This window comes from Sturnira hondurensis, unplaced genomic scaffold, assembly GCF_014824575.4.
Source record: "Sturnira hondurensis isolate 20B ecotype Veracruz unplaced genomic scaffold, ASM1482457v3 Scaffold0009178, whole genome shotgun sequence".
Classification (NCBI taxonomy): domain Eukaryota; kingdom Metazoa; phylum Chordata; class Mammalia; order Chiroptera; family Phyllostomidae; genus Sturnira; species Sturnira hondurensis.
In genome coordinates, this window is record NW_028081809.1 from 1,593,566 (window position 1) to 1,664,988 (window position 71,423).

Here is a 71,423-nt window from a genome sequence, read left to right on the forward strand (position 1 = left end):
CTCTCCTGCCTTATGCTCCTGTCTCAGGTGCTAGGTGAGAGAGAGTTCTCTGCCTTTAGCCCCTGGTCACTGTGAACGCTCAGGGCCAAGAAGAGGAGGAGCCTCCTGTGCGACGCATGTGGCAGTGGTGCGGTGTAGTCTGACACAATGGGGCCGCCTGCAATTCCTCCAGCATCACTCCTTCCTTCAGCATAACTCAGGGAGGGAGGCACCACAGCGGTCCATTACCAGTGGAGTGAGATAATCCCACTCTGTCGGTGGGTTCTATTCTACACTGGTGGGGTGAAGAGAAAGCACGAGGGGCCAGTAGTGAGATGAGGGGAAGAAGAATGAGTGGAGAGCCCAGTGTGAGAACAGCTCCAAGTGGGGCAAGGGCTACACTTTTGAATAAAGGTGAAGGGCGAGGACACAGAGCTGGTCCTTTATTTACTGGGGCTGGTGTAAGACCACGTCATCCAGTGGAGAGTTAGTCAGGAGTTTGGTTTCACCTCCCCAAGCACTGGCCTCACAGATATTCCCCAAGGTCACCTCCCGACACCCATTCACACTCTTCATTTTACTCCATCCCTCGCCTGTATTCCCCTCCAGCCCAGGTGAAGATTCCAAGAAGGTACTGCCCTCTCCACAGATCAGCTGGCCCAAAGGCTCCTATGCCTTTGGGTCCCACTGCTGTGCCGTGTTTATGAATCCAAAATCCTGGGCTGATGCAGATGTGAACAAGTGTCTTTGTGGTTAGAGGTGATAAGGGAAAGTACATTAGAGATTCTGCAGGGGTCTCCATTCTCCAGGTTTTGGGGGGTGAGAGTGAGCACCCTCGTCTTTTGTACACACACCTCTTCTCACCTACCTTAGCCCTGTGCTTCCTCCTCTGACTTTTCCAGCCCCTCCTCCGTGTCCTCTTTCCCCACACAGTCAGGAAAGGTGGTTTTCCCTCTGAAATAGAGTCAGTGCCAGCCTTAAACAACTGCAAACTCACCAAATTAGCATGGTTCATGTAGCAGATCTGATGAGGCACATCCCGTGCTGGTGACCTCGTGCTCACCTGGCAAGTTCAAAACTTTTTACTCTGGTTAATTACACGACAGTCAGCGAAGATCTTCTCCAGGTTTCCATCAAAGTACCTGCATTATTGAAAAAGAAAGGATGAGAGCCCAGCAATAGCACACTCTTAGAGCTCTCCAAAAATCCAGTTTTCTGGAGGGAAAAGAAATGCACTGGATTACCATAAACCAAGAACAAAAACTTTTTTTGTTCAGAGGAAATGAGTTGTGTGGCTATAAATTGTAGCAAATGGAGGTACTGATATATAAGTATGAAAGTAGGTTGAGTTTTTTGCTATTTTGATATTTTTTACTTTGCTTTTATCCTAGGAAGTTAAGCTATTAGTATTTTAACAGTACTGCAACTAAAAGTTAAGGATGAAAGTTGTACTATCTTGAGTGGTATCTTATGAGGAATAATGCTACTTTAAAAGGCTAGGCTATATTTTTTTACCAAAAAAATTTATTTTATTAATGATTTTAGTTATACCAGTTTAAACATATTAGCAACTAAACCACCAAGCACACCTTTCTCCACAAATCATTTAAAAAATGAAATTATCACATGACTCATTTTATAAAATAGATTTTCTTTCTAAATATTTGAAAAAAATTGTAAAGAATTTATTATTTTAGAGAGAGTGGAAGGGAGGGAGAAAGAGAGGGAGGGAAACATCAGTGTGAGAAAGAAACACTGATGGGTCTCCTTTCACAGGCTACAGACTGGGGACCAGCCCCAGGACCCTGCGTGTGCCCTGTCGGAGTGGGGGTAGGGTGGGTCAAACTGGTGACCTTTGGCTTTGTGGGATGATGACAGCCAACTGAGCAACACCAGTCAGTTTGAAATAATTTTGAATTTAGTAGGAAAGGGGAAGAAAGAAAAAATTAGAAGTATGTCTTAAATTGTTTCTATATCACATAGTCTCATGTTAGCTTTTCATAGAACTCGCGTCTACATACAAGAAGCAGCTCACTGTCTAAGTTACTGAGAAGCATGCTATGCCAAGTACTGACCCACAGTTTCCACTACACTGTAAATGGCTTGACGGAAGGTCCTGGTGAACACTTGGCACAGTATTTCCTGTTAGTCCAGCTGTTCTCATGAAATGTCTTACTATGCTACAGGCAAAGCAACAGGTGAAAAAGCAAAAACAAAAAGCCTTTCAATCTGTGAATCCATATAACCAACAAAAATATTAATGCAAAATCTGGGCGTTCACTTTTTATCTTGTAGAGACAAGGCTTCGATGACTGTAATGTTCTTTACAAACAGAACTTCGTGAGTCAAGCTCTTGTTCAGGCTTCACGTCAAAGCACTTACTGAGTCTCCGGAAAAATCATTCAAATAAGAACCAACTATCCTAAGACTAATAAATATCTTTTTATAAATATGCACTTTGACTACAGTGTTTCAATGAAATGATCAAGTTGTCAATCAGGCTATCAACGCATTATAAAAAGAAAACTCATATAAAGTTAAAGTTGTCCCTGATGAGTCAGCTAATCAAAATATATAGAGCAGAACATCAAATGATTTTCTACAAACTTTATTTCTGAAAAAGCCTCAGATGCTACGTGTTATCTAAATAGGAAGCAGATGACACTAACACTATAAATAGGTAAACCTCAATTGTTAATTAAGCCTTTTTAAAAAAATTTATGCTCATAAGACAAGATAAACTAATCCAAAACTTGACTCTACAAAATTATGACTCCTAATACTTTGGTGAATGTTCTGGACAGCACTGTATGCATACATAGCAAAATGGACAAGTGCCTGTAATTTCATAAAAATAATATTGTATTCCAGATTAACTGCTTTCTTCACTAAACAACATTAACAGGCATCCATGTCAATGAACCTAGGTCTACATTGTTTTCCCATTGTTGCATAATATTCTATAGTAGCTATGTACTACACTTTACTTTTTTTTGATTATGGCATTACAATTGTCCAATTTCCCCCCCTTCATTCCCCTTCACTCTGCACACCCCTCCCCCACATTCCCCCCCTTAGTTTATGACCACGCGTCTCAAGTTCTTTAGATTCTATATTTCCCCCACTATTCTTGCCCTCCCCCCTATATATTTTCTACCTACTGTCTATGCTATTTTCTGTACCTTCTCCTCCCACTCTCCTGTTGCTAACCCTCCATGTGATCTCCATTTCTATGGTTCTGCTCCTGATCTAGCTGTCCTCTTGGTTTGCTTTTGTTTTAGGTGTAGCTGTTAATAACTGTGAGTTTGCTCTCCTTGCACTGTTCATATTTTTTATCTTTTTCTTAGATAAGTCTCTTTAATATTTCATATAATAAGGGCTTGGTGATGATGAACTCTTTGAATTTGATCTTATCTGAGAAGCACTTTATCTGCCCTTCCATTCTAAATGAAAGCTTTGCTGGATAGAGCAATCTTGGATGTAGGTCTTTGGATTTCATGAGTTGGAATATTTCTTTCCAGCCCCTTCTTGCCTGTAAGGTTTCTTTTGAGAAATCAGCTGATAGGTACTCCTTTGTAGGTGACTGTCCTCTTATCTCTTGCTGCTTCTAGGATTCTCTCCTTCATTTTAATCTTGGCTAATGTAATGATGATGTGCCTTACTGTGTTCCTTCTTGGGTCCAACTTCTTTGGGACTCTCTCAGTTTCCTGGATTTCCTGGAAGTCTATTTCCTTTGCCAGATTGGGGAAGTTCTCCTTTATTATTTGGGTTTCTACTTGTTGCTCTTCCTCTTCCCTTTCTGATATCCCTATAATTCGGATGTTGGAGTGTTTAAAGATGTCCTGGAGGTTCCTAAGCCTCTCCTCATTTTTTTGAATTCTTGTTTCTTCATTCTTTTCTGTTTGGTCATTTTTTTCTTCCTTCTGGTCCACTCCCTTGATTTGAGTCCCTGTTTCCTTTCCATCACTATTGGTGTCCTGTGTATTGCACTTTAGCTAAACAACCTTATATCGAGGGACATTCAGCTGTTCCACACACAAACGATCCTAGATCAAAATCTTGGCTCAGTGTGGTGCATCACCACTATGTGTTGGCTGGTCCAAGGAGGCCTTCAACTGCTTGGTAATGACCGACCTGCTAACTGTGGAGTGCACAGTGGGAAGGTCCAGCCCAAACAAGTCAGACAGTGTCTCTGCACTGATGGAGTCACAGACCCTGCTGTGGGTGAGGAGGTAGGTCTACAGTGACTCGTTCTGTATCTTCCCAGCCGGCATGGTTTACACTCTGTCCACCTCAGGGAAAAGGTCTCACACTTTGCGATTAATCTTCCCATTGATGATAAAACTGTGATTGGAAGACCCCATAGGTCTTCCTGTCGCCATCTTCAAGGCCTCAAAGGAAGTGACCACATGTTCCTTCCTTGATTCAGGGGAACTCAGCAAGGTCCGTCACTCGCCCACCTGCAGCTGGTGATGGAATCGCTTGTTAATCGTGCTTCAGCAGGCATCTGTCTCAGGGGCAGCTATGTAGGGGTCTCCGGGAGCATGGCAGGCACCAGATAAACACTCCGGCAGCTCCAGGTTGATAGGCAGGTGGAAGGGCACCTGCTGGCACTGCTCCACTTTCTCCTGCTTCTGGCTGCGCTCCTGCAGGCTACACAGCAGCAGCCCTAGCCCAGAAGCTTCTTAGCCTGGCCACTTGACCGGATGACCAGCAGGGTGTCGTGAGCATCCTTGGCCAGGCCTGGGCAGAAGGCACACACATCCAGCAGCACCATGGTGCAGTTGTCCAGGAACTGTAATGGACGGTCTGCATGCTGCCCATTGTCCAGCAGGTGGCTCATAAGCCCAAAATCACAGGCCTGGTATGAGTGGGAATGCAGGGCATGATGATAGGCATGGCATAAGATGGTGCAAGTGCAGATATAGGGTCTTGTGTCCTTAGCATAGAGATACTTGCAAAGTACCTCCATTGGCACAGCTGAGACTTCGACCTCATTTTCCACCTGATCTCAGGGAGAGCTTGAGGAGGCCTCAGGGAGTGCAAGCTACCGCCAGTGGGCCTTGTAATTATGTGCATCAACAGATCTCCCCTGTGGACCCTTCTCTTCCAGGCAGCACTGCCCGTGGTCAGCGCTGGTGCACACCTGTGCCTCATCCTTCAGGTGCTCCCTGAAGGATGTACTCTTCAGAGTGAGGATCCAGCATTTCCAGCATCAGAGTCAGGCCCAGGTCAGTGGAGGAAGGGGAGCACCTGGGATGTATGGAGGCGCCGTGAGAAGGCAGTCTGGGGCAGCCTGAGCTGTGCTGCCAGGCAGGAGGCCCTTAAGTTACATGAGTGGTGGACAGACACGGGCGTCTGTTACAGGAGTGTGAAGGGGAGTCGCCCTTTACCTCCTCCTTCAACCCAATCCCTGACCCTTCAGTCTGTGTTCTTCTGAAACTCTCCATGTGTTCACATGTCTGATATCAGTGTGTGTGTGTTTGACCCTTGAAGAATATGCGGGTTAGAGGCATAGACACTACACAGTCAAAAATCTGAGTGTGACTTTGGGCTCTGCAAAATGCAGTAATAGCCTGCTGTTGACAAGAAGCCGTACCAATAACATAACCAGTTAACATCTCTTTTGTATGGCATTTGTGTTACTCACTGTATTCTTACAATAAACTTAGCTACAGAAAAGAAAATGTTATTAAGGAAATCATAAGATAAAATGCATTTACAGCACTGTATGTACTTTTTGAAAAAAAAAATCCACGTGTAAATGTGCCGTACAGTTCACACCCGCATTGTTCAAAGGTCACCTGTAGGTGGCCTTATGTGAATGGGGTTGGCAGCTGTTGTCAGAGGTGATGGCTCCCTCCCTCTGCAGCCCTTTCTGCCCGTGGCTTCCGGGGGCGCGACCTCTTCAGGCTGTCCTACACCCCGCCTGGTCCTTCTCCAGCTCCCGTGCTGGGTCCTTCTCATGCAAGTGACCTCCAGATGAGGGAGGGTCCCCGGCTCAGTCTGGGACTGCATTCCTTCTCTCTGGGCACCTCCCAACACCAGGTCTACATGGTGTTTAGAAGATGTTGGCTCTCAGATACGTGCCTCCAGCCTGAAGCCAGACCACCACCTGCCCACAGAACACCTCCGCCTGGACCTCTGAGAGGCTTGCGAAGGGACCAAAGCACGACTCCTGACATGATCCCTCCCGAGCCTGCTCCTTTCCCCGTCTGCCCACTGTTTACTGGGAACCCTCCTGCATTATTCTCTTTTCCTTCCACAGTGCCCACCACCCACACATCCCAGGGCCTGTAAGCACCCGGGTCTGCCCGCTCCCCTCTTCACCCGTGCAGTCCGGCCTCATCGACACCTCACCTGCCCAGCTGCCCAGGCGGCCTACGCTGCTCCCCAGCCTCAGACCCCCCAGAGCAGCGCTTTTCACAGTAGATTTTTTAGATTTTTCACTAAGATTTTAAAAAGCGAAAGTGATCACGTCTGCCCACAACCCTCGCTGCCGTCCCGGAACAAACCCAACAGCCTGTGCGGCCTGCCCCTCACGTCTCTCGGGCCTTTTCCCCACCACGGCCCGGGCAGCGCGGATTCCCAGAGAGACCTTTCTATTTTGCTCATTGCTACAGCTCCAACACAGTTTCAACATGTGTATTTTAATTAAATAAACTAATTCTTATTTCACTTTTCAAACTTGACTGTCTTGGAGATTTTTCCATATTATCGTGTATAATAGCTATCTCTTCCTTTGGAATTGTTGCATAGTGTCCCATTACGTGGATTTGCCCTGGTACCTTTAGTTTTCTCTGGCAAAAAACTGAGCTGCTCCATTTCCACAGGTGTGATTAACAAATAAATTAAGTGGGGGGATTTAGGAGGGGAGTTCTTGTCCTCATGCAGGGAACTGTTCCTAGAGCCTAACTGTTCTCCCTTCCCTGTAAGCAGAGCTGGGGCCTGGCAGGTGCTGGTGGCTATTTCGCAATCCCAGCCTCCCTTGCAGCGTGGTCATGTGATCTCATCCCCTCCCGTGGAAGGAGTGGAAACGACCCCTGCTATTTCCAGGTTGGGTCGTGGAACAGCAGGTGTCTATCTCCACACTCCTGTTCTCTGCCTCCGATGGCTGGAGCAGCAGTGACCGAACGACTTTGGGAGGCAGACAGTGGCAGACGGGCCGTCAGCCTGACCTTGTGGCCTCACCAGTTTGGAACTCAGACTGTCACGTGAGGGAGAAGTAATCTTCGGTCTGGTTAGAGCTGCTGTGTTTTTGCATCTCTTCTCTCAAAGCAGCTGTTGTTATCCTCACTAAAACTCTACTTCATGGGGTGGTGGGACTATTCGGTATGTTAATAAATACAAAGGAATGAGGATGGTGCTGGCCCGGAGCCCGCGGCGCACGCGCGTTGGCTAACAGCACCGGTGATGAAGACGAGAGAACAACCCAGACCACCAGGAAGGAGGAGCACGTGTAAAGGGCCTGTAGTACACTCCAGCGCCATGCACCGGTGAGGGTGCACCGTGTGGGGTTGCCACCGTGCAGCCCGTAGCTCAGCGCTGTGGCCCAGACAATCCGAAGTTGATTGGGAGTAAAAAAATGGAAAGCAGTGTCTCGTTGGATTGTGTCTTTGGTCACAAGAGCTCTTTATGGTGACTAAAATAGTGTGGCCTACTCTAAAAGTTCCTAAGAAGCATGATTAGAAACTTGTGCCAGGGGGACAGGGACAGACTGATGATTACCACACAGATGACTTTCAATTACCTAGAAATAAAATGTGAAGAAAATGTATGCACCACCTGTTTTCTAAAATTGATCGTGGTATTTCCTTGTGTCTTCTTCCCTGACTTCCCACTCTTATATTTACACATCGGGTACCTGCATTTCCAGAAAATCCTGGGGGTTCCTGACCACCGTGGAGTGCACGGCCCTACAGCCATCACCCCAGGAGGCGTGCTCCCCTGGCTGCCTGGTTACTGGAGGAGACAAGGAGAGCTGCAAATCTACGGGAGCTGGGAGCAGGCTGCGGGGAGAACCAGCAGGAGGACTACAGAACGATGGAGTTGCCGGGAGCCTTTCGTTCCAATAAGTGCACAGAGTTGCTGCTGCTTTGCTGCACGGCAGCCCCTGAGGAGATTCTGTCCCTGCTGTCAGTCAACGTTGTAAACTACGGTGGAGCATTGATATAACAGGCAGGAAGGAGGTTGGGTCGCTGGCTTTGGCCTTGGAACATAGAGAGGAAATGTGAGAATAAAGGTGGGAGGTTGAGGAAACTTGATTTCTGGCTGATCCTGTGTTGCCTTGAGCAGGTCCCCACCTCTTGAGTCTGTGTCCTCAGTTGCTAGAGGGAAGATTACTCTCCCAGTGTCCTCAGGGCCTGCAGTGTCGAGGAACTCATGAAAAACTCCAGAAGCCTGGGCCATGGATGCTCAATGGCCTTCACATCTATGTCTGCGTCCTTTCACACAGGGCTCCCCAGTATGGTGTGACCAGAGCTTCCTGGTTGTGGGGAGAAAGTCTCCTCCCCTCACCCACCTCACACTTTTCCTAACCAGTTGGCCCAACGGACAAAGCAGCCTCAACTGGTCTTGGCTTCAGCCAGACCCCACTCCACCCCCCTTTGCCTGGTGGGGCAGCCCTGACTCCCACACCCAGCCGCCTTTCTCTGAGGAGCCTCTGCAGGCCCAGAAGGCACATGGTCCCTTTGGTCAGGGCCTCCCAGATACCAGGAGAGTGGGCAGAACCTTCCCTTCTGCCCCCTTTCCTAGCCCATCAAGCATTTCTCTCTTCCAGGAGCCTCTTTGGAGCTCAGGTGAGCACCCCCCAGGCCCTTTGACCAGAAGTCATGGTTCTGCATTACCGTCTAAGCCTTGTGCACCTGAGCCTGGGTCCTCCTCCTTGCGGGGTTGGGATGGGGGAGCAGGTGGCACAAACAGGTGGGCCTCCACCTCCCTCTACATGCTGAGGTAGCACGGCTCAGAGATTGTCCTGGCAGTCAGGAGACAGAGTCCTCCTGTGCCAGCCATGGCACCAAGGTGTTGCCTTGGTAAAGGGGGGTCGGCAGAGCAGCTGGTGCTGGAAAAACCATCAACATTTGGACAGAAGTGGCACTGATGCTGGTGAGTGCACCACACACACCCAGCTGTGTTCTGCCCCAATGGCACAAGGGAGGAAGGGCCTGTGACTCCTGGAAGGGTTTTATTGTCACCCCTGCTCCAAGTTCAGCCCTCAGGACTCTGAGGGTTGCTGCTCATTTGTGAACTTAGGAGACAGGATGAGACATAAAATCCAGTGCTTGACAGCTGCCATCTAATGTATGAGACCATGTCACCAAGCTCCAGGGCAGCAGAGAGGGGAAAGGTGGAGCATTCCCATCCCTGCTTTTATGATCTGGTTGGGGAGATGACGGTAAAGAGACTAATGCTGAGCGTGCACGGATGAAGACTGAGTCACTCAGGGAGGAGTGAGTCAGGGTGCCTGCTGTTTGCACTGGCCGTTCAGTTCTCTCAATCTCAATTGAGAATTCAGAATTCTCAATCTCTCTGAAATTCAGTTCCCTCTCCTGCAGAATGGGGTAACTTACAGGAGGGGTGTGGCGTTAAATGTAGCATCAGCCTTGAAGGTGCTGTCAAGTGTGTAAGGCACTGCGAGTGCAGGACAGCGTTGTTAAATGGTTCGTGTTTCTGGGGGACTGACGAGTCACAAGCAGTCGTGTGAAAAANTTCTAAGCCTTGTGCACCTGAGCCTGGGTCCTCCTCCTTGCGGGGTTGGGATGGGGGAGCAGGTGGCACAAACAGGTGGGCCTCCACCTCCCTCTACATGCTGAGGTAGCACGGCTCAGAGATTGTCCTGGCAGTCAGGAGACAGAGTCCTCCCGTGCCAGCCATGGCACCAAGGTGTTGCCTTGGTAAAGGGGGGTTGGCAGAGCAGCGGGTGCTGGAAAAACCATCAACATTTGGACAGAAGTGGCACTGATGCTGGTGAGTGCACCACACACACCCAGCTGCGTTCTGCCCCAATGGCACAAGGGAGGAAGGGCCTGTGACTCCTGGAAGGGTTTTATTGTCACCCCTGCTCCAAGTTCAGCCCTCAGGACTCTGAGGGTTGCTACTCATTTGTGAACTTAGGAGACAGGATGAGACATAAAATCCAGTGCTTGACAGCTGCCATCTAATGTATGAGACCATGTCACCAAGCTTCAGGGCAGCAGAGAGGGGAAAGGTGGAGCATTCCCATCCCTGCATTTATGATCTGGTTGGGGAGATGAGGGTAAAGAGACTAATGCTGAGCGCGCACGGATGAAGACTGAGTCACTCAGGGAGGAGTGAGTCAGGGCGCCTGCTGTTTGCACTGGCCGTTCAGTTCTCTCACCTGCTCAGAGCAGGGCTGGGGCTGAGTTCATGCTGCTACCCCAAGCTTCCCAGGGGGTCCTGATCGGTGCTGCCTGCTGGTACCTCTCAGTGTACCAGCTGGCACCACCTGAGTGCCGCACTCCCAGGTGGGCTCATCAGCCCCACTTTCCACCAGGGGAGAAGGAAGTTCTGAAAAGTTAAGGGGAAGAAAGCAAACTGGTTTGTCAGATTTCTAAACCAGGGGAGGATGGGAGGCAAGAGACCGGCATAAAAGAGATGAGCTTTGAACAGGCAGGATTTAGGGGACCAGTGTGAAAGGAATATTGCAAGCAAAGGGAACAGAACAAGAAAAGTTTTAAAGAATGGAATGCAACACGAGACACATTTTGCCATTTATTTGTCAATTCAGGTAACCTGTGCTATTCAGGTAACCTGTGCTGTACATTTGCTTCTGCTAAAACTCCACGGAATTCTCAGTCTCTCTGACATTCAGTTCCCTCTCCTGCAGAATGGGGTAACTTACAGGAGGGGTGTGGCATTAAATGTAGCATCAGCCTTGAAGGTGCTGTCAAGTGTGTAAGGCACTGCGAGTGCAGGACAGCGTTGTTAAATGGTTCGTGTTTCTGGGGGACTGACGAGTCACAAGCAGTCGTGTGAAAAACACCCAGTGTATCAAGAACTGCCAAGAAAGAACGGGTGAAAAACCTCCCAGGCTCCAACCCAGTGGCAGCCTTGGAACCTGCTCACAGAGGTGGTAGGAGAGACTGCCGCAGGTGAATGGCGCCCTTGCGCGGTCACTTTCCTGAACGACAGCTCCGCCCGCGGGTTAGTGCCGGGAGGCGCTACTGCGCTGGTCCAGAGGAAGGACGGTGAGTGATCCCCGCTCTGAAAGGCAGTGTCCCCCCTCCCTGCGCCGCCCGCGCGGCTTTGTTCCTCTTGCACCCGCCCTGAGGCTCCCAGTCCCCCTTCCTTCCACTGATCTGGACGCCTCCCCACCCCAAACTCTGCTGCGCCAGCTCACTTGGCCTCCACCAGAAAGGCTTTTTCTTTCCATTTATCTCTGTATTTACTAAATTTAACTTTATATCTGGAAAACTATTCAAAAAGGGGGAAAACTCAAAATAGAAAATTAAAATTACTCCAAAGCCCACCACTTAGAAATACCTTAAAATGTTTTGTGTGTGAATGTTATTTCAGAGGCTCCCAAACCTGTGTGCCGAAGAACCGATTTCTGGAAATAATGATATAAAACGGATTTTAGCACACAGCATTTCAAAATGTTTCCTTGGTGCCGGACTCTGGGCACAGTGCTGTCAAAGCACCAGGCTCCCCAGCACTTCCTGTCCACTGCCTGGTGGGCGCAGTTATCTAGAATGTCCGAAGGCCCCTTGTCCCGCTGTGGGAAGCGGGCTGAGAGTGCAGCTCTTGGCTGGGACCGCGGTGGAAGAGGAGGTGGGGTGCAGATTCAGGTCTGCCCCATGGCGTCGGGGCCTGGGCACTGGAGAGCCTTTCTGAAAGCCAATGAGCTGCACGTGAGATGTCCAGGTGCTTACATTGACAAGGAACAAAAACTCTGGGTGAAAGGTTTCAAGAGCAGCTGGGGACCTCTGCCCTCCATTAGCCCAAGCAACGCGAGAGGGCATTTCCCTCCCTGGCTTTCCTAGAGGAGTTTGTTTGGGATCCTCTCCTCCTCTCCCACCATGGCAGGATCCAGTGGACAACATTCAGAAGGTGCGGGCACCTGAGCAGGCCTGGGCTTCCAGAACTGATGCTCTCATGTGAATCACTGTTACCAAGTGATCAAAATCCAGGGAGCTGTGGGTCTCAGATGTTCCTACAATGAGGGCGTCTTTTAAAAATGGGCACTCAAAAGTGATTGCAGGAATAATTTAGTTTTTGCAGTTACAACTGAGGTCAAAAGGGAACAGTAAGTACACACGTTTTGAGAGCTCTGAGCTGAAAGCCAGCCTGCAAGTGCCAGCGGCCAGCCCCCGTGACACAGAGGCAGAGAGACGAGCCAGTCTGTCTGACACCATGTCCCCCAGGACCCTGCATCTGCCACAGCCGGCTGCAGCCCACCTCTGTCGGCCCTGCATGATCGACAGAGCTGCACACAAGTCCCACCAGTTGGGGGTGCAGACAGGAGACAGAAATCACACCAACGATTTGAGCAGGGAAAATGTAGCATAAAGGTGTGCGAACTAGTAACAAGAATTCACTGCTGAGGAGGGATAAACAAGCTCTGAGGGACACCACAGGTCTAAGGGGTGGTTTCGAGGAAGGAGCAAGCTTGGCTGGGATTCAGGCCTCAGGGAGGGGGCAGAACTGGTTTTCTGTGCCACCTCTGCTCCACAGCCTGGGCTGCGGCTGGTGAGCAGGAAGCCCCCCAGGGTCTCAGCAAAGCTTGTTGGAAGGAGAAAGCCCTGGGTGTCCCACACACCACTAGCAGCTGTAGACCCAGAGTGGAGAAACACTCGGAACCAGGCGGAGAAGACTTCCTTCTACACTGGGGTCCCTCCCAGACCCTCCTAGTGACAAATCTAACAAAAGAAAAATGTGCATAGGGTCCAGCTCCAGTATCACAAAGGAGGACAGAGAAACATGGATTTGGAGTCGAGAAGCAATCAATGAACACCTGTCCACAGCAGTGTGGGCGACAGCCCCAAACTGGAAGTGACCCAGGTGCTCGCCTACTAAAAAGGATAAATTAACAAAATGTGAGAGACACGCAAAGGAATGTGCACTGCAGTAAAAAACGAGGGACATGAGCCACACGCAACCAAAGATGTGTGGGGAAAACTGCAAAAGAGAAGATATTTATGCAGCTTAACAAGTAAAATGACATGCTATATGATTTAGTTGTACATACATCTATGGTGAAGCTATTTTTATATGAGCGAAGTAGTGAGTAAAACAATATGCAGGAGAGTGGTTGGCTCTGGAGGGGCAGGAGGGGAAGATGGGAAAGGGACTGGGGAGGCACACAAGGTAGCTCCAGACCTATCGGTAATGGACTAGTTCTTGTAATGTTCTAGTTCTTGTATGGATGGCAAGTTCATGAGCACTCATCTGATTACCATGCCTCATAGCTTACATGAATGTAACATCTGTTACATATGTACCTCTGTATGTGTCAGATATTACTTAAGGAAGTAAAAGGAATCAAATCGTAGAAGGTGGTTTGGGAAGTTGCCTGGTCTCATGGGGCTCCTGTCTAAAAGGATGGGTGTCTTAACTGATACAACTCCTTACGAGCCAGCATGTTCCAAGTTGCTGGCAAAACACATACAATTCTTTAGAAAACACAGGTGAAGTGTCCAGGACGATGGAAGCTGTGGTTCTCCATCAATCTCCAGGGATGAGATAATGTCGGGCAACCTTCCTTGGGGTTCTGGGGAGGAGCTGCCTCAGGAAGCTGGGGTCCCGCATTGGTACAGGCCCCCAGGAGTGAGTTTGTCTGCTTTGGGGCCCTCAGCGTCGCCATTTGTTTCATCTCTCATAGTGCCCATCTGTGGCGGGACCAGCCCTCAGGGTCAGTTCTACCAGAGGGTGTCTGGTCTTGGCCCCAGGCCCGGTGCTGACCTCCAGTCTCCAGCCTGAGCCGGCTGACGACAGGACTTCCTCCAACCCCGTCCTCTCCCACTGCTTCCTCAGAGCAGTCAGAGACCGACAAGGTGAACTTCAACGTAGTCTTAGTGATAGTGTGGGAACTTAGGAATCCAAACTGCACGAGCCGCCACAGATACCCAGATGGGAAGAAGAAAAACTAGAAGCAAACCCTGCCCAAGCTTCCTGACAAGTTTGAAAGCTCAGTCTGCAACAAGAACAAAACCTGGACCTGCTTTCTGCCTTCCCTCTGGCCTGAATTACCTACAAGAAATGTGTTTTTACAAATAGTAAATTGACCTCCTTACCTGTTCTTATTCTTCAAGACTCGTTTTTGAAGCTACGTCTCAGAAGTTGCTCCTGACTCCTCAGGCGTGATCGGGGGTCCGTCCTGTGTGTCTTCAAGGGCTTCCACCCCATCTTACTCCCACTGTGGTTTCTTCCCTGCCGGTTCCTGGGACCCAGCCCAGGGCCCAGGATGCTGCAGACCCAGCCCGTTCCTGCTGAGAAGTGAAGGCACGCGTGAAAATGAATCCAGTACAAGCGTCATTTTTAGCTGTGGGCCCACATTTTGCTTGACTCATCATGACCCCTGGTGGTGACCAATTTCCATTGTGGACCCAACAAAATCAGCATCACTCCACAGGGCACTTTCTTTTGTTCAAGGAAAGACCTGAGTGCCAGCTGTGAGCCAGGAGCCACCTGGCGCAGGGGTGGAAGCTGCAAACCAGCACTGTCGGCGTTGGCGTTAACACCACAACCTTGATGCGAGGGACACGTGGACTCGGACGGCCACAGAACCAGCATGGAGAAGGACGGCCCCTGAGGGAAGTGGAAACTCTGTCACATGAGCTCCCTCAACACCATTCTGTTTACCATTCCCTTGAAGGAAACTTGGGTTCCCGTTTTATTTTTGACTTCAACCAACATTCCCGTAAAGTCAGCACCTACTGCGGCTCCGGCTGCCCCACTCCTCCCCTTCTGTGCAGAGCGGGTGCCGGGGAGGCAGGTTCGGGGAGAGGACCCAGCGCTGCCTGTGGCCTCGGTGGCCTCCAGTCCCTCCTTCCGCTGCCTCCCCACCCAAGGCCTTCAGAAATGAGCCCTAATGGATAACCAACCACTTTGGAAGCAAAAAGAGAGTTGGGCCTCTTATAGTGAAATTATAATAGAATACAACAAAATGAAAATACTGAAACCCTAGGAAAAAAGCATAAGTGGCTTTAAATATATATACACATATACACACACATATATGTATACATACACACACCTAGGCCCCAATATGTATATATCTGGGCCTAAGTAAGTTTTATGTACAATCAGAAGTTATAAAGGAAAACTGAAACATTGAACATTGTAATGCTTCTACATGGCAAAAATGAAATAAAATTGAACATAAATAAGCAACTTCAAAACAACGATAAGCTGAGAAAAAATACAAGAAAACACATGACAAAATGCTGGTACACTTCATATGCAAAGAACAATATCAAAATTTAAAAGAATACCTGGAGCCCTGGCCAGTGGGACCCAGCTGGTCAGAGTGTCGTCCCATCATCAAGGGGTCGAGGAGTCCCCCGTCTGGCTGCTACAGTCCTCGGTCGGGGCAAGTGCAGCGGGCAACCAATCGCAACCGGTCGATGCTTCTCTCTTCCGTGTTTCTCTCTCTCCCTTCTTCTCTCTCTGAAAAACATTGGAAAAAATCTCCTCTGACTGCAGGGGGAGGGAATACCTCAGTACAAATGGATAAAGAGCTGGTAAGTTTCAATGTCATACAAGTGACCAGTTACATGAAAATAAACAACGCCATTTGCCTGGTTGACATAGTTCATGACTCGTATGCTGACAAAGGCATGTGGGGGGTGCAGGGGGATGTCTGTGGGATGCGGGGGACACTTCCAGGGCAGACATGTAGTCATCAGACCCTCCAAACAGCGGACGCACACATCTCTCATGCGGCAGCACCACTTCTAGGAGGACACATGCATCACTGGTCGCCCCCGTGAGGGCGAATGCACAGCATGTCCAGTAAAGCATGGTGTGTGTGCGTGTGTGCACGCACACACACTTAAACTCGGAATCACTTGTCTCCCCATACTGTGAAAAAATGATTTGTAGCTGTGGGTTGAGTTTTCCTCCGCTCACTGTGACACCCTGTGTCATTGTTAAGCGAAGGACGGTGGGCTTGTCCTGAGGGGCCGGTTATCACTGCTCAGGATGATGAGATTGTGTGTTATTATAAGCCCAGAACACACTTAACAACAGCAAGAAAACAGTTAGAACTATCTCTAAATCCATGAAAAGATTGTGACTCAAAAATATATTCATCAAAATGTTAGTAGTGTTTTACCTCTGTGTGACTGGAGTTAGGGTAGTTTACTTTCTTTGTTATTTTTTAAAAATTTTATAAGGGAATAAAGTATTGTTTTAAAATCAGAAAAACCCAGGCTATTTTCTTTCTCTCTCTCACACACACACGCACACACACAATTAAACCCTGCCTTTCAAATATGCCCGATCCAGCTACCACGCTTGACTGCTGAGGCAGCAGATGTAAAGACATATAGAAACAGACAGGCAGACTGGTTAATCGATGCATAGATAGATAGGAGCGTTGCCTTGTGAGAACAATGGGAAAGCCACATTCTGAGATTCAAGGTGAACTGTATGATTCTTGCTTTCCTTTGGAGGGACACGGTCCTTTCAAATAGCCCTGTTAAGAAGGACACTAAGTACAATTCCTAAGTACATACACCATAAAAATTAAAAGGTAAAAGCAGCCATCAGCTGAAGCTTTGGGTTTTCTGGGTCATAGGCTCCAGTAGAGCTTCCCTGCCTGGAACAGACTCTTCCCAAAGCTCGCCTTTATAGTGAATGTAATTACACTTCAACGACACTTACCTATTTCAGACAATTCCCCAAAACTTCTGTTCTTTACCAGCCTGATGGGAACATTTGTCCTCTGATTCACTGATGAGTATTCAGACGAGGAGCGGGCTTTTAAAACCACAGTTGCCTTAGTCCTATCGCTGACTCTTAAAGTGAAATAACAGCCTGTGGTTAAAACCGTGGAGCACTAGCAACCCCAGTGGTGTTCTTAACCAGCCCTCAGCACCTCGGTAACAGGAGACCTCGGCCCTGGTGCTGGAAGGCAGAACGTGGAGAACAAGTCTCTGACCTTGGCTTTGTGGCCTTGCAGGGCACTTCAGAGTCCTGCACCTCAGTCCCTGTGGAAAGTTGCACCGATTCTTAGATTCCTTTCTGACCCTCCCAGTGGGGGTGATCAAAGTCACCCGGGCTGGGCTACTCTGGACGTGTCCTGGTGTGGCAGCTCTGCCCATCCAAGCAGTGCGCAGGGGACTCCCAAGGCGGAGGGGGCTATTAAGGGTCTCCTATCTCATCACATACCATGGAGAGGTGAAGTCCATGTCACCTCTCCGTGAATCTCAGGCTGCTGGTGACAGCTTCAAACAGTACAGAGTAGTGTGAGTAACTCCCTGTGGTGTCCGGGACTTGGTCCCAAAACACCACACAGCTTCCTTCTGGCTGTCTACATGTGCTCCTGAAACATTCTTTGAACCCAGCTACCCAAGTGTGCAGAGCTGGGGCCGTGAGCAAGGCGTGAACAGGTGCTCTGGCCTGTGGCCCAGCTGAGCCTGGCCTTTGAGCCACTGTTGCCTGGCCCCAGGCAGGTGAGTGGAGGACCCCCAACCACCTCCATCCCTCCCAGCATTTTGAGTCTTCCTCACAGAGGCCCCCAACATTGCAGAGCCAAGACAAGCCATGCCCACTGGGTCTTGATGCACAAAATGTGTGAGCACAATAAAAGGCTGGTTGTTTATGCCCCTTGGTTTGTGATGGGTTATTGGGCAGTAATAGCACCTGGAACTCCAGGTCTGGTCTATGAGTTCACCTAATAAACACTTACCTAGTGCTTACCATGTGTGAGGCCCTGTTCTAAGTAAGATGCAAATATTAATGTGTACTATAATTATAATACAAACCTTTATAACATCCCTGCGAGGTCCATGCTAATACCGTCTGTAGTTTACAGTCCTGGGAACCGAAGCTCAAAAAGTCAGGCAGCTTGTCTGAGGTCACATAGACGCGAAGTAGCAGCAAAGGCAGCGTTCTGATGGGGAGCTGTAGCCCTGGAACGCACACTAACCACAGGGCAGGTACTTTGTTTCTGCCCCAGATTTGTAGCCAAAGCTCTCTGCATCAACTCCACCTATGGGCCCTAGCCTCCACGCAGCATCCTTTGTTCCTCTCTGCCTGTTGCTAAGATGCGACCAGGGGATCCAGGGAAACACACTTATTTTGCACACCTGGAGAAAAGTCTCATAAGAAAACCCATTCTGCCTAAGGAAGGGCAAGTACATTGCGTGCCTTTCAGACCAGGTCGTGAGGACCCTAGTCCTGCGCTGGTTTCCGCAGGCCCCAGGCAGGGGTGGACTGACATCAGGGAGACGCTCGCGCAGCCAGAAACTGCTGCGGGAGCTGCAAGCCCCAGCTTAGCAGTCGTTTCGTGTGGGTCCCTGCCAAGTGTCCTGAGTCCTTGTGCGCTTGCTCAGCGGGCCGCCATCTCTGAAAGAGGAGGGTGGGGACGGAGGCCGCCAAAGATACTGGGTTTCTTTGCTTTGGTAACTGTTTATATGCACCAGGTAGCAAATCCTTATTTTAAAGATAATAATACTTCGTGGTCTTTTAGCAGAAACTCTTTTTCATACTTCTTCCATTTTAAAGTTTTTTTTAGAGCCATGTGCTCCAACACTGATTGTGGTGCCATTAGGTCATGCAAAAGTCCTGTGCTGAAGTGTCCTCTACTTTAGCAATCAATTGAAAACCAACAACACTGTTTAGGTTGATTCTTCCCAAACAAATAAAATCCCTGAGTAAAAATGGTTTAGCTTCTTACCCACCTACCATTCTATCTACAGAAGAGAAGGAACTAACTCATTAACGTAGAAATAATTGCCAATGCAGGGCCTCCAAACATCCGTGATTCTTCCCTCTCTCTCCTTCCATCCCTCCTCCTCTCCATCTTTCTTTCCCAGCCTCCCTCACTTCCTTTCTTCTTTCCTGGGAGGGTGTGCTTTTGGGGTTTAGTGTGAGAACCGTGGCAGGCACAAGCCAAGTGCAGCCTGGGGGAGTGCTGGCAGGACGGCGTCTGTTTGACGTAAGTCCTAGCACGTTAGAGACCCGGAGAGGCAGATCATACATGACTCAGAATTCATTGAAGGGAACACCCCATCCATTGTTTACCAATAAACGTATCTGCTAACACTGAGAGTTCAGTCTCCCAGGACCTCTCCTGCCAAGAACACGTCAGGCAGAATAAAGCAGCAGGACCTGTGGAGGCAAGTTAGGAGAGATGGAACAAGACACCGGGGAGGGAGGACTCAGGGTCAGAGAACTTTCATTCTGCTCCATGTCCTGGCCCTGTCTGGGCCTATTTTCCTCTCCTACATTCATTCAACACAATGAAGAATGGAAAATGTGCCTCGAACCCAGTAACCTCCATCTTTCCCTCTGAAAGTGGTTCCAGGCCCCTGTGAGCTGAGCATTATTCTAAAAGAATTCACAGCTTAGACAGCTAGGAGAGAACAGGAAGGGCCCAGGCGTGAAGCAGCCCAGCACATGGCCCTGCGTTGCTCAGGGGGCCTGTCCCTTTCCACGTTGATGACATTCCTGTAATTTAGAGGGTATGTCTGTTAAGAGGGCTGATGAACACTCTGTGGTAAACCCATTCACCTGTTATGCAGGAGACTGTAGACAGAAAAGAATCAATGCAGAAAAACAGCGCTTAGCCCACGTGGAGAGGATTGGTAGTCCCGGGGAGTTCCATGTGTCCCACCGAGACCACGTAAAGCCTCGTGAGCTTCCTCCTGGGACTCTTACTCCCCAGGACACCAAGAAAGTGAGGGATAACTTCCAAAGAGAAAGACGTGTTTCTTAACGTCCTAAGAAAAATATAAAAGAACAGAAAATAAAATAGATTGCGCAATGAGGATTATGTAATGGTGGAAATACAAAGGAAAAGAAGGGTATATGAACTTCTCTAAATAAGAATGCTAAATGATGTGATTTAATATTTTTTAACTTATGTAACCTTATTAGCCAATGTCACCCCAATAATTTAGTTTTAAACATTAAAAAAACTAAAAGATTTTTCCAGAGTTGTACTGAGACACTTACCTTAAGAGTTCGTGGGTTATGTGAGGCCTGGTTCAAAATTACAAGTGTTAGGACTTAGCAACTAATCTCAGATGAACAAATCCAGCGTGATGCCAACGCTTCAATGCCCTCAAAAAATAGGAAGCTGCTGATGATAATGATGGTGATATTGATGACAATTACAATAAAACATGAGAACTTTTCTAAGTACCTTACAAATCTTAGCTCAGTTCATCCTCACATTAACCCCCTGAGTTGGACCCTTGCAGTTGGGAAAAACACGGCACGGGGAGGTTGAAGACACTTGAATGGCACTGCAAGAAGCCACCAGCTCTGCGCAGGTGACCATAAAGAGGGAGCTGCTTGTTTATGAAGGTTGGTTCTTGGGGGGATTTTGGAGTCACCTCGGATTTCAGGGTATAGTACTTGGCCTGACATTGTCAAGAATATCACTTGTTGAGTTAACCCAGAGGTAATCAAGTCCCAGGGATTTGTACCAACCAAAATGATTTCAGATCTAATTGTAAATGAGAATACCAATTTATAAATTTAGAGGTTCCCACACTTCCATCGGCTAATAGCTTAGAAGTTTTCTCACTGTTGTCCCTACGCCAAAAGAAATATCCAACAGTCTCTTTTATTAAGTAGTTAGGGCTAAACAACTTAATAAGCACATATGTCCCCAAACCTTCTAGCCATTTAAAAAAAATATGTATGAAAGTGAAAGAAAAATACGATGCTTACTTTGTTACTTATTGATGCAATTTGAGTGCCTGTTGGGTTCTGAACACTTTAGCCCTGAAGCCTGATGGGATCCTGCCTCTCCCTCTCACTTCCTGCTCCATGTCGGCTTTTGAGCTGTACATGCTTTCACCACAGCAACTGCTAAACCCAGCTCTGGACCGACGCGACATCATCAAAAGGAATATGATGAAGCTAATGCTGCCAGTAGGCCCTGTGGTGTTCTGTCAGTGTGCCACGTGGCTGTGTTTCCCTTGAGACCTTAGAATATTCTCCTCCGGTAAACTTCGGCAGGGAACTGGGGCACCTCAGCACACCGTTTGGGAAGTGCATTAACTTACACTAAGAAATAAACTACCGAGTGTCCTGGACTTGTCACTTTTCCTCCCCATGTCACACTGGGAAAGCAAAGCAGAATCAGAAACCAACAGATATCCCCTGGCCCCCTTTGGGAACCGACAGATGTACCCCGACTTGGACTTAGCTACTCAGTGACAGTCCAGCCCAGTGCAGTGTGGCTCGCTTGTGTGTGTGTGTGTCTGTGTGTGTGTTACTCTGTCATTTGGGTCTCTCAGATCCCAAATGCCAGGACAGAACAAAAAGTTGCAAGCTTTTAATTGTTTTGTATAATACTTGCTTAGGCAAAGGGTTTATTTAACTTTTTACAAACTATAACTTTTTGTGAAATATATATGTATTTTGAAATGTTTCTTTAAATTCTTTAATCACTATCTCAGAACAAGTTACTCAAAACAGAGAAGTATTGGGTCTCAATTATAAAAAACTTGTATTTGCTTTATGCAGTGCAGAAGCCCCAAACTGGGGAGCTGCTAAAACGTTCACAATATTCCTTTAAAAACGACTTGGTGGACCAGCTGATGTGGACGCGCGGTTTATTTCTCACATTACAGGGGAGCACCCCCCACCCCGCCCCCGCCCCTGCCCCGTGGGTGGTTGGTGTGAGAGGCCACACCTCCTTCAATCTGAGGTTTGCTGTAAGGGCTCTCAGACCAAAGAGGCGCGTGTCCCGTGTGTGACTGTAAACTACGTCACCTCAGTGTGTACATGCAGCAAGACACAGTCACAGGACAAGACGCTGCTCCCCAAAGGAGGTAAGGAGGGAGTTCCCATCCATTCCCAAAACAACGCGCATTCCTTCTGGCCAGTGGCCATCCCGTCAGTTTGCGGTCATGGAAGCGAGAAGGTGTTTAACAAGTTGGTATTTTCAACATTTTAAATGCGGATAAGCAGATTCAGAGTTAATGATCTACTTTCAAGGCTAAGAGCTAGAATGTTCAGGTTAAAATAACTAATGCACTTTCGTCCCCTGAGGGATGTAAGGACCACGTTTCATCAATTCCAAGCACATTCCCTCTCCTTCCCAACATCTCCGAGGGCAGGTAGCCTCTCAGTCCCTGTTAGCCAGGCAGCAATGGTGATCAGGTTGTCATTGCCTGCCACCTTCTGGCTGGATCTAGGAATTGCAGCATCAAATTTAGCAGAACATGGTGTCAGAGCTGACCTCTTCGTGGAAGGACATTTTAGGAATACCTCGATCAATTTATTTTGCTTCTATTTTTATTTTTTGTATGCACAAGAGAGATATATGACAAAAAAACCTATGTTTCAATGTGTCAAAGCAAGCTCTTCCAAATGTATAAACAGAATTAACTTGCACCCCCAGCACCGCACCTAAAAGGTATGTACGCCAAGTCTGTCGTGTCGGTTCAGACTCTCCTCCCACACACAGACAGTTGCTCAGTCTTTGGGTGAGCACCGCCAAGAAGTTCAGGGGCGTGCACCCCTGGGGCAACCTTCAAGCAGTGGGGGTCAGAACTGGGAGATAAATAACTCAGCTCCATCTGTAGGTGGACAACTGTGCTTCTTAGAGGTCTCAGAGGGACTAAGTCCCATCTCCTACAGTGCCGACCTCAGATTCTCACCCTTGTATTGGCCTTTCCCCTTCCCTGTGCCCCTCACTCAGCTCCTCATGCTGGCACCTGGGCTCGCCTCTCGAACTCTGCACTCGAGACCTTGGCTCTGGCTGGGCAGTGGGGCAGACCCAAACTATAGACACCTTTCTCACATTAGTCACGATTTCCTTTCCGATGTGACTCATGAATGCTGGTCTTTGCTCCAGGGACGTCATTGTTTTTAGGCCCCCTAGGCTGACAGAGCAACAAAAATAGATGTGCTTACTAACCTGTGTGTACACACCACCTAAATACATGATCATCTGTGTCAATATTAAGCCTAACATGCATGTGTTACGGTGCCTCTGACTCTACTCCACCACCACACAGGTCCTTCTAACCTCCTCAGGGTGCTGTCTCACACTCTAACAGTGGGACGCATGGCTCCCACCATTTCCTACCCACTCACTTAAGTCGTTCACTTCTAGTACATATGCATCATTGCAGTATGAGAATTGTTAACCCACACTGTTGTGAGAAATAACTTTGCCAACCAGAGGACAATGCTTATGCAGCTTCTTTTGCTGTTCAAAAAGAAGGCTCCACTTATTTCCACAGTTACTTAGGTCGGAACCTTTCCTTCAATCCTTTCCCTTCAGTTGTTTCATACATTTATAATATAGTTAGGTTGTTTGCGCACATCCTGAATTCCATCCAGGGATGACCGGACTCCCTAAATGAAATTTTCAATTTGCATACATTTGGATTCCTCTGTGCTGCAAAAGTCTATGGGTTTGACAAGTGCATCTGATCGTATCTCCACCATTATTGTACCATTCACAACAGTTCCACTGCCCCCAAATCCCACGTGCTTTACCTGTTCAACCCTCCCCCGCTCCAACCCGCTGGCCACCACAGACCTTTGCAACAGCTCCAGGGTTCGCCTTCTCCAGCGCAGCGAGTCACTACACCGACACAGCACACAGCCTCTTCAGACTGGCTTGCTCACGTAGCATCCACTCTCGTGCGTGTGTCTTGATAGCTTTTTAAAAAATTGCTGAGTAACATTCCATTGTTTCAAAGTACCACAATTCACTTAATGATTCATCTGTTGATATTTGGTTGTTTTGGTTTTGGTTATTATGAATGAAGCTCCTATAAGCATTTGTGTGCAGGTTTTCATATGGACGTTTCAAATGACTTTGTTAATTAGCTAGGCGCATGACTTCTGGGTTATATGGCAAGACTATTAAAACTATTATATGTTTATATATTTACCATGATTACCATTTCAGATTATTTCTGATATTGTATTTTAGATTTTCTATGGTTCTGCCTTTCGTTTCTTTTTATTATTCCTTCTAGTCTTCTTTTGAATTAATTGAGGTCCCCCCACCCATGCTCCCACTACTTAAAAAGTTATACACCAGTTGTTGTTTTTTTACTGTTACCTTGAAGAAAATATTTTTAATGCATATCTTTGCAAACCACCTGAGTACTTTTTAAGGGTCTAACATTTGAACTCCAATTAAACCCACTTTGAACTCCAATTAAAACTCAATTTTTACACTTTTGTTCTTTTATTTTTTTTAGTTCTATGTTGTTCTTAATGTTACAAATAAGACATTATTTGTATTGTTTTGTTAAGTAAATGTTCATGCAGATTTACCCATATTTTTTGGTCACCCCACTTTCTTGAACCTCAGACCTTCATCAGATCATTGTCCTTCTGCACACAGTTAATCTTCTAAATTTCCTTCATTTAGAGTCTATTGGTAACAAACTTACTCATTCCATGTCTAAAATGTCTGTTGCACCCTCATACCTAAAATACAGCTTCACTGGGTACTAACATTTCCTGAGTAATATCTATTGTTTTTCTTAGTCTACTGTGATATAGTTGCAGTCTTTCTGGCTCTTGCCGCTGCTGCTCAGAAGCCAGTGAGTCTTACTCTAACTGTGTCGTAGGCAATCTGACTTTTCTCACCAACTGCTTCTCCTAATTTCTCTGGTGTTCTGGGGAGTAGAAAGCTAGAATGACCGGCTTTCTTCGGGGATAGGCAGGTGGCTTCATCAGGAAATGTGTCAGCTACTACTAAGACAGACCGGGATGGCCGTCACTTCTTCCCCAGTAGCAGAAGTCCAGAGAGGGCCGTGAGAGCTGGGGAATAGTGGCCCCACAAAGTCACCAGGAGTGTCATCCTCATTGCTTTGCCAAGTAGGCTGCAAACCCACGTACACTTCAGGCAGAAAAAAAGAAGGGGATTAAGCCCAAAGGGGCACACACCAGTTGTTTCTCTTAAGAAAGCTTGTCTGGAGCTCCTGGCCCACTCTGTCCACCTCCCTCTGACAATCCTCAGCTCCAAGGGAGGCCAGGAGTTTGATCTTTTTCCTGGTCCTATTGCTGCTTGAGTGGAACTGGAGAGTTCCAGATACTTGGTCGGCAAGCAGCAGTCTCTGCCACAGGACCCGACGCTTTTACTGCCTGAGGCTAGGCATCCAGGGAGAGACTGAAATCAGGATGATGATTTACTGGAACCAATCGTAAATATGGAAGAGAAAAGGGTCAAAAGCACCAAGGGAGGGTTTGGACTTTGAGAGTAGGCACATCTTCACTTGAGACTAATGCAACAGAAAACACAGCTACCACATCGGTGTGGGTGGTGAGACAGAGCGCTGAGGGAAGTCCTCAGGGCACCCAGGCGACGAGGCGCCCCGTGGAACTGCTGAGTGGAGGGCAGCCTCGGAGGGCAGAGAGCCGGGCCCATCTGCTGTGTGAATGTCAACACCATCAGGGACGCCTGTTGAAAGCCACTTGTCAGAGGCTGCATTTCTGAGTAACAACCGGTCTCCATGAGCAGAAGAAACCGCTTTCACCAAAACACGTTTCTAAGTAGGACACACTCGGGGTTTAGCCTGTCACACCGAGAAAGCACTTGGTCCAAATTCGGGCTCATTATATAAGAGAACTGAATTGAAAGCTGAAGGTCATCAATGATCCCCCCACAAAAAAGTTTATACATTGGCGACAGGGCACACCCTTCTCAGCAGCCCTTTCACGTCTGTCATCAAGTGCCTTTCCCCCCCAGTCCGACCTTCCTGTTGTACTCCCAGCCCCACAGAGGCTCTGCATGAGGGGGTTTCCTGTCTGAACAACAGTCCGCATCCTTGGCGAGTGAGCTTGTAAACACGTTTGTGATGGAGTAAGTGCACTCGATCTATCAACATCCCTTTCTCCTCTACAAATAAGGAAAATAATGAAGAATCTGTTGTATTTGGTTACAGCCTTAGTCATTTCACCCCTCGAAGAAGAGAGGTGCTAGGTACCGTTCTTGCCTGCTTTCCCTGGTCACTATGTTTTTCACGTGTGGAATTAGATGAACTCAATGCGTAAGTGCTAGACTGTATCACCTCTGCGGCATCACAAATGCTCCAGACGAAACAGGAAGAATTAACGGTGAATATTGTGGGAAAGTCTCCCAGAACTATCAACCTATGGAAATCTGCAGGTCAGGTTCTAAATCACGATACTAATTTTAGGATAGGGATGCTTCTCTCCTTTTACATGAGATCAGGTGCGTTCAGGGTATATGGCTGAAGACAGCCCCTCTCTTTTAAATCAAGTTCAGTCAGCATGACTAAATAGCAGCTGGGGTCCCAGGTCCCCTGGCCACACAGGGCTCGGGAGCCAAGTCCATGGGCACCTGAGCTTTCGTTGAGCTCAAACTTAGTGCCTCAGTCAGGCCTGGTGGCAAGATCTGAGGAAGTTCACACACTTACATAGCTCAAAGCGGCACAGCAAATACTGGGAATTACATCCAGTATGGGCTCCATTACTGTGGACACTGTTCACCCTGACTACAATGTCCAGGCCTGTCTTTTCCTGTTTTCCCAGCGGCTGCGCAAACCACAGTTCTTGGGCAGCTGCAATCAGTGCTCCAGCTTCTCACCTCCATCCCTCCTCCCCCGAGTTCTCTGAGTCAACGTCCACTGACAAGAAAACCTGTGAGAGCAGCTCTCCCACAAAAACCCACGGAACCAGCATTCAAGCGACAGAACTGACCAAGCTGTACAGACCCTGCAATTAAAAGTTCACAGAAAGTCCTTATAGCTAAACTGCTACACGGAGCAGCTTTTCTGTCAGCAGTACTGGCTCTTCTGTGTGTAGAACAAATATTCACTAACAGACGTTCCTGACAGACTGACTGGGTCACAGCTGCTTGTTGTTCTTTGAATTACAGCAAAGATTAATTTTATAGTATAATCTGAAGTAACTCTACACCTTCTCTGATTCATGTTTTTAAGATTCAATCCAGCATTAAATACTACATTACCCAACACACATATTAAGGAATGATATTTCTCCTAATTATTTTGTTAATGTTGATTTGATAAGAAGTGAGAAATGCTAGGAAAAATCTCTTGATGTGTTTTTTATTAATTGACTGAGATTGTTCATCTATGTGCACGTGTATATGTTTATATCTAAAACAAGATAGCTTTTTTCACTAATTGAGATTAGCTGACATCTCAACAGTTTGAGAAAAAAATTATTTTAACTAGGGAAAAATATTTAATATAAATGGCAGTAGATTGAGATCCTTCGGTTATTGCTGTAAGCAGACAGTCTTTGTTTTTTGTTTTTCTTTTTCTTTTTCAATGTATGGTTGCCTTTTGTGCATCCCCTGCTGGGAGTTGGCCTGCAGGGAACTGGCCTGCAACCCAGGCATGTGCCCTGACTGGGAATTGAACCGTGATCCTCTGGCTCGCAGGCCTGTGCTCAATCCAGACAGTCTTTGTTTTTATAAAAATTATCACCTATTTCTTCTAAATAGGATGAATACGAAGACTTTTTCCTATAAATCGTTCATTTTGAGTAATTAATTCCATTGCTACCTTTATAAAAGAATAAACAATATTGTAACTGCAGAGTTTGCGATTTTTTTCCACTGTATAAATTACTCACATTTTTTTAAAAAAACCTCCATATTCTTTTTTATGTAGCTGTATGTGAATAGTGAATAGTTATATAAGTGAGGAAAACAGAGACATTTGCAATACCAACAGTTACTTTTTATTTTAAGAAAATATTAATTTAAAAAGAGTTCTAAGAAATTCAGTAAGATTCCCAGAAATGATATTTCTGAGATCTATGAGATTTGAAACATAATTATAAAAGGCTAAAAACCATAGGATTCATTCCTACTTTTCCTTTTTAAAAGGATCCAGACGCTTTGTGACAGGGGGAAGCTCAACCCGCTGGCTGGGTAGCTCGGCCTCAGTCTTCCTCCTCCGAGTCGCTGCCCCTGCTCCTGGGGGCGGAGCACCGCACCGAGGACAGCAGGGCGTCTTCGATGGGTTTCTTAGGGTTTTCCTCCAGGTCCGTCTTGATTGCTCCAGACTCAGACAGTTTCCACTCCAAGTCTAGGCAATAAAGTAAAACCAAATCACCTAAGGCAGTCCAAACTGGGCCCTCATCCTCAAGTCTATCAGATGGGTTTTTGCCACACAGAAACTACAATCATCAACATTTGATGACAATTTAATTTTAGTACCAGAATTATAAGGTATCCAGAAGAAAGGAAAAAAAACCAGACCTTGAAGCAGGGAAACAAAGTACTTTGAAACACACCCACACGATGAGATCAAACGAGACATGCCACACAGTGGGGCCTATGTAGGGACTGACAGCCTCAAGCCGTCTGCTCATGACTGCAGCTTCTGAGGCTGCACAATTTCCCGGGAATGACATCAGCATGAAACACCCAAAGGGAATACTTCTCACAGTCCTGCTGACGATCTTATCATCAAATCTAATTTTAACAAAAGGAAATTCTGAAACCTCATGTCAAGTATCTCCATCTATTAGGGTCAAAGGATAAATGACATCCTCGAACTGACACATTGGTTCCAACTAATAATTTTTTAAAGTACCAGAAAATGAAGAATCAGTGACTAATGGCTCAATTCCTATATTTCACTCTCTTATTATAATCAGTGGGACTGCACACGGTGTGAGACCTTGTGAAGCAGAATCAAGTGATGCATTTTCCCACGGCAGAGGGAGCTGATGTAGAACCAGGGAGCTGGATGGAAGACCCCACAACACAGTCTGGGTTAAAGGGATGCTCTGTTCATCAGGCACATCCACTAAAACCTGACAACCAAACTGACTGAAGTCACACTAACTTAAAGTGCTCACGAAGATGAAGAACACTAGTATTTTCAGCTCTAGGTGCCTCACTTACATGTTACAAAAACTCAACCAAGTTCTTAAAAAAAAAACCACCCCAAACTGAAGATTTGAATCTTGACTCAAGAATACATTTCAATGTACACATACATTCATACCTGTAAGTGTATGTATTTAATATTACTGTTCACTCATGTAGTAATCATTGTTTTAGGAAGTTCATTAATCCTCAAGTAAGACTTGTTCTGGAAATAAAGACTATAACTACTATTGTTCATCTACCTTTCTCCCCTCATGGCACAGTCAAAAGACTAAATATGATGCAAATATATATTTAGTTTAAAATGCTGTAAGCCTCTGAACACTGGAATAGTGAATAACTAATGTAACATATGTGTGTGTGTAAGTATCTATGTTTATACTTTTCCCAGTTGAATATCTTATACAGAGTTATATACAGTAGTATATAATCATATTTTAACATGTTTTTAAAACCACTAAAGCAGAGTTAGACATTATCTCAATAAAGAGATAAAGAATCTGACTTCTCAGGAAGCCCTCAGACCTCAGTCCCTCTCACATTACGTGTGTATATGTATTTCTGACACCTCTGTGTATAACGGGTAAAAAGGAATAAAAAGACATCCGCCAGGAGTTAAGAGGCAGAATTAAATAACATTGTAATTTAATTTAAAAGCTACTAAGACATCAACTCAGAAAACCTTTCTATAGAGATTATTTACATATATCTATATCGATATCTATATATATCTGTCCTTATATGTTCATGTGAATTAAACAAAAATGATGAGATCTTGACCTACGACCTAAAACATTCAAATACAGGGATGAAGAAACATATTAGACATTAACATTAAATCCATATATTGTAAAGTCCACTGCGGCCTCTTTTCACTGAGAATGATTAGAGCCCAGTTGAATCTGTCCCCTTTGGTCTCAGATGAGAGATTAAATGTGCTTCTTCCCGTCTCTACCATGCACTGGACACGTCTCACGTGCCCTGGACCATCTCAAAGAGGCCCTTACCATCTCTCGTCAGGTTCATGCCACCAAACACTAGGGGTCCAATAAACTGAGCCTTGATATCACCTTCAAGGTAAACAAATATCGTGGGCAGATTCCTATCAGGGTAGTTGGGTATGCAGGTTGTTGAAATGGCTTTGATAAACTTGACGTCAGGAAACTTCCTGGCCAGTCCACTCAAATGCTGATTTATCAGGGCACAGAGGGGAATCCTACAAAATGGAAACAGGAAACAGTGGTGAGCGGGAAAATCCTATAAAGCAGAAATAGAAGCAATTATGATTCTGCATTTATTCAAAACAAAGCTCAGCTATCCTTCTACCCTAAGTAAAACCTCACAAGTGGTTCTGTTACTTCAGCCAAAAAGAATTAACATTTTTAAAGAATCTTCTAATATGTTTAGGGAAAATGAAGAACTAAAAATCCAAAATTCAATTTAATCTGACCCTAGAGTAAAGTCAGAAAAACAGCTTCAGTGTAAAAGATAATTGTTATGCTTGTCTCACGACAGACATTTAACCTTTAGAACGTGTGAAACAGGCCAGAGAGCATTTCCTGCTCTAAAGAGCCCCACACGGCCGTGCCCTCTGCGGCCGAGGACGAGGCTGCAGGTGAGAAGCGCTGGGGGTCCCTGCGCCACCTGCCGTGGACAGTTATTGCAAAGGTCGCCTCTGCCCCCTGCGAGAATGATGAGTGCATGGAATTTTAAAAAGCAAGAGTTTCTCTAGAGGGATAATAACTCAGGGATTTATTAGCAATAAAAGCCAAGTCTTCATTGCTACACCGTATCAAAGGCATTTGTGTTAGACTTACAAACACTAATTTGAAAGTCTAAGGACAAAAATTAGGCATTTAGAATTTGGGCAAATCAGCAACAAAAACACATATAACACCCTCCGATGTGAATTAAACCCAGGATGTTCAAGATATATATTCAAATGAGCACTTCAAAACAGAGCACAACATCACTCACCCTTGTTTGTAAAGGTGCAGGATCACCCACAAGCCCTCTCCAGCTTTGGTCACTTCCTGAACATAATCCTTTCCTGAGATCTCCAAAACTTCTCCAAATTTACTCTTCAGTTTAGTTGCTCTCCACTCAGCCAGTCTCTGCTGCCTGCACAACAGGAGGAGCGAGTTATCTCTCTCTGTCTATCACACACACACACACACACACACACACACACACACACACACACACACCCCTATTCAGACAGCAACCTTCATAAAGGTCCAGGTTTGCTTACTTGCTGCATGGCAAAAGTCTACGATCACTTCTCTGGAACCTGAAATATTATTCTTTAATTACAGTCCTTTCCAAATGCTATCTCAGTGAAAAAGTTCATTTACTAAAGGACACACATTTTAGTGCCACAAAAAAAACAAACGGGCCCTCTGGGTGGCACTAACCTGTACATTTCAATAGCTCGTTCATCTTCCTCATTAAATTCATCTTCATTATCCTCCAATTCTTCCAAAGTCATATCTTCATAAGTTTTCACTGAATGTAGTTAGCAAAAATCAAAAAATTCCAAAGATGAACAAACATGCATTTTTTTCTTTCAATTTTCTCATAAAGATGTGCATGCAACACCGAAGACTCCCAGAGCACCAAAACCAGAATGCAAAGTATTTAAGGTGCTATGCTAGTACAAAGAAGTTGAGGGTGTTAAAAGATGGGACTAGTGTGTTGACATCTGCAGGTTCGACTCTCTTGCCTACACACCACAGAGAAGACATGGATGAGAAGTTTCCCAAGTTGATAAAACAACACTGTGCTTGCCCGAATTCACCTGGTCTGATCGTCAGGCCCACACACACACATATGCATTGGGCATGCGCATCGCAGTTCTCCCCACCCAGGAGGTGAGAGGACACCAGTGGGTGTCCTCCCACAGCAAGCACAAGAACCTGCCATAACATTTGCATTTTGCTTCTATTGACATAAACATGCTTTTAAAAAAAGATTTTATTTATCCATTTTTAGAGGGGAAGGGAGGGAGAAAGAGAGAGAGAGAAACAATAATTGTGGCTTCCTCTCCTGCATCCCCCACTGGGGACCTGGCCCGCAACCCAGGCACGTGCCCTGACTGGGAACCAAACCAGTGACCCCTTGCTTCGCAGGCCAGCACTCAATCCACTGAGACACACCAGCCAGGGCTATTGCCATAAACAGTCTTGCTTCTGGCCACCAAACCAGGCTTTGGTCCCTGCATCCATCCCAGCACTACAAAGAACTGCTCTAACAACCTCAACAATGACCCTCATTTCTTGACAGATGAACAGCCTGTGATCCAACCCCACACCACCTCCTCTGTGAAAGACTGCCCTCTTCTGCCCCCACCTGTGGCATTGCCCTCCTTTGGACCCTCTGCTGGTTTGGCTCCTTTCCTTCTTTATCTATACCCACTCCCTTCGTGATTGCACCTCATGGCTTTAAATACTGCCAATATGATGACAATTCCCAATTTATGCCTCCAGCCCACATTCTCTGATTTAAAGAGAAACATACCCAATGGCCCACTTACCACCTCTATTTGTCTAATAAAAATCTCAAAGTTACTATGTCCCAAACGGACTTCCTGATCTCACCTCAAACCTGCTCTCTCTAAATCCTCATCCCTCTTGGGGTAACCCCATCCTTCCAGTGGCTCAAGCCCAAAACCTTGTAGTCATCCTAGACTTATTTCTCTCACACTCCTCAAAGGATCGATCCGTCAGCAAATCCTGTTGGCCCTACCTTCAAAAAATGTCCAGATCTGATCACTTCTCACCATTTCCACCGGCACCACCACTCTGGTCCAGGACAACGGTACCTCTTGCCTACATTAGTGCAGTAGTTTCCAAGCTAGTCTCCCTATTTCCTGCCTTGCCCTGCACTGCCCATGCTCAGGAAGGCAGCAACAGGATGGTGCTGTCAACATGGAGGACACATGTCACTCTTCTGTTCAAACTCCAATGACTTCCAACTCATTACATAAAATCAAGGTCCTTATCAGAAGTTGCAAGGCCCTAAATGCTCTGACCCCTAGTTACCTCTCTGAACATACTACTCCCCTCTCCCAACCATACCAGCCTCCTTACAGATTTTCCAACATGCTTTTCACTTGCTAAAGTAGCTGAGTTCACTTTCCTCAGATCTACCCACCCGTCTTCCTAGTGAGATCCTCCGGAATGCTATCTAGAATTGTACTCCTGCAATCCTTTCAAGGCCCTTTCCCTGCCTTATTTTCCTATACTTCACCTGTGTGTCATTTATTGTCTGTCTCTCATGACAATGTGAGTTCCACCAGGGTGGGATTTTGGTCTGGCCTGTGTGCGGCTACAGCCCCACTGCCTACAACACCACCTGGCACACAGTGATCATTCAATAAACACTCACTAGGTAAGTGCTTTGTAAAAAGTCCTTCTGTAAATTAGTTCTAATATGTAAACAGAGGACAAAAATACTGGCGCTGTGATCAGCAGTTCTCAAACTCTGGTGTGTATCAGAAATCCTTTGAGGCACTCGTTTAAAATGCAGATTCTTGGGCCTCACCCCCCAGAGATTGATTCAGTAGGAACTGGGTTTTTACAAACACCCTAGGGATTCCAGTTCAGGTGGTACAGCTACCTTTGAGAAAATGCTTTTCTCAGACTCTGTATGAAGCTTCCCCAAATTAAGCTATTTAAATATATTTAATAAAAGCACAAAAAGAATATAGTATAGGCTCAGGAGAAAGCTCAATCAGAGCACCGTCCCTGGTCAGGGTACATATGCAAATCAACCAGTGAGTGAAAAAATGAGTGGAATAACAAATCAATGTTTCTCTCTCCTTCACTCCCTGTCTCCCCCTTCCCCTCTCTCTCTAAATTCAATGGCTAGAAATTTTAAAGAAAAAAAAGAGAATACAAACACTATATACTTTGAGCAAATTTCCATGCCATTATCCAAAGTGAATAGCAGACCAGAAAGTCAAGTCTTCAGGATATCATGTGCTTATCTGACACAAACAAGAAACTGTGGAAACGAAGGGGGCCTCTTAAGTCCCCTAATTCTACAGCCCAGCAAGTTGAAGGCAGAGACATGCCGTGACTTGGTTTGGTCCCAATGCTCATTACAGAGCTTCAATCCCTGGCTCCCTGGCTCTTGCTCAGAGGATCATTCCACCAAAGCAGTTTAGAGGCTCAGAAAGTTGTTTCCTATCCAGAAAGACACAGAACAGAAAAGAGTAAAAGCAAGCTAACCAACTGACTGCTGAAGGACTCGCTGTTCTTCCTCTTCCGCCTCCTTTTCCAGTTCACTCAAACTTTTCTTCGAGGGCAAGATGCCCTTTTTGCGTAAGATGTCATTCCACTCAGTGTCTGCGTTGGGGTCCTAAAGCAGGGACCAAGGATACAGACCATGAGTCCACTATGGAAAGTGCTGTGTTAGGCAAAGGGTCAAACAGGAAAGGCGGTGGGAAGAAATATTCAAATTATTCTGTGATCTGTTTCTGAGAAAGTGTCAAAAGACCATAGCCCCTGTGCCATTCTTCCCATCTTCCCCTCCGCTCCCCCACCCCCCACCACTGAGTAGCTAGTCTTGGAATAAAAAATCAAAATTTGATGTGCAGATAGGCTTCAACGCTGGAACCAAGGCTTTTGTCCAATGCTCAACAGATATTTATTAACTATACTATATGTCAATTATTGCAGTAGTAGGGAAGAGTGGTGGATGCTGGAGCCATCTATTCTACAGTCAAGAGGAAGAGTCAGGCATTAAACAACCACACACATATTACAAACTATGGCAAGTGCAATGGCCAACAGGCTGCTGACCTATAGAGTCACAGCGGGGCTGAATTCCATAGAATAGGTGGGGATGTTCCCCCAGAAGAGGTGACATTTAATCTCTGGAGGGTGAGAAGAAATCAGACACGAGGAGTGAGAACCTAGGAAATTACTTTCCAAGCAGAGAGACAAGAATGTTCAAAGGGCCCAAGAGCAGCAATACTGAGTATCTCAAAGTCTTGTGGCTGCAGTAGAGTCACATCAGGAGGAGGAGAGCCTGATTCTAGGCTGACAAATTCTCTAATGGCCAAACCTGAGAGAGAGCTGAGGCCCCATGGAATAGTCCACAATGGCTAACAGTTAATGAATTCTAGGTGCAGGATACATTTCTAAGCCCTTTACCTGTATCTACTTAGTTAACCCTAGGAACCCTGGGACAGACACGACATTTAGGAAGCCATGGCCATGATGCAACAAGTCAAATTTACCAGGAGCAAATGTCAGAAGGATAAATGGCAAAGTAGGTTCTTAGCTCCAGAACCCTGCTGTGCAAACACTGGTTCTGCTTAGCTTGGCAGGAACCACCGCTGATCGACCTGGTGTGAAATTTGTAATCAAGGAGTGCTATGGAAAGCGGCGCTGGAGCTTCCTCATCACCATTTAAGAGGGTCTGGTTTGTGGCAGACACACTGTATTTGCAGAGGTTCATCCTCTTCAGCCCCAAGCCAACCCACACTAACTCCATTTCCCACTAAGCCCGCAATCAGAATTCCCGACCACAGAGAATTCTGGAAGGCGGCAGCAGCAGACCTTTGGAAGACGGTTCTTGGCAACTTAGTTGTTGCATGTTTTTGTTTATAAAAGCACCCATTTCCATCGTGTCTTCATTCATTTTATTTCACTCTTCTTTGGGTTTTGGTCAAATTCCCAAGACAATAAAAGGACAATGCTAGAGAATCTTGTTTTAAGGCAGAAAGTAACTGAACATAGGAGACCCCCGTGCTGAGCTCTGGAAGCCAGGAGAGCCCGCTTAAACCGGAGCACCAATGTTAGGGGTAAGAGTGTAATTAACCCCTCCCCCAGCTCTAAGTGAAGTCAGGAACAGGGGTTCCACTACTGTGTTAAGTTATGGGACCCTCCATTTCTCCAAACCTCAGCTTCCCGGTCCATGCACAGAGTCCGTAAACACATCTGCTCATGTGCTCACTAAGAGAGTTAATAAGTAAGAGGTAACTCTGTCGGGTGGAATAAGATCTCAAGGAGAGGTAGCTACAAACGACGGACATTTGGGGTTGGGTGGGATACACCGAGGTGGAGACTCCCAGACGGTAGGACCACGCCCGCTCTCCCGCACTGCGCCGGGCCTCAACTAGCAAGCTCTCCTTGGTGCCTGGGGCTCTTGGCACTTCCCGCTGGGCCTGACGGGACGGCCCACCGTCTGTGTGGACCCGGCGAGGCAAACGAGCAACCGCAGCCTACAAGCCCTGCGCCCCCCAGCTTACTACTCACCTGCATCTTGTCTCAATTGCCCAAGCCAGGCGTGTCAAAGCGCCTGGGCCCCTCTGTTCTCTTCTGCGCAAGCGCGCAGCGGCTGTACGGCTTCTCCCAGCCCAGGTTTCGCCCCGCCCTCCAGAAGTGCGCTGGGCGGAGCTAAGGAGCCAGCGAGGCCTCTGCGTCTGCGCGCGCTCTTCAGGAAACCGGCGCAACTGTGAGCGAAGGCAAACCGACGCTTACGAGCTGTCAGAGCCGCAAGTTACTGGGCGCTACCTTATTAGGGCTGGTCTTGGGCCTTAGAGTAGTAGGCTGGGTGGAGGAGGCACCAGTATCTATCCAACTCTAGACCTAATTGTACGAAAGAGGCCTAGGCTCAAGAAGTTAGAAATGTTTCAGTGTTGCAGTGTTACAATTAAAAATGATACAGGGTCCCCTGGAGTTAACACTGTCATTTCAGCGTCGGATAAGGCAATTCATTTATTAAGACATATTTGTCGAGGCCTGCTTTTTACCAGGCTCTGTTTAGTCTCTGCAAATATAGCAGTGATCACAGCAGACAAAAGCACACACACAAACAAACAAAAACAGGAAAGCGAAAGTCATTTCCCCTGCTCAAGCCTCAGGCAATCCATGTATGCAAAAGTCCTTAGCCCTATATGGGCACACAGGAGGCATCGAGTAAAAATCTACAGAGTCTAAATTATAAAATGAAGGACGTAGGTGCCAGGCTTCTGCCTGCGCAGCCCTACAAATCTGAGTTAAATCGATATCCCTCCTTGGACACCTGGGCTGGTGGTGCCTGCCGTTCTTTGAGATTTTTCTCTGTGCTCCTCCCCCTGGCTGGGACCTAACGCTGAAGCTGGAACCTTCATGGCTTAAAGAGGAACTCACTCTTGACTGACTACGCCACCTGCATCCTCCTTATAGACCAGGGGCTGTGTGTGTGTTGGTGCTGAGGCAAGGCAGGGGTGGGTGGGAGTGGTGCCGGAAACTGGTCCCACGCCAGGCTGCAGCTACTCCCAAGTAAGTCCGCACTATGGATCTTCTGGGGCACAGATCCAAAGAGCATGAGATCTGAAATTCACTGGTTGCCAAACCTACCCATCTTTAGTTCTAGAAAGCTAGGCAAGATGGGAACTGTTATTCATCTGTTCAGCCCATGAAAGCATCTCTTCTGTGACACAGAGCTGTGGTCGAAATGGAGATTCTACTCTTCATGGACACTGTGAACAGTTTCTTGATTGCTGAGCTCACTGAAACAGCTGTTCAATGAGGCAGAGCTGTGGGGACACAGATGCAGCCCCCAGCTTCAATACCATGGATTTTCACTATTCCAACTAAGTTTCCATAAATTTCGTTGATGTTTCACAACCTATTTTAAACCTTTTGGTCGATCTCTAAAGATTTTGAATGGTTGTCTTTATTAATCTTTACCAGCTTAATGGGTGTTTCTCTTGGATAATAGTTTCCCTGAACACCTCATGTTACCATTTCTGAGGTCGTACCTGGTGTAATTTGTTACACGGCAACAACTACTATAATAGCCAAGCAAGGAGACTAGAACTTAAATTAAGACAAGCAGCCATTTACAGGCAGAGCTGGGAAGGTATTTCGACCAGGAGGAGCAGAAAGTGCAAAAGTATGGAAGGTAGAAGCTCTGAGGAAGAGCTGACTCAGAGAAGTGGCTCTCAAAACGTGGTCCTTGCGTCAGCACCATCAGCATCACCTGGGAACTTGCTGGCAATGTCAATCTGGGGTGCCACTTCAGACCTACTGAATCACAGTCCCTCGGGTTGGAGTACTGCAACTGGGTTTCAGCAAGCCCTGCAGGCGTTTCTGAAGTACATTAGAGTCTGAGCACCACTGGAATGAGTTGTTTGTCATCAGCTATCATAGCTGGGTCTTAATGTGTCCAGACTCTCAATGTTTTTATTTTTTAAGAACTGAGAGAAAAGGAGTGACTAAGTACTTCCTCTCAGTGATGTATCGGGGCTTTAACGGGGAAAAGATTCCCCAGTAGCAATCGCATGCAGGTGGTTGTGCCACAGCAAGCAGGTGCTCACGCTACTTTTGCCGAGAATAAGTCACTTCCGATTTTAGTCTAAATTTTACTTGGCTCCAGCAGTTTTAATGAACCACTGTACAGTTGTCCTGAACATGCTACCTTAGGCTTTGCAGGGTTTTGCTCCTGTGTGTGGTTGATGGTTATAGCTGTGAAGGGAAATGTGGACATTTATTTGGCTTTAGTGTGATTCAGAAGAGAATGATTTGGTGAGATCCAGTTAACTGAAAGAAGTAGAACTTGTCTGGGACTGGGAGAGTGAAAATAAGCCCTGCTGCTAACCAGTCTGGGAGGACAGGTTCGGATAAAGCCAAATGCACAATTCACAGCGAACAATCTTTCTCCCAGGGCCAGGCTGCAGTGAAATGCCATGACAACACCCACTTTGGACGACCACTGCTTTCTTACCAATGATGCCCCTGGACCTGTCTTACTGCACCCATATTTTGCTAGGGATTCCCAAATGCTGGGCCATCCTTGCTCTTGATGGTACTTAACCTCTAGTTGGTTCCCACTTCTCATAATTCTGCCTCGGCAACCGCAACCAGTACAGCACCGATCCCCACTTCCTTTGGGCCTTCCTCGGGTCCTTCAGCCCTAGACTTGACCTTACAAATCTCCGCTCTTACTGAGAAGCACTTCACAGCTCCTCTGGAGTACATCCTTCAGGGCATCAGGTGGATAAATCTGATTTTTAAAAAGATTTTATTTATTTATCTTCAAAGGGGAAGGGAAGGAGAGAGGGAGAGAAATATCAATGTATGGTTGCCTCCTCATGCATTCCCTGCTGGGAACTGGCCTGCAACCCAGGCATGTGCCCTGACTGGGAATCGAACTGCGATCCTTTGGTTCGCAGGCTCGCACTCAATCCACTGAGCTACACCAGCCAGGGTGGATAAATCTGATGTTGTTGGACTACAGGCTTGTCCATGGTAGTCTTTGTCTGATTAAGCTTTAATAGAAAGAAACTGTCCCTTGCCCTGCATTTGTTTGTTTGTTGATATTTGTCTTGATTACCAATTTTTGATCCCAAGTCACAGAAAGGAACCCAGAGGCCTGGCCACCATGAGATTGTCAATAATTACTTCTCATCACATTTCAAATCAATCCCTTTATCTCTGCCTTTCTATAATCATTAGATATTTTCTTGCAGAAGACCCACACAGAGACTTAACATTAACAATCATGAATCAAGTGTAGCATCCTTTCATTTAATAGAATTACAGTCTCTGAAGTTATTAATAATACCAGCATCCTCTAGCTAAGGAACTTGAACTGATAATTACGGCAAACAAGAGATAGAAGTGTGACTTGATTGATGCAGTCTCTCTGAATTATTAAGCTATTATATTACTTCAGTACCTTGAATGTGGTCTAAGCACTTACCTTTTACATCTTCCCTTACTTATCCATTCCCTCAAACACTTTTTGAGAGCCTTACTCTAAGCCACACACTGTCCTGGGTCTTAGAACTTAAAATGACTTAGACAAGTCCCCTGCAAAAAGCTTGCAGGGAGATTGGGGAGAGAATCAGTAGGCAGCCAGAGTGAAGAGATGAAAAGCCCTGCTAATGAGAAGGTCAAGAACTCCAAGCCCAGTATGTCAGACAAATGTCCACAGCAGCTTTAACCCCAACCTGGATGACACAGGACATGAGGTGGAGAGGAGGACCATGAACAAATTACCAGATCCCTCAAGAGAAGAGGCAGTGCAGCCAGGATGTCTGTAGATGACAGCACTGAGGAAAGGTAGGATGACTCAGCCAGAAGAAACAAGCCACTAAGAAGCTTGGAGGCTTAGAGGAGGATAAAGGACCATTGGCCTGGAATACTTAAGGCGGTGTGGGGGATCCTCGAGGTGCCCTGGGATACCTGGTGTGCTGGACACTGAGCAGCCTCTCCCAGACCACCCTCTTCCCAGGAAGTCCTCAGGAAAGAGAAAGGAAGTGGAGGTACTGCATTTAGGGAAGAGACTGTGCATAAACAGGGTTATGTTTTTTTTTAAAGATTTGTTTTTAGAGAGGGAAAGGGAGAGAGAAAGAGAGGGAGAAAAACATTAATGTGTGGCTGCCCCTAGCATGCCCCCTACTGGGATGGAAGCCTGGCCCACAACCCAGACATGTGCCCTGAATGGGAATCAAACTGGGGACCTTTTGGTTCACAGGCTGGCACTCAATCCACTGAGCCACACCAGCCAGGGCTAAACAGGGGTTTTTATCTAGGCCCAAAGGTCCAGCAAAAGGAAGAGGAAGAGGTGGCACTGGAGAAGAGGGAGGCAATTGGAGAATATCTAGGAGGAAAAGATTCCAGGGAAGTATGTGCTTGTGTCTTCTTCAGTGGAGGTGGTAGCAGCTGGTAGTGTGTGTGGTGACTGTGTATGTGGGGAGTGAACAGGTCCATGGCTTGGGCTGGGTTGTCAGTCTGAGCAGCTAGCAGCAGTGATTGGCCTGGGTGGGGTGCTCAACGCCTGGGTCAATAAGGTGCCTGGGTCAAGTTCTGAGGTCGATGTAGGCAGACGCCAAAGGGAGAGGGCTCTGAACCTCTAGAATATTCTGGCTGCTCTGGGAGGCATTGGATTTCAACCCGTTCATCAGCATTGTCACAAGCCATTCTTCTATTGAGTACCTACTATATGTCGAGCGTGTCTAAGAACTGAACGTATAGCACTGACCTAGATAGTTGAGGTCAATGCCCTCCTGCCCTCAGGATATTTTAATATCTGGAAGAGAAGACAGACATTAAATCAGGAATTCCAAGAGTAATAAGTGGTCCAAGGGGAAAGCCCAGGTTATCAGAGTCGAATGTCAAGGGAGATTTTCCTTGTGTGGGTCGACAGAGTCCCTGCGGAGAATCCCTTCCCTCAGCCCAATTAGAGAACTGTGGCCCCACAGGGCGCTCCCCACACCCACACCACAGGGGAAGAGGGTGGGACAGCCCATTCCTCAACAAGTCACTCGATCACCCCGGACCCAGGAGAATTTCAAAGCAGTTCTTTGCTTCAGATTCCAGTCATGCCTTCTCATCCGTTTAGAGAATATTCACAGGAATGTGCAGGGATAGGGTCTCTACCATTTCACTCTCTTCTCTCAACCAGTATCTCTTCAACAGACATGGCCTTCACTCAGTGTCACAGGACAGCTCCACATGCCTAACCCTTTTTGCAGTCCCTGAGCCACAAGCCTCTCCCCCCTAGACCCTCTCCTTCCTCTTTGTGGTGATTTGGCCCAGAGAACCCCACCTCTTCTCCTGGACCACCAGGGTCAGTAGACAGCCATTAAGCTCATCAATTTCCACTCGGCTGAAGTGGGAAAGAGGGCTGGTTGGATGCTGCAGGCGGAGCTCGGCTTTTGCACTATCGACGCCCTGTACCCACTAGCATATCACAGCATTAGTACTTGGCTGAAAGAATCCCTTCCCCTTCCTCAACGTTGAGTTCTGTGTTAGGCACTCGGTTGCCCACGAAGAACTCCTCTCCTCTTCTTCTAAATCTAAGGCAGTAGGGCTGTAGTGGGGCAGCGCTACCCAGGTACGAACTCCACCTCCTGGGTGTGGTCCTGTTTCTGATTTCTGCCCAAGGGAGGGGAGTGCTATTTGCCATTTCCAGGCCCAGGACTTAAAATATTGTGCTGGAGCACAGACTGCTGGCAACCCAGCTTCGATGATGCAGGGTATAGTGAGGCAATGTTTCTCAGGGTCCTGTCCTCCTGAACAGCTCAGAGGATAGAAGTGCTCTACTAATCTGGGTCACACACATTGGGACTCTGAGTAATACAAGTCCCATTACCAAAATGTCTCTGTTTTCTAGCTGAGCGGGAAGGGATCCGATAAAAAGGGAAATTTTACAATGCTGCCCATTGCTTAAGTGCCATTCAAGCATAAAATGACTCTCCAGTGGCTTTCCTTCCCACAAATGCTCCTCACTCTTCCTTACCCCCTCGAGGTCATGTGGAGTTTTCCCCAGGGATGGTGACAAACCGGAGCTCTTCCCTCGGCCACCTCTTCTTTCCCGTCGGCAGCCACGTGGCCTACCACCCAGCTGCGCAGTGCCCCAGCCGCCGTGCAGTGAGTACCCCTCCTCCCAGTTATCTGCTTACCACAGCAATTCCATACATTCCATTCCACCAAGGTCTGGGAGGCTGAATGTGAAATAAAATAAGTCCTACTGCCTTTTCCTTCAGGGTTTCTATTGATTGTGACAATTTCTTGAGGCAAATTGACGATTTAATATTAAGCTGAAGTACCAGGAGTAAGCAAAGAGATCAGAGAATTGAGCAAAAATTGAAATTGTCCAGAGTGGAATTTTTCCAGCTCTCTGAAGGGGTTTGTTTGGTCCAGGCATATCCGTTCTTTCAAGTACTCAGGGATACACAAGATAAACACACTCAGAAAGACTAAGAAAACCAGAGTGTCTAAACATGGTGAATTGGAAAAGAACCCGGAGCCCCCAGCAGAGGAGGAACAGGGTCTCTGCTTAACTCCCCCTAGTTCATCCAGTGCCTCCTCAGCCCCAAATCAGGCACTGCCCTGCACTACTCGGTGGTGGTGAACTATTGCTTCCCTCTGTTTTTGCACTAGGTACATCATCTCTACCTAACAAGTCAGGGCTGGGGTGGCCAAGCTTGGAGCTTTGCAACTTCATGTACAGCTCAACCATGTGCCCTCCTCCCATTCCACTGCCGCCCCAGCCAAAGGCTGACCGTCCCTGGGAGACTGCCTGTGCTGGTGAAGAGCCGCAGAGGCTGGGGTCAGTTGCACCCAGATCTGAATTGTGACTGACATTTAGTGAAAGACCTTGGGGTAGTATTGAATTTCTTTGAGTGTCAGTTTTCTTATGCCCTAGACATAATAGTTTTACTACAATAGAGACTGACCAGCCACTCACCAAATCAGCCTTCCCCTCCTCCAGGCCACACAGCTAGGTCCCTGTTCCAGCCTCCTTTCCGGTCAGACACAGTCACAGGGCTGCGCTCCACTGGAAAGAATGGCCTGGCCCACAAAATCCTCCCTCCTGTCCGCATCTGACCTTCCCCCATACACTCCAAGTCTAAAGGGGGCTTGGAGGCCTGGCAGCCCATCCTGGGCAGAGCCTACATGAAGGAAGGAACTTTGATTCTGAACTGAACAAGTGGGAACACTTGCAGTGGACTCTGAGAGCCGAAGTAAGGTTCTACTGTGCTGAATGGAAGCCAGAATGATTTTGCTCTCATGAAATGAGCAAAATGTGGCTTTTAGGAGCCCCTGCAGTGGGTAACAAAGACGATGGCTGCAGTGGTGCCAACACCCCCTAAAGCAACCTAGAGGCCCCTCCCAGGCTCCCTGCAGGAGTGGCTTTGAGACTCATACCCGCTCCCTGGTGACAGCCAAAAGCCCTTCGGGTTCTGCCTCCTCATTTTGTGCCTTTCTTGGGATCCATGTCTTCTAAGTCACCTGTGCACTGCCAGACAGCATAATTCGCAGGCCCGAAGTGCAGACCACATGTGCGGTTTTGGGCTGGGGCCACAGGAGGACTGGGGACTGTGGGATCACCTTCATCTCCAGCAACGTGACACCTTCTGACCACAACATAGTCAACCTGCTCACCAGCTGTAGTATCTTCCTGGCCGTTCTCTATCCAGAATGTGGTACAGCTTCCTGCACTTCGAGTTCAGAGACCCCCTCATCGCTGCAACGGTGTCACGTGACTCCTGAGTCTCAGAACTGCTGAGGTCACTATTCATCCCTTTCACAGTGCATCCAGTCACTCCATCCTGTTTATTGGTGGCCAAAGAATTGGGCTAGACACAGACATGATTCACTCTAGCAAACAAAGCAGAGAACACAAGCGACAAAGACACCCCAGACTGTACCCCCAGTCAGCCCGGACTGGCTGTGCAGATTTGACCTTTGTCAATCTACCTGAGGGAGCTGTAGCTCTCGGATCCCAACACATCACTGATGGGGCCCAGTCCCAATCACAGCCTCTGTCCCCAAGACCTCAGCACAATACCTCTCTTGCAAAGCAGGCAGGCACGTGATGAGTGTTTAATGATGACTTCACAAACCCTCTGACATTGCTGTCACCCAGTTCCACCACTCTGGTCCTGTGAACCCTCAGCCCCCAACCCTAACATTTGCCATGTCCTCCTGGGCCAGACAGGAAAGCCTACAGGAGCCCAAGCAGGTGCTGAATGAATGAATGCACAGGAGAGACAGAGGTTCACAGAGACAGGCTCAGCAGGCTGACTGAGCCCAGTGTGGCGGCCAGAGCCACGGGATGGAAACTGGGGGCCGCCCTCACCCAGCCCCCAATGGGTGGGATGGGTGGGTGGTAGAAAGGGAGAGATGGAGCTGCCCTCAATATCACTTTAAATTCAGGGCTTTTGCCCTGGCTGGTGTAGCTCAGTGGATTGAGCATGGGCCTGCGAACCAGAGTATCTCGGTTCAATTCCCAGTCAGGGCACATGCTTGGGTTGCAGGCCAGTTCCCAGCGGGGGAAACACGAGAGGCAACCATACATTGATATTTCTCTCCCTCTCTCCTTCCCTTCCCCTCTAAGGATAAATAAATAAAATCTTTAAATAAATAAATAAATAAATAAATTCAGGGCTTTCAATTTAAGGAAAAAAAGAAATGTGGCTTCTACACTAGTCATAGAACTTAGGGCTTTTGTAGTGGTATTAATCACCTCCATGAATACAAACACCATAAAAATGAAGTTCCATTTACATAAGCATTCACGCTTACCTAGCATAGTAGTGTAACCTTTAGACATTTGTCAGGCATGTTTTGTTTTGTTTGTGGTTTTTAGGAGTTTACAATGTATATTTTTAACTGGGTCACCAAATTAAATTTGAATAATCTAAACATAACCTCTGAAGCTTAAATTACATTTTGAGAGCTTCTACATCAATACCATTTGTAAAAAGGTTATGAAGCTTTCAGTCAGTTAAACTTTTGAGATATATGTGATGAAGAATGAGAGTAAAACATGCCTCAGTTCCTATGAAAATAAATGTACTCAATTAACAGAATTACTTTAATTAAACCAGCATCGCAGGTTAGTTTATAAGGCTATTAGTAAAATTTCAAGCAGAGGTTAAAGTAACACTAAAACTTAATTCCAGACTAGCTGTCATTGCATATCTGATATCAGTCAACCATTTAAATTAATCTATAAAATGAACCTTCCAACCTTATAACAACTTTTCCTTGAAAGACTACTGTCCAGTCTTTATATAGGTTGAGGTCAGGGTTAACATTATTTTGATAAAACAAGGCCTCTATGTAGGAATGGGAGAATAAGAAGGCATAACACACCATTCATCTTTTTTAAAAATATTTTATTTATCTTTAGAGGGGAAAGGAAGGAGAGAAGGAGAGAAATATCAATGTATGGTTGCCTCTCGTGAGTCCCCTGTGAGGAACTGGCCTGCAACCCAGGCATGTGCCCTGACTGGGAATTGAACCGCGATCGTGTGGTTCGCAGGCCCGCACTCAGTCCACTGAGCTACACCAGCCAGGGCACCATTCATCTTATCAGAGTTATAAGTGGTTGTTTGACAGAAGTATTGTTTCTTTATAGGTACTTACCAAAATATGATAGCATGCACTTTAATCCTCTGAAGTGAAACCATATGAAAGCAACATAATCTCCCATCTCAGGTTCATGGTTGCTTCCTACTGATTGTAACACTGGCATGTGTTACAATTTTGTTTTCCATAAGCTTTTTTTCTTAGTCATTATGATAGTACATAATTTTCTATGTCTGCTCTATCCTTGAGATTGTATTTTTTGATAAATGGAGAAAATCTAAATAAAAAAGTATTACCAATCTATGGGTGCCTAAGTAAGAAATAACGAGGCAAAGGGGAATGGTGGAGCGTTCACAGAAGGGCACCACATTTCTTTATACTTGGAAAAGTATCTGGGCTGGGTCTTAAGTGTTCAAAAAATTAGTTTTCCTATAAGTATTTCATTGCTGAATAGTATAAAGTATTACTGTTTCAAGGCCCAGCTGAATAAATATCTGTAGGGCTATACACAATTCAGTAAAGCTTTTAAACAAATAAGATGTATTTCTATCTATTCATCACGGCTCTTTTGGGGATAAAAAGGGTTAGAAAAATGTTTGTTTTACTATTGTATTAGGCAAATACACTTCCTATTTACAAGTAAAGTAGTTATCAATTACTTAAATGATACAATAAAACATGTATCCAGAAAGTTTATTAATATTTTCACTTCATTTTGAAAGAACATTCTATTGGCTAAGCTACCAAGATTCTGAGATTTAGCTGTTGTGGGAGCTAACATTGCTTTAATACACTGCTTTACAGAATAGCGAAGATGAGCAAAAGCACCCACTCCCACCTCAGTGCTTAAAAAGACTGTTCCATGCAGTTCAGGTTCATCGCACAGATCATTAGTGATACATAAGTGTCAACGTAAGCGAGTGCTCACTACACCTCCACACTAAGCCCACACATGGACCCCCTCTTCAGTCATCAGAAACACTATGTGAGGGCACTGTTATTACCAATCCCACTTCACTGCGGAGGGGCCTGAGGCACAGGGTTGGGTGTGACCAGCCCAAGGTCCCCCCTACAAACTAGAGGAGTCGGGGCTCGAAGGCAGCCCATCTGTCCCGAGCTTGCGCACTAAGTTCTCAGTAAGAACAGGATAGTTGTGTCATGCTAAAACAATATCCCAAAAAGGTACTTTTAAAATACACATATCCCGTAAAAATATACTGATCCCTCCCTCAAGACTTTGCAATAAGCAATAAAAATGTGTCGATGCTACTTTATTCTTTATCCAACTGAGTATTTGAATATTTTAGTGAATATAGAACAATAAAATTATCTTTAAATATTGTTCACAGAAAGAAACTTGACATTTGTTCAACACAATTACTGGATTGCCTCATCTGATCCAGCTTCTCTTTGTCACCAAACTCTGAAAAAGAAAACATGCGGCTCAGATGAACTCATTCTCAGAATCGAGATGAGGCCCAAGGGCATGTTATTGTATAACATGTTACAATTTTTCCTCAATTTGACATGTCCTGAGTGCCCATGGTTGGTACTTACAAGATTTGTTTTTGCTGTATCTAATTAGACCATTAGGCCCGTGTTAACGCCGTGGCCTTAGGGAATACCTTCCCCTTTCCATCTGGGTGGTTCTCTTTCCCGGCATCTGGACAGCTTTCTCAGGAACTTTAGCCTGCGGGAGTCCTGACCACTGCCAGAAGGTGAGGGTCAGGCCCTGGGAGGGAGGCTGCAATGCCTTTGTAGGACAGTGGCCTCAGGTCCCTGGGACCACATCATTGTCAAAGACAGAGGAGGCCCAGAGCTGGCCTTGTACGGGGGTGTCTGCTTACACAGGCCCAAAGGAATCTCCCCAGACTGAAACTCAGGTCTCAGAATGTCACTGAATGGAGAGTCTGGCTATACTCTGGAATGTGCCCCCTATAGGGAGCTACCCCTCCACTCCACACCCAGGCATCCCAGGATAGTTTTTCCTCATTAGAAGGGCCAGGTGAGAAGTCACAGAGAATCAGTTGGGCCAAATGGAGATTTCAGCCCCTCACAGCTACTGCTGGAGACAACTGACTTGCAAAGAGCCAGTGTGAAGTGCAGGCTGTGGTGTTTGTCCAGGTCAGGCTGGGAGGAGGCTCAGTGGGGCTGACGGCAGGAAAGTCAGTGGGGCAGAAGGTCCTCAAGGGTTCTGCATGGATCCCCTTTCTTTGAACTGTTGCCCCTCAGGCTGCCTCTCATTCCACCCCAGTCAGGCTCATAACATTTGCTTGGAGGAAAAAAGCTTCAATGAGCTGACCTTGGACTATTCTATTGGGTGTTATCTTCAGTGTTTCTCCCATTCCTTGGCTGAAAAAAAAAAAAAGAAGCAACTTACAGATGCTGAAACAAAACTGCCTAGAATGTGTTTCTTGATTTCAGGTCCTTTCTCCACGGGCCCTACTGCCTTGCTCTCCTAACCAAGATGATAACGGCCTCCTCGGGGCTCACTGGGTGAGCCTTAGCCTCGTCCTAGTCTGTCGGTCCTGTACAGCAGAGCTCCAGGACCTGTGCTGCTCAGACCCTGTCCCCACTCCTCCACTCCACCCCTTAGCCCCTGTGTATGTCGCAGGACAGTCCTCAAACTATTCATCACAGGACCTCTCACCCTAAAGGTATCGTGGAGACTGTTTCATAAAGTACTTTCCAGAGAACAACTATTAATAGGTCAGGTCAATTAAGAAGGTGTATATGAGTGGTATGAGGTGGTGGGAAGAATTTCCATGGACAAAAAAGTTTGGGAAACAGCATAGAATTAAGTTAAACAGGTTGTTTTCTGCCAGACACACTGGTGTGTGTTGTAAACCGTCAAGAACGTTGGGTGCAGGGTTTTCCAATCTATTTGATCTTTGCATAGCAGTTCTTAGCACCAATGGCCCACAGAATGCATTTTGAGGGGCACAAGTCTGGTAGATCTGCACATTTTTCTGATGCAAACACTGAGTATCTAGGGGGTAAAGCATAGCTAGTGATTGATGGGTCAAAAACTAAAAGATAACTCTCTGACTCTATGACCTTTGCAAGAGACTCCAAGTCCCCTGGGGAGGAGGAGAGGATGGTGCCTAGATTCCTCTTGCCAGTGTATTTTGGAGCCAGGTATCCAGACCTTCATGTTCAACAACAGACTCAGATTTCGGTTGCCCCTCATGTCCGTCCATCACCAGAACTCCCACTCCCCACTCCAGAGCCCTGGTGCTCTCAGCCTGTGTCCTCACCTCACAGATGAGCCCTTTCCTTTACAAGCATTGACTTTATAGGAGGAAACGTTGAGAATCGCCCCCTAAGTAAAGGGTGAGAGAGTGTCCACAGTTGTTCACCAGTTCACTTTGGGGCCCTGGCTGTGCTCATTTGGCAGGAGCTCCAGGAGCTCCCAGGAGCTCCTGGGGCGGCAGGAGGTAATCGGGGTTAAAAACAGGGAAAAGGAAACATGTTATACCCTGAAAAGAAAAAATGGCCGTCCCCAGGTAGCAGCGTGATCCTGCAACATAAAAACACAAACCATTATGCAACTGTGTTGTGCCCAAGGTCTCTCAAAGATGTCTGTGGCAGAGCTTTTCAAAGCGTGGTCCCCAGCCCAAAGCATCAACACCACGAACTTGTTAGAAATGCATATTCCCAGGCCCCTACTGACTCTCCCCATTTTAACAAGGTCCCTAGGTATTTATGATGCATGGTCAACCTGGAGAAGCATTGGTACATGGGGTCTGTGCCATTTGCAGTCCTCCCCAATTGGTACAACCAGGAGCAGACGGCCCCAGGTGACTCCTCTACAAGACTGGAGGTAAAATACTCACAGCCAGAGGATTGTCCCATGATTCCTTTTGGCTGCAGATCAAGCCTAGAGACTTCCAAAATTAAAATGCTTATCCTCAAAGAAGATTTTCAGGGGCATATTGTGAGAGCAGTTCTTCCCAGAAGTGGTGTAAAGAGGCTGCAAGGTGGCCCCTCCCCAAGCACTTCATGTCCTCTCACAGATCTTTCATGGGGGAGTGTGATCTCCACTGGGCTTACGTACCTTCTTGGTAAAGTCAGGTGCTGCAGCTCCCAAGCCCTGTGAGGGAAAGACACAGGTTAATTGAACGGGAACCACAGCCCTGAGGCTTGCTGTGTTCTGCTGCGATCCTGCACCTCCCGGCTTCCACTCTAAGACAGCCAGAAGTTGGGTGCAAAAAACAGTTCATGGGAACAGCTGTGTAGCCAATTTCAACTTCCTGTTTGGGAAAGCAAGCATGTTTTCTTGACTGAGTTACCATTTATGTCCAGGACAATGTCACGTTTGTTTGCTCTTCCCAACAGCCTCAACTCGAAATTACACCCTGGTTTAGGCCCATGTTCAAAATAAGACATTTCAGCTTCTTCCGCTTGTGTTTGCGTATGAATCTGGCATAACGATGGAGACAGACCTAACTTGGAAAGCTGCGGTCAGTAGCAGATCAGATCAAGCCCCACGAGCTTGGGGTGACCAACGTATTTCTCAGGAACTGAGTGGTTTCCTCGGAGTCTTGGGGTTTACAGAGCTGGAACCAGAAAAGTCCTGGGCATTCTGGGATGAGCTGAGCACCCTACTTGGGTGCACAGTATTCAAAAGAAGTTTTCTTTTTTTCCCTTACAACAAAACCTTGATTAAGATTTTGAGGTTCAGCTATTACTAAAACTGGCAATTTCTCAACTTAAACTTTTTTTTTCTTAGAAAAACAAAGCTCTGAGGTCTGGAAAAAAGAGCAAGTGGGGCAATGGGAAGCAGAGGCTATCAGCACAGCAAATGTTCAAGTCAAGAGGAAGAGGAATGAGCAGGGAAAACGAGAAGACAACAGAAAATGTGGGTGGGGAGCTGAGAAAAGGAGAGGGCGGACCCATGCGGGGCCAGTGGAAGGCCTGCAGTGGAGGACACCAGGCCAGAGGGGTAGGTTAAGTAACGTGGGCAAGGTCAAAGGCCCAGAGCTCCCTCCCAGGTGGAGTTTCCAAGAGAGAATGTGAGTTCCAAGACTACACACGCATTTACCCCGGTTAAATGTACTTTTACTGGCATAAAAATATGGCAGAAGAAAAAAGCTCATACGTGCTGTAGAAATCTTTCCATCCTTCCAGTGGTGAGTTTGGCGGCCAGACGCATTAAAGGGTGCACGGGAGGGAACTGCAAGAGAGGGATGCTGTGAGGGTCAGAGGCAGCTGGCAGCCGTAGCCCAGGGTTATGCGCACCCTTTCCACTCATGCTATTACAAATGGGTTTAATTTTCAGAGTAAAATCATTTCTGTGCCTAAGCTTGAAATTTTATGTTTTCAATAAAAAAATCGCCTGCCTTGATAGCAGGTTTCAATTCCAACACATCACTTAAAAATATCCCCTTAGGTTCAATCAGACTTTTATCTGCATCGACCCAAAGTTTTCTGTGCTTCTGGTCTGCAGTGAATCATCCTGAAGAAGCATCTCCACTTAGATGCTTTCTGGCTCCCCAGGTGTGCTCTCCTAAGGGAAGAAGTGGGAGGGCAGCACCCCTAACCCTCGCTACCAGATGCATTGTTTTCCTGGACGTCTTGCCTGTGACTGCCTGCTCGCACTCAGACATGCACCTGTGTCTTATCTGGTCTTTACGAGTCCTCCATGAGTCTGGCTCAGGGTGCAAGTTAATTTGTGTCACAGACTAGGTTTATCTTTCCCCTTCCACTGTCCTTCCTTTGTAGCGCCCACCTATGCACTACTGATGAATCTTTGCCTTTTAGGGTAAAAACAAAAAATACTTAGTTGGGTATTTGTTTTGTAAGGGTCTTATTGAAGATTTGGAAAGCCTTGATTATACAAATAAGTGACTTTCTAATGGTGAAATTGCAGTTGCTGTGACAGGGCACCTTTAATTTTATTCTATGCTCTTCCTGATAATTCTCAAATCCCTGTAGAAAGTCACTTACACGACCTATACCAGAGGGTAACTCAAGTTTATACTAAGAAAGTTAGAGGGGATGCTTGTTATTGGAACAGAACACACACACCGTAATGGTTATGGATCAGTATTGGGGGATGGTTGCTTTGCACTTCACAAAACACTTTTCAAATTTTTAAAAACAGAGGGTAATACGGAACAATATAAATAGAGCTCCATGTTTGCTCTTCTTTGTATCTCTGTTTAAGTGCATAATAAAACGTTATTTCTTACTTATTTTTCCTTTTCTATAATTTATTCTCTACCTTTTTCTGTCAGCCTCCTCCCACCTCCACTCCAGAAAGGGAGACGCATCATCCCTACAGCCCTGGGGAAAGGCACCTAGGAAGCTGCAGAGAAAGTGTCGAAGGCCCCCTGCTTTTCTGCGGATCTGCACTCACCAATTACAGAGGGATAAAAGGCATCCAGAGGAGAGGGACTTTTACAGAAAGATGATTACGGTACAACACTGACCCCAGTTTTAACTGCGTGTGTTGGCTCCTGAGTTCTGGAGTAGTGGAATAAAAACTGAATAAGAAAAACACCATTTTAGTACTAGGTGTCATTTGCTATAAAGTGGAAGTTGCATGCCCTTGCTACTGGGTGGGGCAGTACTCACCCTTTTGTATATGCCTTGATTATCCTGGAAAGAGAATTGTGAGGGGAATTACATGAAACTTTATTGTGTCAAGTAACTGATAGAATTTTCAGTATAAGTTACACCATACGCTCATATAGGATTTACCTTAATATTATGAAATAGATTGCCAAGCTAAAAAGAAATGCATCACACAAACTTAATAAGACTAAATCAAGTTGATGCAGGATCTTATGAGAACAAAGTTTCCAGCAACACACTATTATTTTAAAACTTAATCTCATTTTACCCTTTCAAGCCTTAGAGGAAAACATACTCTATGATGTATAGAAGTGATATCCTAATCTAATCCCAAGTAACTGTCTGAATAAGATCTGGAATAAAATAACGATTGCAATTTTTAATTTGCTGCTGGGTATGCCCTAGAATTCAGCTTTTTTGATGGTGCTTTCAACTGACCAAACTTTTTTTTCCTAAAAGCTTTCAAGATGAATCTTCACTGTCCCTGCAGAAAGCACGGTTTTTCGTGTCTCAGTCCTTGTGAGAGCACCACCTTGCCCTCGTTTGCATGGATGACAGCCTGGGAAAGCCTGTCTAGGCAGCATGTTCTACTCAAGGATGCTGTGAAGAGGGGACCTCACCAAACAACAGGGAGATTCCATGGCTGTATTTTATTGAACTGCTAGAGATGATTACTGTGAATGCTGTTTTAAATATGTTGATCTAGCTATTGATCATTCGTGTCTCATTTATATTTAAGCATCATTAAATCAGCCCCAACTCCAATTAAGATAGAAATGAGAGTTTTTGATAATACTTCCCGTGAATATGATTATATCTTCCTGTAAAGTTTGTGGCAAGATTCTGCAGCAGCTCCGTCTGTCTCTCTCTCTGTTTTGTACATTCAGGCACACCTATGCATATGGGCACAGACATGCTACAGGGGGTGGGCAAAAGTAGCCTTATGGTTGTTCGGATGGAAAATAATACAGGGATTAGTAAGGATACAGGAATAACTCTGTGTTTCACATACAACTGTAAACCTGTTTTTGCCCAGCCTGTGTAATTATCCGACATCACTGAATAGCAGAGGTTCTGTGGAGGTTCACTCTATTTCTTTATAATTATCACTTCTAAAATTTAGTATCTTTACAGCTTTTGGTCTTTTTGTCAGCACCTGTTTGCTCTGTGTGTATGTTCTGAAAATTTACTGTACAAACAATTGTGTGTTTTTTTTGTACCATGGTTTTCAATTTTATACCATTACCTTTTAGACCAAAAAAAAAAGAAAGGAATATAAAGGTGTTTTTTCAGTTGCTAAACACCACTCTCAACATTTTATATGCACCTTCCTTGCTTTGATCTTTTCTTTCTACAAAAAATATTTTTAAATGTACACTTTATCTTGTTTATTTATTTCCCTAACTAGAACATGAGTCCCGTAAGAACAGGCACTTTTGTCTGTTTTGATCACCACTGTATACCCCCAGCACCTGGCAAATGGCATGCTTTCAATAAATATCTTTTTTGAATGGATGAATAGTAGGGCTGTGTTTACAAGAATCTGTCTCCCCTTTTCCCGTATAAAATTCTTCTGATTTCATGTAGTGACCAGAAACACAAAACACAAAGATTTCTCAGTTTGCAGACCATAATACTTTCCTAGTGGCCTTGTAATAAGAATTCCCTGGAGACACAGACCTGGACTCTTCTAGAGACCAGAACCCGAAGTGGACATATAGCCCAGGTAAATCACTCAGACGTTGGGTTGTAGAGGAAACCAAAGCCCCAGGAGAAGTGACACAACAAATGTTACACTTCAAGGCAGAAGAGCCACAATCTCTCTGTTAATAGCTTTAAAATATTGGTAGTTTTAGTCATTAAGCGATGCCTTGCTCTTTTGCAATTGGAAGCAATGGACAAGATCAGCTATGGGAAAATGGAGAAGAGGGAAGGAAATTCATCCCAAGTGGGTCCTTGCACTTGGGGAGCCACACACCCAATTCAATACTGAGGGCAGCAGATGTGATAGCCACACTCCCACTTCCTCTGCTTATGCGTGGGACCCACACAGCTTTCACGTGAGGGATGAGGAAGCCCCTTCGGTGTGAAAGGCAGTTGCAAGGAGATGGAGAACTTTGAGTTCTCAGCCTGAATTCCTGCTCCGGGTACCAAGGTTGAAAAGATCAGTTTTAAAGTTGAGAGATGACAATTGTCTTCAAACATACACATAACAGTAAACTGAAAATAAGGATAAATGGGCATGATACATTTATGAAGTTTAAGAGAAAAAGTGATGTCTGAATCTTGAAGAATGGAAGTTAGTTGCATCAAGAAACAATAACATCTAGCACTTAAGTGCTGTCACTTCGATCTTGCAGACACCATTGAAAATACTTCACAAATATTAAAACAGTTTAGCTTCAGCCTCATGATGACTATTATTTCCATATTATAGGTGGCAAAGCTGAGACACAGAGTGATTAAGAAACCTGTGGAGGTTTAGCTGATGTGGGTTTTAAAGCCAGGTACTTTGGCTGTAGAGTCTTGGCTGCTAACCACAGCTGGCAAAGGAAGCAAAGGCATGTTTTGGCTAAGCGTGAGATTGTGGAAAGATACAAGGGCCCGGTGCATGTGGAGAATAGTAAGAACTTCATTGTGGCTGGAGCACAGTATACTGTGCGTCAAGGAGGTGAAGGAGGAAGAGGAGATGCAGTTCAAGATGAAAACATATCATCTATGCCTAGAATCATGGAGTCTACCCTGGTGTCACCCTCTCTTACTTTGTTTTTTTAAGATTTTATGTATTTACCTTTAGGCAGAGGGGAAGGGAGGGAGAAAGAGAGGAAGAGACACATTAATGTGTGGTTGCCTCTTGAGTGCCCGCTACTGGGGACCTGACCTGTAACTCAGACATGTGCCCTGACTGGGAATGGAACCAGTGACCCTTTGGTTCACAGGCCGGCACTCAATCCACTGAGCCACACCAGCCAGGGCCCTCTCTTACTCTAGAGTGAATCAACATTTACTTTATATCCACTGAAATATTTCTGCCGTGGCTACTGTAGTTACTATTAGGTCCTTTACATAAAATCTATTGTTTTGCAGAACTGCCAAATCATAATACATCAATTTGAAATGTGTGTTAGGCTATATCATAATTTAGTCAATTCATGTAATTAGATATGTATATGTGATTATGATCATTGTAAGAATACAGATGAACTACTAATATCTTACAGTAATTAATATTTAAGAAATTCACTTATTTCCTAAAGCTATATTCTTACACAAACACACACACAATTTCTTCTGTAGTTAGCAAGATAGTGTCCTTAATACTGATACCAATTGTGATATACATGTGTACTGCTATAACTAAAAGAATTATCATATGTATATTAGGTTTTTTTTACCTTAGGTTGCCTAGAAAGAGCTGCCCAATATGCCAGTTGCTAAAATAAATGAGGAAAATGAATTAAAGGTAAGTATAAATTCCTTAGTCAACAGCATTCTATCACAACACATATAATTCTAAATTTGTCCCATTTATGAACCTTGTATTATCTTCTCACACAGTAACAATGAGTTTCAACCCAACTGTCAGGATACCGTTAATGAGACCATGAAAACAACAATGGCAAGTCCTGCTGCTGCCAAGAATCTGCTCTTAAAATAGTTTTAAGTGAACATTATCCACACGGTATTTTCAAGGCCAAGACTAACTAAAACCCTCACATTACTGAACATCAGTGTACCTCCAGCTGCACAATATCCAGGCCATCTGGAGAATCATCTAAAGGTGGAGGATATCCTATTGTGAGAAATCATAAAAATATCAATTAGGAGAAAAGAGGTCATAGTATTAAGTGTTAAATATTTACCATGGAAAACATATAGACATTCTAGAAATACAATGTTGCTAAAAAGGGTTAACGAAGAAAACAGACTGTACCTACCACCAGCAAATCTGAGATTTGTGCCAAAATTAATTTAAAGTAGTATTTTAAAAAATTTATTGGGAGTTAACAGTACAAGAGTTAGCAAGTCAGGAAAAGAGGGCAAAAATTCCCAGGTAACAATCTAATCTGTATTTTGATGGAATTTATGAGGATGGAATATCAGGAAATGGTGTCAACAAGTATGTGCATCAGAGTCACTCTTGGGACATTTAGGAAATGTGGACGCCTGTCTCTCTGCTTCACCAGATTCTCTGGGGGGAGGGGTGTGGGAGGCCACCACCGGCATGCAGATGGACTCTGTGTGGGTCAACTGTTATCTGACCCAAATGAAGTCTTCATCCCATGTGCTTTGATACAACTCTTGGAGGAACAGCTAATACTGCAATTGAAAGAACCAACTAAGTAGATCAAAACTAAGCAGACGAAATTAAATGTGATAAATGTAAAACCCTGAATTGAGATTTTTTTAATGTGAAAAAGAAAATATCTGGCTCAAGGGTAGTATATTGTTTTTTAAAATCTTAATTGATATTTTGTTCCCTGAGATCTCTCTATGAGCTAAGAAAAAGCTAAAAACTAAGGCAATCTTGTGCTATATTCAAGTAGCAGTGTCCAAATCTTGAAAGGTAACAGTCCTACTTAAAGTAACAGGATGTGTAAAAGAAACTGAACAGTTTTTGTTGGTAAAGGGAAAAATTGGGAAGTGTATGTTAACTACCTTCAAATATTTTGAGAACTGTCATAAAAGATTTTAGTCTTATTCTACATACCCCCCACAGGAAATAGCTAGGTTTAATGGTTAGAAGTTATATGTGATCAGATTTCAGCTTAGTGTAAAGAAGTTTTTGATGACTGGCACCATTCAAAAATGCAGGTTAATTCAAACCAGCTTTATAAGGACTTATTGAAAGGTTATGTGTTAACAGTACAAGGAGAAAGACCATAGACACCCTACCCTCAGGGAATATAAAGTCAAATAGAAAAATGAGGGTGGTGGATATAAATATATAGACAGATAGATAAAAGGTAACAAATTTCCAAAAGTGTTATATAAGCAAGGTTCTATTGGAGTCCAGAGGAGGCAGCTACTGGCTGTCTCAGGCTGGTAGTGAGTTGGGTGTTACTGAAAGTAATCAAATAGGAAAATCATAAAGGCAGTCCCTGTTCTCCATGAGATTAATCAAATGACTTTCACAGTTCCTTGAAATACTTAGGGTTTATGATTATACTATAGGACATAGTTAAAAAAAATTTTACACTGTTTGAAATATATTTTCTGTTTAAATATCTTTTCAAAGATTTGTACTGCCTTAAATGAAATTTCTAAATAGTTCATGTTTACAACTGTAGCTGTTTTGCCACCACATCCTTCCCTGCATCACATGGAGTGTTACCTGAAGATGGGGAACGGATTCCGACTAACTGACCCCGTCCAGACCTCACCCTGGTTCCCTACAAACACGTTGGTTTTGGGAAGTTGGTGAAGCGATGCCAGCGTCTTGTCAGCACCTCGGAGAGCGCCCTGTCCTGGAAGCTGTGGGGCCTCCCCTGGGTTTTTAGGGATCCTGCGTCCTGGGAGCCCACAAAAAGGCTATGAAAAGATTCCTTTTTCCTGTATGCACTCCTACCCAGCCCCTCTCCAAATGCCCTCAACCTCCAGTCTTGGGGACTGTAATCGAAATTCTACCATCTCTAGTTCTATTCAGAATTCTGGGACACAAATGTGTTATGAAGTTGAGATTTTCCCCGAATCCTATTTCCTCACAGTTTCCATGGCACATGTTCAGGGCAGTAAAAGTATGTAGTCGGGGGTGAGGGGAGAAGTTGCCTCATTTGGTAAAAGGCTGTGACATCTAGCTCTGTTCACCCTCTCTTAAAGGTCATGGACAAATGAGAAACCATAAATTGAAAGGGTAGAAATGAGGGTAGGTAAAGGAATTAAGTTTTTCTTCCTCCAAAAGGATCAAGGAATGTTTCAGTCTTAGATCTCAGGCCAGCTGGAGTCTGATGAAGGGGTCACCTTACCTGTGGAGGGATTCTGTAGCAGGCAGAAGCAGTAGATGGCCAGGATGGAAGGGAAGGGGAGAAAAAGATGTTTCATCCTTAAAATCCAGTTGCTCTTTGCTAACCAAAGATGTATGCTGCTAGGACAAGAGTTGAGAATTTCCTGAAGTTCCACAGGTAGAGACAACCCTCTGCAGGTCCGATTGTCTGATAAGCCCAGTAAAAAAAAATACCTTTATTTCAATGTTCCAGAGTCCATTTGCTGAGCACCAATGAGCTTTGCACAGGAGGACCCTAGCTTTCTCGTAAATATTGTGCTGGGCCCTTATTTGTGAGATAATATCCTCCTGGTGTCAGCATTGTAGAGAGTCATCTTTTTCAACTCAGCAATAAAAATAAAAAATGGAGAGTCATAATTGTTATTCTATAGTGGTTTAAGAAACATTTCTGACTCAAGAAAGGCTTTTTCTCTTTTTTTAATCAAAGAACTAGACATAAATCTGTAAACTCTTGCACAATAAAGTCATGTTTCCAAAGAAGCTGTTTCTTTCCCATCATTAACAAAGGATGTTTTGTCTTCTTTGGTGCATCTGAGAAGAACAAAAGTTGGTATCTGGGATGTACAACATTACAAGAAACTCAAAAGTTCAATTAAGGTTCTTTTTTAAAAAAATATGGTTGAAAATTGGACTCTAAGGTTTCTCCAGATTTATTTACACAAGCAAGTTAAATATGTTCAGTTAAATCAGTATTTGAGGAGACATGACAATGCCTAAAGATAATACTCCATCTACTATTTTTATTTGTTTTTAGACATCTCACATATGTTATTTCATGTAATTCTCACCAAAAACCCCTGCAAGAAATGCACTACTATCCTAATTTTATGAATGGGGAAATTGAGGCTGGGAAAGATGAAGGAACTTGTCCAAGGTCACCAAGCCATCAAAGACACAGATCAGGAATTTGAACTCAAGGATGGAATCACATCTTCAAGAGTGTGGGATTATAGTTGTTTTCTTTTTTTTCTAAAAAGAGTCTCCTTGATATTGGAATGGGATAGAAAGGAGAAAAATTGAAGTTGGCTATTATTTTTGCAAAAGAAGAAACATACATGGCATATATTAAATATCTTTGGGCTTTTTTCATCATGTCTATCTTTAAATTTTGCTCTTTAAGGACTACAACTGCTGAATGCTTACAATATGCCTAAAACATTACCTTAGTCATATTATATAATTTTTAAATGAATAAAAAATTTAAGACTAATCTTGGGTAGGAGCTGCTGAACATAGACTGCTTATGATTTAAAATATTGTATTTTGCCCTAAAATGTCTCATGAATAACAGAGTGGGAATTATGAACTTCTTTATAGCCATAATATTTTGTCTATTTCTTTGAACAGTGAGAAATAGAGATTTCTATTATAGGATTTATCATTTTTGTTTAGGAAGAATGACTGAAGGAAAGGCAGAGATTTAACCACCAGGCAGAGATTATTTCTTTTGTATAAAAATATACCCACTGCTTACAAACAAGCCCTTACCTAACGAAAGAAGAAAACGAATAAATGCTTTTTGAACATAAACCACTTATATGGAACTAAACACAACTACTAGTGGACATTTTAGACACACAACACATACATAATGGCAATGGTTTTAGCAGTTTTACTAAGTATAAACCAAAAAGTAGTTTTGAACGTGTAGTCTGTGTCAACCAGTGAACTAGGTGATCTATACACAAACATACCTTGTTTCGAATAATCTTCTGCAATAACTTTGATTTGTACCAAATTTATTTTGTTTCTTTTGCATATTTTGCCCATAATATTTCTCATGTAATCAGGCTAAAAATTAAAATGCCATTTTTTAAAAAATATTTTTTAAGTTTATTTATTTATCTTTAGAGGGGAAGGGAAGGACAGAGGGAGAGAAATATCAATGTATGGTTGCCTCTTGTGTGTCCCCTGCTGGGAACTGGCCTGCAACCCAGGCATGTGCCCTGACTGGAATCGAACTACGATACTCTGGTTCACAGGCCTGTGCTCAATCCACTGAGCTACACCAGCCAGGGCAAAATGTCACTTTTAATAATAACCAGAAATGGGAAAAAGGAACAAACAAGAAAAAATTTGCATTCAACAACCTTATTACAGAAGAAATTGCGTCCTCCCCACCTCCAAATTCATATACTGAAGCCATGATCCCCCCCATGTGACTGTGTTTGGAGATGGGGCCTTTAAAGAGGTAATTAAGGTTGAGTGAGACACAAGGATGAGACCCTAATCTGACATGACTAGTGTCCTTAGGAGAAAAAGAAGAGACACCAGAGCTCTCTCTCTCTACATGCTCACAAACAGAAGAGGCTCTCACAGGACCCAGCAGGAAGGCGCTGTCTGAAAGCTGAGAAGAAAAGTCTCATCAGAAACAATCTTGTTGGCATTTTGCTTGATCTTGTGCTTCCAGATTCCAAACTGTGAGAAAATAAATGTCTGTTGTTTAAGCCACCTAGTCTGTGGTCTTCTGTTATGGCAGCTCAAGCAGACTAATATAAATACAGAGATTTTTAGCCTATTCAATGCAATAACTTAAAAATAAAATAATAAAATGAAAAGTAAAAGTTGGAAACTCCCATCATTTCAAATGATATGATTATCTACCCAGTGCAGTCCAAAGGAATCAACTGGCAAATTATCAGAATGCATAAGAGTTAACCAAAATAGCCAGATTTAAAGGAAACTATTTTCAGGAACAATCTGCTTAGAAACAAGCAAAAATTAATTAGAAAATGTAAAAAGCTTTACAAACTATAAAATACTGAGAACTAAGCCAAATAATAAATGTGCAATATATTTTTAAAAGATAACCATAAAATTTTACAGACATAAAGGAATACATGAATAAATGGAAAAGCATATCAAGACCCTTGATGACAAGGTTCAATCTTTTTAAAAGTTCAACGGATGGCAAAGTAATCTATAAGGTCAGTATAATCATTATTAAAATTCCAAAATGGCTTTTCATGGAATTTAAAAACTGATTTTGAAATTAATCTGGGGGAGAAAATATTGAAGAGTATTCAAGAAATTTTTGGAATAAAAAAGAATGATACTTTGTCAATATCAAAATGTACTACAGAGTAGTAGCAATTGTTATATTGCAGTAGTCATTTTGTTATTGATCCAGTAACAGATAAATAGGTCAATGAAATGGAATAGTCTTCCAACAGATCAGTTTAATACAGAGTAAAGGTGGCATTGCAAGCCAGTGCGAAAATGATGAACTACTTGATAAAAGGTATTTAGGACAATTGGCTATCCATTTGGCAAAAAAAAGCCTTATTTTATGCTATAAATTAAAATAAGTTCCTTATCCTGGCTGGTCTAGCTCAGCTGGTTAGAGCACCATCCTGTAAGTGGAAGGTTGTGGGTTTGATTCCTGATCAGGGCACCTACCTAGGTTGTGGGTCTACCCCTGGTCTGGGTGCATTCAGGAGGCATTCCATCCATGCTTCTCTCTCACACTGAGGTTTCTCTCCCTTCCTCTCTTTCTAAAAGGCAGTGAAAAAATGTCCTTGGGTGAGGATAAAAAAATAAATTCTAGAGTATTAATGGATTAAAGCTAACACACACACACTTATATAAACTGCTATATTAGGAAAAAATAGAGTATGTATTTGAATGGAAAATTGCTCTTGAGCAAAACTCAAAATAAGGAAGCCATTAAGAAAAGACTAATAAAGTGGATTATATTTTGAAAATATCTGTATGAAAAATATACCTTAACCAATATTAGCAAAGAAAATACAGAGTAGGGTATTTTCAACAACTCTACAGATTCGTATAATACAAAAAGAAAGAGAAAGAGAGACAAAGAACGAGCAGGGGAGGGAGGAAGAGAGGAAAGGAGGAAGGAAAGAGGCAGACAGGCAGGCACAACCTAAATGTCCTTCATAGAGAGAATATTAAATAAACTATGGAATATCCATAATATGAAATTTTATGCAACTGCTAAAAGGAATAAGATCTATATGTATTGACAAGTCAATCTCTTTGCAGCATAATGAATAAAGAAAAAGTTACCAAATTACTCACCACATTGGTCTACTATCAGTTTGTTTCTATTCATAACAACCCCCCCCCAAAAAAAACTTAGTTGTTTAAACAATTATTTGTTTAGCTCAAATTTTTGCAGGTCAGTAATTTGGGCTGGGTTCAGTTTGTCAGTTTTTACAGTTTGGGCTAGGCTCAGCTGGTCAGGTGGACTCACTCAGGCATTTGAATCAATTGATAAGTACACGGGGGTGTCTGGAATTTTTTTCCATTTACTCTCTCACTCTTTAGGTGACTAGCCCAAGCTTATTTTCATGCTGGTATCAGAGTTCTAACACAGCGAGAGTGGAAGCTACAAGGCCTCCTGCACCCTACAGTTACAACTGGCACACCACCACTCCTGCATTACATTGGTCAAAGCAGTCGCAATGCTAGCAAGATTCAAGGGTTGGGAAAAATAAACTCCACCTGTGAATGAGAGGCGCTGAAAAGTGGTAAGGCCAATCTTACAATCTACTAACCTCCACTCATGTACAAGTTTATTAAAATAGCACATGTAATTCTGTAAGTCCCTATGGAGGTAAATGCAAAGAAAAAGGGTGAAGTGCTACATACCATCCACAAAAAGCAGTGATTCTAGAGAAATGGATTGCAGGAGGGTCATAAAAACTTTTCACACTACCTATACTTCAAATTTTTGCATTAACTATTAATGAATTACTTGTGTAAGTAAAACTAAATTAAAAAATTTAATAAACTCCAAACACTATTATTAGTAAGTAGATTAATATAGGTAAAGACCTGAACTTACATACTCATATATGAAAAATCAACTCTTCTCTTTCAAATTACATTTACTTTTCCAAAGTGCTTCATTTGGGGGCCATTATTAAAAAGGTGTGACCAGTGGATTTGTCATTGCCAAGCCAATTTAAGTAGACATAATTTTTTAAATAAATGAATCATCATGTTGACTTCCCACACCGTTTGAAACAGAAGCAAACACCAGAGAATTACACTAAAAATCCCTTCTCCTTCCCACATTAAACTAGCTTCTACTTTATAAATGGTTATTATGATAAACCTCAGCAGGCTTTCAAGGAACTGAACTTTAATCTGTAGAACATAAAAAATGGAATTTCAAAATCGATTATAAATTTCTATGTTCAAAGTGTAATTCCCTGAGTTCTTGCGGTACCCAATGCCCTTCAAGAATTGTTTGGGTCTAAAGCAAATCATGATGCAGGTACAAGAGCTAATGTTTGAGGGCATTTGTCTATGAACAGGATTTCATAGAAAGTAGTGACAGGTCTGTTTCAGAGGCTGGCTGTTAAATCCTCAAAAAGCTGTTTGGTGGCAGAAAAGGCCAACCTCTCCCTCCTGCTAACACTGTCCCCACCCACTTGAATATGATCTTGTTTGCTATTTAGTAGTAGCAGGGGATGGGACAGTCACAGAACTTCAGGAGAGCCAGGATGTGCTAAAAGACAAGATCCATGAGAGTCACAACCATGCTTTTACCTATTTTATACTTTCCTTCGTCAAGAGTTGTGTCAGTCACTTGTCCACCAGTCTTTAGCTCCATGAATACCTTTCCTTAGTCTCTTCTGATCATGGAAAGCTGGAAACCTGCAAAATAAACTTTCTTCCCAGTTGGTTTCTGTCAATGGAAGAGGAATTTGAAAGATGGGAGTGAGAGGCATTTGGTTTTTTTCTGCTTTGGGTGATGCCTCCACCAGAGATGGTGATTGAAACAGCAGTCCGAGTAGGGACCCCATTGCTCTTAGTGGCCAAGGAACAAAGGCTCTGTGAACACCACTTTTCCTTATGTTTCTCCAGCCCAGTGGGTAGATGGGACTTTCTGCAGTTGCTAGCCTATGGAAAATGTCACTTTGTACCATTTTGCACTTCCAATCAATTTCCAGGATGATGTATTTATAGTTTTATTGATGCACCCTGTATTCGAACTGTATAATTTGATAAATTTTAACATACATCTATCCACTGTGATACTATCATTACAATACAAATAACAAACATATCCACCACCTCTGAAAGTTTTTCTTGCTCCTTTATAGTCTCTCTCTCCTCTTCATCTGCCACTGACCTGCTTTCTGTCATTGCTTGCATTTTCTAGAATTTATGTAAATGGAATGACTATGTACTATATTTTAAAATCTGAATTCTTTACTCAGCATAATCAAACTGACGCAAGTTGCTGTGTTTTTAATGATTTATTTTTTCTGTTGTTGCTGAATAGTGTTCCACTGTATGTGTGGATCACAGTTTGTGTTTTCATTCAGCTCCTGATGGACATTTGGGTTGCTCCCAGTTTGAATGGCACATTCGTAATGCGCTATTACAAATAAAGCTGCTATGATCATTTGTGTATAAGTCTTTGTATCTGCTTTCATTTCTCTTGGGTAAACACCTGTGCTTGGAGTGATTGGATCATAGGGTAGTTATATAGCTAACTTTTTAAGAAATAGTTAAGTTGCTTTCCAAAGCCATATTGTTTTAATTTTCACCAGCAGTGCATAAGAATTCCAGTTGTTTTGTATTTTTAGCAACACTTGGTGTGGTTAAAAATGTGGTTATAAATGTTTTCATAACTTTTAGCCATCTTACTCTTTCCAACACTTTTATAAGCAATTCCTTAAAGTGCCTCTGTTTAAAACACATAAAGTAACTTTTTACCTAACTAGTTGCTGACTCAACACAAGAATTGAGTGATGCAATGCTCAACACATATTAGATGCATGAATAAATGATGTTGAAAGGGAAGCTCTCGGGGTTATAAAAGTCTGAAAAAAATCAAGAATCATGACGAGACAGTCCACGACCATGATAAAACAGGAATATAAAGACTCCCTCTGAAGCACAGACACAGATAAGCAAGAAAAGAATCTCTAGCAAACACAGGGGAAGGTTCAGAGGTATTACATAGGGAACATTTAAGGGGAAGAGTCATCGCTAGTACTTGGAAATAGAGACTAAGTAATGTAAGAGCATAGATGAAGATCAGGAATTTAGCAATCAACAAAGAGTAAATTGGAGTGGAAAAGATAATGGCTTATATCAAACAGTTCTATGTAAGGACATACTTAAATGAGAAAAAGAAGTTTCATGGGGACCAATTAAAATAAGAGTTTAACTGAAAGTCAGAAAACATAAGCAGCTTGCACTGAACTCTGAGCAGTCTATCCACAAAGCACACAAATTACAGAGAAACAAAGGCTGTGAGCAGCACGCATGGCCCAGGGCAGGCTCAGGGAATCAGAACAGCTGATCTGACAATGAGGACAACGCTGGCTCTAGGGGCTTCCCAGCCTGTAGTTTCAGGTGGCTGGGTGGGTAGGTGGAATGAGTCATTTGCTATGAGCAGGCACATGAGTCTTTCTAGCCTGGTGATTCAAGAACTGGAGGAGAAGGGAGGGCTACTGGATTGGGAAAGAAAGAATGACTTGTTTGCAACGTGGAATAGCCTGAAACAGTGCCTCCTCCTCTCAGCTTTGCCACATATTTGTCAATTTCACTGCCTTGCCCATCTTAAGGGGTTTCCTAAGTATTCACTCTGCATCATGTACTATCTTTAACCCTCAGGAAGACAAGGCCTGTTTCTTTTTAGTTCTATTGGTCTTTTATAGTACTCAGAAAAATGATATTCATTCACTCATTCACTCATTCATTTCTGTAGACATTCATTGAGCTGCTAGCATATATCAGGCACCAGGGATATGAAGGTGAATTAGACACAATCCCTGAGCACAAGGAAGTCACAATGCAACAGGAAGAATGGACACATCCATAACTACCTATGACAGCATGTGAGAAGTGCTATAAAAGGGGCAGCCACTGCAGGGGAAGGAAGCAGGGAAAGGAAGGAAGCTGTATAGCTGTACAGTGAAACTGGCTTGACCTTTTGGTTTCAAGGACATGTGGGAGTTTGCCAAGCAGAGCAGGCAGCGGAAGGGAAATAGCAGTACCAAAGGTCCAAAGGTAAGAAAGCACCAGAGAAAAGTTTGGTGTTTCCAGAAGTTGGGGCCAGAAGCATGACTGATAGCTAGAGTGGGAAAAGAGAGAGTTGTGGCATCTTTTGGAAGGTTGTTAAATTAATGACAAAAATATCGGGGGAATCAGAAGGAAATGCTCCGTGAAAACAGGTTGTCAGTTTACAGACTTATAGAGAAAGTAGCAAATGTGTGATGTCATTTTTATAAGGTTATTCTTTCCATCTGCAAACATAGCTGCTCACCAGCCCCAGCTATTCTCTGATGGTAGAACTTGCTTTCATTTTGATGGGCAAGGGAAGGGAAAAGGGAGAGAAACACACTGGTTAGGAACGAGCTGGCATGGAATGCTGTATTTGAAGAGCCTGATAGGCCATTTCAGGAGCAGGGAGTGTATTGTGTAAATATCAGGAAGTCATCAAGGTTTGAAGCAGAAGATGTTGGGATCTGATCCAGCTGTGGCTACAGCTGGAAAGAAGCTTAAGTGGAAAGAGAGACCTGAAGTGGGCAATCTGTTAGGAGGCATCTGCAGGTGAAAAATAGTGAGGGCCAGACCCAAGGTAGTGAAAACAGGAATGGAAAGGAGGGGGTGGACTCAGACATTTTAACTAGAGAATTGGCAGGAGTTGGGGATATCTGTCTGGAGGCTGAAGGAAAGGAAGGAGCTGGAGAGACCTCTGAGTGATCAGACCTGCAATGTAGAGTGGAGAGTGGTTTAATCTGGACTGAGACCAGAATGCAGGTCTGGAGGAAGGAGAGTGGGCTGCTGTGTTGTATACACGACTGTGGAGGATACAAGTGGAGGTACCCAGCATGCTGCAGGGATCAAGGGCCTTATGCTTAAGGAGAGAGGTATTCAGATTTAATCATCAGGTCCATATGTGTGCTGGCTGAAGTAACTTTGGGAGAATGAAGAAACAGGAGAGCTGCGACCAGACCCTGGGGAATATCAATGCTCAAGGGCAGGGGAGGAACAGAAGCCAAAAAAGAATCTGAGAAGTAATTGCCAGGAGAGGGCTTACAGAGAGGCATGGAATTAGCAGTCAGCATGTGGTTGGTGAGCAGTGTCAGCTGGGGCTGGGGTGAGGGTGCTCAGATGGAGAGACTGCAGGAGAGGCAAATACAGACCAGCCTGTCAAGAAAGACAGAAGGTGCCCTGGCTGGTGTAGCTCAGTGGATTGAGTGCGGGCCTGCAAACCACACGATCGCGGTTTGATTCCCAGTCAGGGCACATGCCTGGGTTGCAGGCCAGTTCCCAGTTCCCGGCAGGGGACGCACGAGAGGCAACCATACATAGATATTTCTCTCTCTCTCTCTCTCCTTCCCTTCCCTTCCCCTCTAATTCCCCTCTAAGATAAATAAATAAAATCTTTAAAAAAAAAGAAAGAAGGGCTGGGGGCAATGAAGCCTTATTCATAAGTAAAGGGCAAGGGATACTTGAGCACAAAGGTAGGTAGGAGAGGAACTGGTGGGAACAGGGAAATAAAGGAAATTGAGGAGTCAAAGTCATGAAGTAACAGGAAGAAAATAATTGCAAGCCAGGGGGAGAGATGGTCCCTTGCCTCTGAAACAGGAAAGAGAGAGGTGAAGGCATGCAACTGCCTGGAGGTAGTGGGAAGGTATCGAGCCAGGTCATGTGACCAGGCAGCCTTTACTTTCTGTGGGAAGAGGAGGCTAAGTCACCTAGCAGAGGCTGGGGGGTGAAGTGGGGAGTTAGAAAGGGTAATTGAGATGCAAAACCCCACACATTCCATATTCAATTTGGACAATTTTTGTTAATTTGTCTTACTTTATATTTTAAGTTTTTAAATATTTTAACAAAGCAATCCTGCTTCATTCCTCACAGTGCTTAGTAACAGAATCTAGGCCTTGAAATAATAGATTCCTGTAATCGCTGGTAAGAGATATCTCAGCTAGTTAAGAAGAAAGTATATTGCCCTTTCTCTAACTGAAACAAAACAAAACGAAAACACAAGGGAGTGCTCTACATCATCTAACTGTGCTTCTCACTGCCATTCCTAAGGCAGGAGTTATGACACATCTGAACCTCAGAGAGTGTGACCATGATTTGTGCAAATAACCTGTAGCATCGTGAAGGTAGTAATCNGTCCCTTGCCTCTGAAACAGGAAAGAGAGAGGTGAAGGCATGCAACTGCCTGGAGGTAGTGGGAAGGTATCGAGCCAGGTCATGTGACCAGGCAGCCTTTACTTTCTGTGGGAAGAGGAGGCTAAGTCACCTAGCAGAGGCTGGGGGGTGAAGTGGGGAGTTAGAAAGGGTAATTGAGATGCAAAACCCCACACATTCCATATTCAATTTGGACAATTTTTGTTAATTTGTCTTACTTTATATTTTCAGTTTTTAAATATTTTAACAAAGCAATCCTGCTTCATTCCTCACAGTGCTTAGTAACAGAATTTAGGCCTTGAAATAATAGATTCCTGTAATCACTGGTAAGAGATATCTCAGCTAGTTAAGAAGAAAGTATATTGCCCTTTCTCTAACTGAAACGAAACAAAACAAAAACACAAGGGAGTGCTCTACATCATTTAACTGTGCTTCTCACTGCCATTCCTAAGGCAGGAGTTATGACACATCTGAACTTCAGAGAGTGTGACCATGATTTGTGCAAATAACCTGTAGCATCGTGAAGGTAGTAATCCTAACTGGTCTTGCTTAAAAATGTGTTGCCCTGGTAACGTTCCCCTTTGGGATCTGTTTTCTGGAAGGTATATGCATATGTGAGTCTTCTAAGTCAGAAGAGGGGTATGGGGACTTCTCTCATCTTCCTTTGTGCAAAGGTAAAATAATAATAAACTAAACCCTATGATTCTTTTATCTAAACAAAGAGTTTGAAAGAATAACTCATGCAAATTAATGGTAATAAATGTTTGAGAAGGCATGTGGGATATAAAAAAGAACAAGGCTAAGCTCACAGTTAAGGGTAGCATGGTCATTGGGGACATTCTTTGTAACTGTGCACTATTCTTCACAGGTTTGCACAGCCAAAGGGACAGAAGAAGGTTCTGGAAACTCAAGAAGCTGTGAAGGTGGCTCTGGAACTGAACCCAGGTGGCTCCAACCCAGAAGAGTTGGACCACCTCTGAGAGTCATTTTCCTGGGCACTGAGGACCAGCTCCCAGACAAGCTGTTTTGACTGTCTTTGGAAGCCATTACCAGGGCTACCTGGTGCATAGGACCACACTTCTATCTTAGTCTGCAGAGTCGAGCTACCTACCACTTGAGTAGGATGTTCCTTTTGAGTCACTTTCCCAATATAATAATGATAAAGTCACAGAGACCCAGTCATTCTCTCTGACCAGAACTTTAGCGCCAAGTATGTTCATACTTCTGTGAGATGCTGGATGAATTTTGAAGAGTGATCTGAGGCTGGAATTGGAGAGAAGTTAAAACCATCCCTGTGGAAAGAGCTATTGGTTTTGTGGGGACCACATGTTATCATGGCTCGTAACTTCTGAGGGGCACGAATCCTTCTGAGTATGTGAGGAAAGCTATGGATTCTCAAAAATTCACAAACATACCTGGATGCCCAGTTTTTCATGCCATTTCGGGGGGTCTGGCACATGCTTCTTTCCACAATCCTTTTTCATGAGCCCCCTGTCATGAGCAACAACCACCTACACTCAGGAGAAGGTTCCTCTTAATGTGGTCACCAGAACACATGCTTCAGAAATACCTAGGGTTCACAAGAAAAATGCAGGTTTGTGGGTCCCATTCCAGACTGTGAATTGCTGGCATGGTGCATGAAAATATCCACATTGTAAATATGCTTCCCCTGGGGTTCTGCTGCAATCTGAGTTTGAGAAGCCCTCCTTATGGGTTCAAGGCCAGATGAGAAATCTCAGTTCAAGCAGAACTAGGCAATTCCTCCTTACTCAACAGCTCATTCTCAGCCCATTTCAGGCTCTTTCTGCCTTCCGTCTCTAGCCAGCATGATTCTGGCTTTTCCTTTTCCATCACTTTAGAGATGCTCAGGACACACAAAGGTATTTTTATATTCAATCTGGAAAAATACTAACTGAAAAGGGTTCCTAGACCTAATTCCAGTGTGTGTGTATGTGTGTAGGCTTTCCCACATCAACAAGCAGTTCTCAGACCTCAGCAAGAAGATTGAGAATTCAACTCAATTCTTTTTTTAAAGATTTTATTTTTATTTATTTTTACACAGAGGGGAAGGGAAGGAGAAAGAGAGGGAGAGAAACATCAATGTGTAGCTGCCTCTCACACACACCACACTGGGGACCCGGCCAGCAATTCAGACATGTGCCCCAGCTGGGAATGGAACCAGTGACCCCTTGGTTCACAGGCCAGCACTCAATCCACTGAGCCACATGAGCCAGGGTAACTCAATTCTGATGCACCCTGGCTAGAGATAGAATCAGATTTCACAGGTCAGTGGCTCAGTGCCACAAGATCGCCCTCCACTTCAGATGCCAGCTGCAAACCCAATCTGTTTCTTATGCTTCTGACTGACTGGCTGCAAATCTGAGGTTCCAACAACCTGGAGGTCCCCTCCAACTAAGATTGCCAGTCACAAGTCCAGGTTGTTACCTGTACTTCTGACCTAGTGGCTATCAATGACAGGTTTCCACAATCTGCTCCTTGGGCTTGATTAATTTGCCAGAAGGGCTCACAGAACTCAGAAACATATTAATTACTAGATGGTTTATTACAAAAGGATGTAACTGAGGAACAGCCAGATGGAGGAGATTCATAGGGCCAGGTGAGGGAAAAGAGCTCAGAGATTCCATGTCTTCTCCAGGTGCACCACTCTGTCCACATCCTCACGTGTTCACCAACCTGGAAGGTCTCCAAACCCTGCCATGTTGGATTTGTATGGAGGCTTCATTATATAGTTATGATTGATTACATCATTGGCCATCAGTGACTGATTCAACTTTCAGTCCCTCTACCCTCCTTGGAGATGGAGGCAGGGGAGGGCTTGTGGAACTAAAAGTTCCAACCCTCTAGTAACTTTGTTGACTCCCCTGGCAACCAGCCCCCT

The 71,423-nt window shown here is 44.8% G+C and overlaps 2 protein-coding genes and 2 pseudogenes across 2 annotated transcripts; 1 reads left to right on the forward strand and 3 right to left on the reverse strand.

Annotated features, from left to right (window-relative positions):
• Positions 1 to 4,043: 4,043 nt before the first annotated feature.
• On the reverse strand, positions 4,044 to 5,195 carry LOC118994164 (eukaryotic translation initiation factor 3 subunit C-like; annotated as a pseudogene).
• Positions 5,196 to 27,818: 22,623 nt separating this feature from the next.
• On the reverse strand, positions 27,819 to 36,362 carry PDCL3 (phosducin like 3). The gene is made up of 6 exons (XM_037056767.1): positions 36,253 to 36,362; positions 34,219 to 34,348; positions 31,402 to 31,492; positions 30,965 to 31,108; positions 29,995 to 30,203; positions 27,819 to 28,178 (listed from the first exon to the last, which is right to left on the reverse strand). Exons 1-6 carry the CDS (start codon positions 36,256 to 36,258, stop codon positions 28,033 to 28,035), a joined length of 726 nt encoding a protein of 241 aa, XP_036912662.1. The 5' UTR covers positions 36,259 to 36,362; the 3' UTR covers positions 27,819 to 28,032.
• Positions 36,363 to 40,018: 3,656 nt separating this feature from the next.
• LOC118994165 (lipid droplet-regulating VLDL assembly factor AUP1-like) lies at positions 40,019 to 44,524 on the forward strand (annotated as a pseudogene).
• Positions 44,525 to 49,282: 4,758 nt separating this feature from the next.
• NMS (neuromedin S) lies at positions 49,283 to 58,431 on the reverse strand. Its single transcript, XM_037056727.1, has 8 exons — positions 58,356 to 58,431; positions 56,127 to 56,182; positions 55,785 to 55,823; positions 52,390 to 52,413; positions 52,245 to 52,298; positions 50,912 to 50,986; positions 49,868 to 49,903; positions 49,283 to 49,330 (listed from the first exon to the last, which is right to left on the reverse strand). Exons 1-8 carry the CDS (start codon positions 58,429 to 58,431, stop codon positions 49,283 to 49,285), a joined length of 408 nt encoding a protein of 135 aa, XP_036912622.1.
• Between the last annotated feature and the right edge of the window lie 12,992 nt (positions 58,432 to 71,423).

Excerpts from the sequence above, each read along its gene's own strand:
- PDCL3 (XM_037056767.1), bottom strand. Across the intron at positions 31,109-31,401 it reads CGAGCTATTGAAATGTACAG|GCAGCAGAGACTGGCTGAGT; the intron begins GTTAGTGCCACC and ends CCTGTTGTGCAG. Across the intron at positions 28,179-29,994 it reads CATGAACCTGACGAGAGATG|ACTTGGAGTGGAAACTGTCT; the intron begins GTAAGGGCCTCT and ends TTTATTGCCTAG.
- NMS (XM_037056727.1), bottom strand. The coding sequence starts at position 58,431 with ATGAAACATCTTTTTCTCCCCTTCCCTTCCATCCTGGCCATCTACTGC. Across the intron at positions 52,299-52,389 it reads ATCAAGGCATATACAAAAGG|TTTTTATTCCACTACTCCAG; the intron begins GTGAGTACTGCC and ends TTTCTTATTCAG. Across the intron at positions 49,904-50,911 it reads TGGAAAGATTTCTACAGCAC|GGCTTGGGAGCTGCAGCACC; the intron begins GTATGAGCTTTT and ends TTTCCCTCACAG.